General features: G+C 35.6%; 1 protein-coding gene and 1 long non-coding RNA gene across 3 annotated transcripts; both read left to right on the plus strand.

Annotated features, from left to right (window-relative positions):
* The first annotated feature begins 3,383 nt into the window (after nucleotides 1–3,383).
* On the plus strand, nucleotides 3,384–8,186 carry LOC129137368 (uncharacterized). Its single transcript, XR_008539864.2, has 3 exons — nucleotides 3,384–3,518; nucleotides 4,462–4,608; nucleotides 8,134–8,186. It is a non-coding gene; the product is annotated as an uncharacterized LOC129137368 (long non-coding RNA).
* Nucleotides 8,187–8,197: 11 nt separating this feature from the next.
* On the plus strand, nucleotides 8,198–50,273 carry LOC129137369 (MAM and LDL-receptor class A domain-containing protein 1-like). Of its 2 annotated transcripts, XM_054668572.1 has the most exons (8): nucleotides 8,198–8,300; nucleotides 13,785–13,877; nucleotides 16,498–16,705; nucleotides 19,669–19,780; nucleotides 22,623–22,769; nucleotides 31,492–31,589; nucleotides 40,646–40,819; nucleotides 50,031–50,273. In XM_054668572.1, the coding sequence occupies exons 3-8, from the start codon at nucleotides 16,562–16,564 to the stop codon at nucleotides 50,244–50,246; spliced, it is 891 nt and encodes a 296-aa protein (XP_054524547.1). In that variant the 5' UTR covers nucleotides 8,198–8,300; nucleotides 13,785–13,877; nucleotides 16,498–16,561; the 3' UTR covers nucleotides 50,247–50,273. The 2 variants fall into 2 exon arrangements, with proteins under 2 accessions (XP_054524547.1, XP_054524548.1); XM_054668573.2 differs by lacking the exons at nucleotides 8,198–8,300; nucleotides 13,785–13,877 and having other exon boundaries at nucleotides 16,368–16,705.
* Nucleotides 50,274–60,948: the final 10,675 nt, after the last annotated feature.

Consider the following 60,948-nt stretch of genomic DNA (forward strand, 5'->3'; position numbering starts at 1 on the left):
GGGTTTAATAGCATGTTACTAGGTGATATTAACAAGGTTGTGGGTGTGTAGAGAGGAGAAGAGATGGAGGGACTGAGCTTCCAGGCAGTCTCATGTTGAGCAGATGAGGGAAAACCACAAGAGAGACTGAGAAAAAAAATAGGTGGTAACACAATCAGAAAACCAGAAAAGAGTTCTATGCAAAAGCCTGGTGAAGAAAATATTTCAAGAAAAAGGGAGGGATCAGCTCTGTCCAATATTAGTGATAGGTCAAATATGTTGATGAAAAAAATTAAATATGAGATTTAGCAATATAGAGGTCAATCTTGATATATGCAGTTTCAGGGGAGTGGTAAAGGTGATGAAAAAACAAACAAACAAATAAGGAATAAAATACTGATCCATGCTACAACATGGATGAACCTCAAAAACATTTTGCTGAGTGAAAGGAAGCAAGCACAAAGGCTACAGCCTGCATGATTCCATTTATGTGAAATAGCAGTGTCGGCAAATCCATAGAGATAGAAAGCAGATGTAGTGGCTGCCAGGGTAGGGGGGTGAAGAGAGAATGGTGAAGGGACTGATGGGTACAAGTGATGAAAATGTCTTGGAATTAGGTAGTTTGATGATTGCACAACATTTCAAATTTAATAAAAGCCACTGACTTGTACACTTTTTTGTTGTAGTTGTTGAAGCAGAGTTTCGCTCTTGTTGCCCAAGCTGGAGTGCAGTGGCACGATCTCAGTTCACTGCAACCCTGCCTCCCGGGTTCAATTGATTCTCCTGTCTCAGCCTCCTGAGTAGCTGGGACTACAGGCATGCAACACCACACCTGGCTAATTTTTGTATTTTTAGTAGAGACGGAGTTTTGCCATGTTGACCAGGCTGATCTTGAACTCCTGACCTCAGGTGATCCATCTGCCTCAGCCTCCCAAAATGCTGGGATTACAGGCATGAGCCACTGTGCCCGGCCTTTTTTTTTTTTTTTTTTTTTTTGAGTTCGACTCTCACTCTGTTGCCCAGGCTAAAGTGCAGTGGTGCGATCTCGGCTCACTGCAACCTCCGCCTCCTGGGTTCAAGCAATTCTCCTGCCTCAGATTTCCTAGCTGGGATTACACGCGTGTGCCACCATGCCTTGCTAATTTTTGTATTTTTAGTAGAGATGGGGTTTCACCATGATGGCCAGGCTGGTCTCGAACTCCTGAACTCAAGTGATCCACCTGCCTCGGCCTCCCAAGTGCTGGGATTACAGTTGTGAGCCACTGTGCCCAGCCTACTTGTACACTTTAAAATAGATAAAATGGAAATGGTTAATGATATGTTTTGTGAAGTTTATCTCAATTAAAAAAAGTGTTATTGACATAGATTCAAGAGAGAATAGGAGAGGAAAGAACTGGTGTTTGAGTCAGTGTGAGAATAGGCAGAACTTTGAGAAGTTAGTTGGAGAAGGTTGTCGGATCAGGAGAATGTTTTTCTAAGATGGATGAAGTTTTGGCCATTTAGGTCCTGAAGGAAATGATCTTGTAGAGAAAGAGAACACATCGTTGTAAATGAGAGGAGAGGAAATTGGCAGCATGATTCCTTAAATAGCCGAGCAGAGATGAAATTTCTGTCTAAATGGAAGACGTCATCCAGAGAAGGGCATGGAGAGTTGACCCGCTCCTACAGGGGGCAAAGCGTGTGGACAGCTGGCCAGTGAGATTGATGATGCGACTTGTAAAGTTTTATTCTGATTTCTCTCATTTTCCCAATGAAATGTGAAGCAAGGTGGTGAGCTGAGAATGACAATAGGGAAGGAAGAGCTGGAAGTTAAAAGAGGGAATAGAAAGCTTTGAATAGTTGTCTAGGAATGCGGAAAAGGAAAGAATGAGGGTCACCCTGATGCCAATGGAGTGAGTAGTCATGAATACGAAGTCATTTCAGTCTGCATGATTGTGGACAAAGTGAAATCTGCATGATTTCTTCACTCATTCAGCTGCACAGATACAGGCTAGAGTAAGTGAAGGGATTTATTTTCTAGAGTTTTTTCCATGAGAGTATGGAGAAGTATGAGCATGGCCAGGGAGTGATTGCTTGTCTGACATCTCTAATGAAGGAAATGAAGACAAGATAGGTGAGGGAAATAACTGAAAATAATTTAGGATCCTGGGCTTGTAGAAGCTGGCGCAGCTGAAATATTCTTAGAGTAGAGATATGAAAAGAAGTGAGCTGGACAGATAAGGATGATGGTTGGTGAGTGGACCACTTGAAATGAAGACAAGGAAACGTTATCATCATTAGTAATGGTAATACTTCTTTTGAAGAGTGATGGCAAAGTTTGTTTTTCATCAAAGTTCTCCTTCAAAGTCATCAATAAGAAGAGATCAAGAAACTGAGAAGCAAATAAAAGTGAATATTTACATGACAGAGAATGACAGTGAGCTCAGAGCTAGAATCTTCAGGGGTTGAGGGACAGGGCATCCTCAGGGCTCACCTACAGTGTCTGTAGGTGATTGTAACAAGCTGGAACAATGAGGGGTGCCATTTGACATGAGAGTCAAAGCTTGGGTATTTAGGAAGGTCAGAGGGAGAATTGTCTGCAAGTGGTATGGGCAGAAAGGACTCCTAGTCTACCTTCAAGTCTTATATTGGGGGGCTTGGGGAAAAGAAAACAAAAACATAGGCACAATTTTTTTTTTTTTGAGATGGAGTCTCGCTCTGTCACCCAGGGTGGAGTGAAGTGGCGTGACCTTTGCTCACTGCAACCTCCACCTCCTGGGTTCAAGCAATTCTCCTGCCTCAGCCTCCCTAGTAGCTGGGATTATGGATGCATGCCACCATGCCCAGATAATTTTTGTATTTTTAATAGAGACGGGGCTTCACCATGTTGGCCAGGCTCATCTTGGACTCCTGACCTCAGGTGATCCACCCTCCTTGGCCTCCCAAAGGCCAGTCCATGCCTGGGATTACAGGTGTGAACCACCATGGCCGGCCAACAGACACAATTTGGGAAGGCTTCACAGAAAGCAGTTCCAGGGAAGATCCACCTTCCACGTTTAAGGGGCACCATATCTTGTATTGGACACATGTACAACTGTCCTTCAAATAGTAGACTCTGAGTTCCAACATTAGGGCAATTTTTTTACTCCTATGAAGGATTGGCTTTGGGGCTTGCCTGTCATTATGGAGATATGATTAAAATTCTGAAACATTGGCATAGTTGTTTTGTTCTGTTTTTTTCTGTCTCTATTTGAGTGGTGTGTGTGTGTGTGTGTGTGTGTGTGTGTGTGTGTGTGTGAGAGAGAGAGAGAGATAGGGTTACCTAAAGGGTGATGACACCATAAAGAGAAATTGGTTACAGAGTGCTTTGTAGAATGAATATTAACATTAAAGCAAAATACATGAGTCTTTCCAGTTGCACCTGCATTTCACTTCTTGCCAATCTTTAAATTTAACAGATGGAATTTTACTGTGTCAAGAAGCATTGAATGCTGAGCGGGAGCTATGTCATCCAGATACAGATCTCTGCAGATTTGATGCTACAGATGAAGAGTTGAGATGTAAGTGTTAAATTGAGATATTCACTTTTCTGGTATATATGCAATATGTGAGACTCAGAGACCACTCACAGGAAAGTGCACACGCCAACCTTTGTTGCCATTAATGTCCTAGTTTTAGCTGGAGTGTTATTGGGAGGCTGTGGTGGTTTATACTAAATACATCAATTTAAGGCGATGTCATTTTGTGAAACAAACTAAAGCCATTGTGGAATGATATGCAATGTTTCTTCTATAAAATTTCAGTGTGATTATGAATAGTAAATAATTTAAACTAACTAATCTAATCCCATAAAGTAGGTAAGGTAAAATATAAAGCCATTTTAAAAATTGTTGACTGGGTATGGTGGCTCATGCCTGTAATCCCAGCACTTTGGGAGGCCGGGATGAGAGGATTGCTTGAGGCCAAGAGCTCAAAATTAGCCTGGGCAATATAGCAAGATGTCATCTCTACCAAAAAAAAAAAAAAAAAAAATTACCTGAGCATGGTGCCATGCACCTGTGGTCCTAGCTACTTGGGAGGCTGAGGCTGGAAGATTGCTTGAGCCCAGGAGTTTGAGGCTACAGTGGGCTATGATTGCAACACTGCATTTGGCCTGGGTGGCAGAACAAGACCCTGTCTCTTAAAAAAATTAAAACATATTGTGACTGAAGTGGTGACACATACAACAAAAACTAGGAATCCAAAAACTAGGAATCTCCTTTTTTTATGGCAATGGGTCACATTTGAGAGGATATTGTACAGGTGGATCAACTGAGAAATTTTTGCAAAATGGAGTTGCTGGTACACTCTAAGGCTTATTGAATCCCAACTTCCAGATATAAATTAGTGTGTGCTGATGTGTATGTGTGTATATAAGCCTTCTGGTTGATTACAACACATAACTTGGTTAAGCAGCCACTCTAGCAGACTAATAGTCCACCAAGATCTTTTTCTCCCGTTTAGTGTGTCAGGCCTGTGGGTTTGAATTTGACATGTGTGAGTGGACGTCAGAAGCATCTGCTGGCCAAATTTCCTGGATGCGCACAAAAGCGAGAGAGATCCCTGCATTTGAATCCACACCTCAGCAGGATCAAGGAGGTGATGATGAAGGTAGAAAAAAAATAATATCTTTTATGTATTACTTTCAGAATTCTGCTTTATGGTAACTAGTTATAAGACATTACATAGGAGGCCTTGGTGAATATACTGAGTATATTTTATTGAAAATACATTCTGCCATAGGAGCTGAAGGTGAAAATAACAATTATGTTTCCAACAGTGTAAAACAAGAATTATACTAGGTTAACAATATTTTTTAAGTTTTATTATTTCCTTCAGGATTTATTATCGTGTGAACAAAAAGTATTAAAAGGCTTTTTTTTTTTTTTTTTGAGACAGAGTCTCACTCTGTCACCCAGGCTGGAATGCAGTGGTGAGATCTTGGCTCACTGCAACCCCCGCCTCCTGGATTCAAGTGATTCTCCTGTCTCAGCCTCCCAAGTAGCTGGGACTACAGGCACGTGCTACCATGCCTGGTTAATTTTTGAATTCTTAGTAGAGACAGGAATTCACCATGTTGGCCAGACTGGTATCAAACTCCTGACCTCAAGTGATCCACCCACCTTAGCCTCCTGAAGTGCTGAGATTACAGGTGTGAGCCATCATGCCCAGCCAAGTCAGCCAGCTCTTTCTTTCTCTCTTTCTTTCTTTCTCTCTTTCTTTCTTTCTTTCTTTCTCTTTCTTTCTTTCTTTCTTTTTCTTTCTTTCTCTTTCTTTCTTTCTTTTTCTTTCTTTCTTTCTTTCTTTCCTTCCTTCCTTCCTTCCATCCATGCTTCCTTCCTTCCTTCTTTCTTTCTCTCTTTCTTTCAACACTGCTCTGTTGTCAATGAGTTTCTTCCTCTTGCTAACATATTAATTTGTATTTTCTGTTTACTTTTATTCTTTTTGCTTTTTTTTCTTTCTTCCTTTTCTTGGAGGGGTGAGTATTGTTACATTTTTATTTTTATTTTTTTCACTGATCTGGAAGCTTTAATTTATATATCTTATTGTTATGACTGTTCTTAATTTTTAGGGTATATTCTTTATATGAAATTTCTTTAACAAAACCTAAAGTGCTCTAGTACTTCTGCCTTCTTGAACATGAGAAAGACCAAACTATCATTTAATTATTTTTTGGTCCTGAGTTACAATTGAACATTTTAAAGAGTTTTAAAGTCAATATCTTGTTATGATACTTGTAATTATTAAGTTTATATATTTCATTATTTTTCTTACTCACCATTGTTTTTTAGATTTTATGCTTTCCTTCTTGGTTCCCTTATCCCCTTGCAAAGGTTGACTCTTTAATCAATTTTTCTTTTATTTAGAAAAGATCTGTGGTGATGAGCTCCCATAGTACCTGTAAACTTAAAATGTTTTAAAATTGTTCTCACTTCGAAATAATAATTTATCTGGTCATACAATTTTAGAATTTTTTTTTTTAATTTCTAAATACAGGGTGATTTTCCCTCTTTAGCTCCTGATATGTGCTGTAGTGACGGAGAAGTCTGAGTGCATGTAATGGTTTTTAGTTTAATGCAGATTTTAAAAATGTTTCTTTATCTTTGTTATTTGAAAATTTCAGTATGATGAGTGCAGGAATGAGTATATGTTTAATTTTTAATGCTCAGAATGCACATATATCATCACTTGCAGAAATTATGTTATTCTATTCAAGTAATTCTCTCTTACTCCCTCTAATCTTTTCATCTTGAGTTTCTATTAAACCCAACTAATGTTCACACTCCATAACCTGACTCCTCCTTTTTATTTTCTATATAATTTACTCTATTTTGAGTTACATTTCAGGGCTTCTGGTACATGAATTTTCTCTTTGACACTATGGCCAGTCTAGGTTATATTCTGCCTATTGGGCATTTAATTTAAAGTCTTAATTTATTTTTGTTTTAAATGTATACTTGCTAATATTTTCTTATTTATTTCCTAGTGTATCTTAATATGTTTTTAATATAATGTATTAGAATTGCATGAAATTTAATTTCTTTTTTGTACAATTTATAAATGTAATTCGTTTTTGCTGTCTTTAGCATTATATTTATATATTTTACTGTGCAGATTATTATTTTTTATTTTTTTATTTTTTGGGGGTAGCAGTAATATTATTATTATGGTTATTTATTTTATTTAAGTTCCAGGCTACGTGTGCAGGATGTGCAGGTTTGTTACATAAGTAAACATGTGCTGTGGTGGTTGGCTGCACCTGTCAACCCATTACCTAGGTATTAAGACCAGCGTGCATTAGCTATTTATCCCAATGATCTCCCTCCCCTCACCCCTCAACAGGCCCCAGTGTGTGTTGTTCCCCTTCCCTGTGTCTGTGTTCAAGTTGTTCAGCTCCCACATATAAGTGAGAACATGTGGTGCTTGGCTTTCTGTTCCAGCATTAGTTTGCTCAGGATAATGGCTTCCAGCCCCATCCATGCTCCTGCAAAGGACATGATCTCATTTCTTTTTATGGATGCATAGTATTCCATGGTGTATATGTACCACATTTCCTTTATCCAGTCTATCATTGATGGGCATTTGGATTGATTCCATGTCTTTGCTATTGTGAATAGTGTACAGACTATTTTTAAAAAGATTAATAGACTTTACTTTTTAGAATTACTCTTTTCAAACTGCTTTTTGCCTTGCAGGTGCCTTGTAATTTTTTGTTGAAAATCAGACATGATTTACTGTGCAAAAGACATTAATGTAAATAGTGTAAGCTTTTACATTACGTTTATCCAGTTAAGGATCATATTATGCTTAGTATTTGCTGTAGCTGTAAATATGTGAGGCTAAAATTTGGTCTCATGTTCTTGTTTTTGTCTTTCTTGTTGTATTTGGGTTTCCTTAGAGACTTCTTTTTAAATAAATGTCAGAGACGTGCAGCAGTTTCAGTAGCATGAAGAAGCATTTCAGACTTTATTTTTGAAAATGAAGTTGTAAAATTATAGAAATCTCTTTATAAATCTGTGTTGTCATTGTTATTAAGTTCAAGAACAGCTCCAACTGGTTTTAAATATCAGATGGGGAAAAATTTATATACAATATCTTTATGTAAAACAAAATCCATAGGTGACGTTTAAAAGAACTGTAGATATCTCATACCTCTATGTGGCTTGGTAAGAAAGAAGACATTTTAAGTTGTATTTCCTAAAACTATAAAGGATTTTCTACAAAAAGTAAATCAAAAAATCATCCAGAGGGGCAAGAATTCTGGGAAGGATGAAGAGAAATTCTTGATTAAAAAAGGATTGAATTGTGATATTTAAAAGAAAATGACAATAATTTGGTGGTATAGCAATTTGTATATGTAGGTTTCTTTTACAGGAATCTTGAACTTTTACAAAAGAGTGTTATCAAATTTTGATTATAGAAATTAGGAGATTTCTCTACATATTGGAAATGATATATAAAAATGAAAACCTGTTATTTGTAGTTGATGTAATCATTTGAAGACACTCTATCCTTTTAAGTAAAATATTTGTGTTTTAAGTCTGGTTTTGAAAACTTCAGAAATGAGATAGTTTTAGTCAGACAGAAAGAAGCTAATGTTTTCCTAAATTGCTTCTTTTTTCTTTTATCTTTCAGGTTATTATGTATGGGTAGGCGCTAAGCATGCTTTCACTCTTAACCATTTAGACAACAGGGCTTACCTAAATAGCTCTGTGTGTCATTGCCTGGGCAAGAGCTGTCATCTTCAATTCTATTATGCAATGGAAAGCAGTGTCCTGAGAGTAAGACTGTATAATAATAAGGTAAGAAGAAAGTTGCATTTATTTCAAATTCATTGAATCAATGAAGTTTCTAACTCTTGGCAACTTGTGTTTCGATTTCTCAGTTGCGCATAGGCTTTTATTCTTTAACTTGACTTTATTTGGTATACTTTTAAAAAGAATGATTAAGAAACTAGGATAGGGGACACTCTCATGTACAAAAGTTAATGTGATAACTTGCCCAATATTATTTCATAAAGTTTTCAAAATTCATGGAAGTTTATTAAAGAAACTATAGATCTAATAAAAATGGGATAGCTGAGATTCTGTATTGTGAGCTCTGTATTGAAGCTCTGATGTGATCTGTTTTGGACATTACATCTATATATCATTAGAACTATAAATATAATGGTTAAAACTTACTTGTTTGGGTAGCAGTAGACATAATTTTTAAGACTGGTAATTATTGATTAAATATTGAACAATGGCACACTGGGTAGAGTGAGTCCATTCTTCTTCTCTCTCCTTGTCCAATATGCTCAATGAGTTCTAAAGTGTAAAGCTGGGTGAGTACTCCAATTAGTATAACAGATAAAAACAAACTGACAGCTGATTCCATAGTATAGGAAAACACCCTGCTTTTTCTACTCTTACGCACTCAGCACTCCCAATATCTCACTTCTGACACCAGATGCATATTTTTTTTCCAACACAGCAATTCAGTTCTCTAGTGGACACCAACTGAGTGTCGTTTGATTTGCCTCAATTCTGACACTGCTACGTGAAGATAGTACAGATTCCAGTTTGAGGTCTCAGGCCCACAAGACTACCCCTACTTCAGATGTCAATCACAAGCTTCCTATTGTGCCTCTTACCTACCAGCTATAAATTGGAGTTCCCATGACCCCCTTCTTAGGTTTGATAATTTGCTAGGATGGCTCACAGAATTCAGGAAAAGACTTTACTCATGTTACCCATTTATTATTAAAAATGTAGATGAACAACCATATGGAAGAGATGAATAGGGCAAAGTATGTGGGAAGAGGGGTGGTGCTTCTCTTCCATGCATTCCCGGGTGTGCACCCTCTAGGAACCAAAATGCGTTCAGCAATCTAGAAGCTCTCTGAAACCTGTACTTCAGGAATTTGTATAGAGGATTTGTCACATAGGTATGATCATTTATTAGCTCAATCTCCAGCCCCTCTCTTCTTCCCCAAAGAGGTGGGGCTGAAAGTTCCAAGCTTCTAATCATAGCTTGATCTTTCTGGTGATGAGTCCCATAAAATTCTATTAACATCCCTACTGATTAGGAAATTAACAGGTTTTTGGGAACTATCTGCCAGAAACTGGAGATGAATAAATATATTCATAATAAATAATATATAATGTATAATTATATGTAATATAATATATAACAAATAATATATTTATTATTTTATGTATTCAGATTTATATGATTCACATAATTACATCTATATGTATGTGAGATATCTATAGATATATATCTCTACACATCAATATAGATATAAATATATAGATAGATAAATATGGATGTCATATATATATCACATATCTGTAGATATGTGGATGTGATTATATATATATATCTCCCCACACATCCATATACACACATATAGATATATAAAGTAATATACATATGTATATAAATTCTTTTTTAATTGAATGAGATATAATTTTCCTGGCATTCTGGAACTTGTTATGTTTTTGTGTTTTTTGCAATAGTACTTTGTAGTCACTGCCCTGCAATCTATTTAATATATTTCACTCCATTTGGTAAGGTGTGGGGGAAGGAAGAAAAGGGGACAACATCTCCCTATCCTTCCTGCAGCATTACAAACTGTCCATATACGTGGGATCAATTTTACCAAAAAGGAAGAGAGAAAAAATTTAACTGTATCCATGTATGTTCCACCATTCATGCCTCAATATTTCAGTTGCTGTCACCTGTGCTGTTTGAACCAATCCCAGCAAGCCTCCATGCAATCTACAGCATTCTATAATTTCCAACTCCTTCTTCAATAAAGGCATAGTAGAGAAATTCTTGAATAATTTCGATGAGCTTAAATTATAGTTAAAATGGTTAAATTATATATGTGGGCCTATGGTAATGCTTTTCAGATGACAGATAATTAATTATTTCATTAAAATTGAATGAACTTTTAGCCTAAATTTAAGTGGAAATTTGTATTATAATATGGTCTAATCCTGAGGATTATTTTAATCTGCTCTGAAAATGAGTGATGTATTTTAAAAGTTTCAATGCATGTAGAATGGAATTGTGTATTTAATTATGAATGTGAGTATGTACTGTGTATGTAATTATGAATGTGTATATGTATTATGTAATTATGAATGTGTGTATTTAGTATGTATGTAATTATGAATGTATATAGATTGGAATTACTGAAAATGAGCCATGCCATTCTTCTGGTGGCTTTAGAACCATACAAGAAAAGAGTGAAAACAAATTGGCTTCAAGTGTTACATCATATAAAAATGACGTTAGATACCACACATCATTAACTCTATTAATCAGTAATACAGTTATCAAGATTCTGTCTCTCATATTATAAGAAGAGAAGTTAATCATAGGGAAATGATCTAGTGTATTAACCAGAACCAAATGAATGTACATCTTAGAGATTGTTGACTGATGTTTGATTTGTTAGTATCCTGTGAGGTGTCCTGTCTTTTCTGACACTATTTGCTATCCTCTATACATATGTTACTCACTGATGCAAAATCTGCATCAAAGTACATTTAAGTCCCAAGACAATGTTTTATCACACACTTAAAATGACTCCAAACAAACCTATCATTTAAAAAAGTAGCTCTTGATGAAAATGATGATTTATATCTTTCCATGAACAGAATGCTGTTGTATGTTGCGAACATCTATTACTCTATAAATGTGAGGAGGTAAACCAAGAAATATCTAGCAAGAATGCTGAAGGTTGTTTTCTTTATTTCCAGAGGACATTAGAACTTGAGAAGTGAAAAACTCAGGTGAAGGCAAGTTGTTAAATAAAGAGTTCACTCTTTAGAATCAGCTCAAGTGTGTAGCAATTCTAGTTTGTACCATCTAACCATTCTTGGGTTAGATCTGCGTCCATGATCTATAAAATAATACTCATAGCAACAGACCACTTTTGTTCTGTGTAGGGTTTCCATGTAATTATTTACCAAGAAATTTACATGTAATTTTTCTTTACAACCAAATTTACTTGTAATTCTTTACCAAATTACATGGTCTTATTCCTAGATGTGATCAAAAGTAGTGAAACTCAACAACATTGACTTTGGTACCCTTGATTTCTTCACTGGAAGAGAAAAGCATAGACTGGCATCTCTAAGAGATAGAGTGTTAATAAATATGTTAAATATTTTTCTTGAAAGGTAAATCGGCATTATTGATCCTGGACCGGCGGAGCAAAGATATATTTTTAAAAAAAATATTTACTGATTTTAAGATAAAAGTAGAACATCACTTGAAAAGCTTTGCTGAGTTGGAGATTTCTTTTTTACATTAACACCTGTGAAAAGTAACTAGAAAGTGGAAGAGTAAGAACAGAAATAAAATGAAACCTGATTTCACTAAGAATAAATTCTTTTTACAAAACATTGCTAGTGCCATCAGACTGGAAAATGTATAGAAAAATATAGATCTCATTCACTGTGTACTATGAACTTGGCTTATGAAAAACTATTTAAGTTTGGAAAGAACACTGCTCACTTTTCAAAAATGTAAGTGCACCCACCTTCAGGGGGAGCAGAGGGGAATCAATTAGTCACTGTGAAAAAAGAGCACAATAGCTCTAAATTATTTTCATAAAATGAAAACGGGGGAAAGTGGTGAATGCAATTTGCCAAGAGGTGTCACTAAAAGCATCTGTGTAGGGTGTAAGTGTTTTGATGCTAAATAACTGAAGATGTGTAAGAAATAAGCAGAAGAAAAATTAGTTGCTTGTCTCAACTTTTTATAACTCCAGTTCATCCTGATCCGCCATGAAAGCTATCAGCCGAAAATATGTCCACCCCATGTGCTTCATTGTCTTGTGGAAATCTTCACAGTTGATATGAATAAGTAATGAAGCAAATTGTAATGGATTTAGACTATCTTCTGAAATATTTAGGTCTTGGAAATTTGGAGTAGGCATCTGAGGGTGCAGGACTAAGTTGAAAGTAGATTCATTTTTAGAAAATCTTGGGCATGCATAAAATATGTGAGGCTGAGTGAGGACACAAATATTGATATCACTTATCATTTGGATTAAAACAAGATGTTGCCTTTCAGGGCCGTTTTCTATCTCATGCTAGAAAGTGGGACAGAGCCAGGCTCAGAGCTCAACCTGAGACATAATTATGTCAATCTTCACATTTTTACCATATTGTTACCTAAAAATTCATGCATTCTATATGTAAACATTATGAACAATTTGGTCTATTTTTGGGAAGAAATGTGAATTTGAATGTCTAATAAAATGTAAATAAAAATAAGATTTCAGAGCATAAAAGCATCAACATAAATCATAAAAACCAATGCCATACATGCCGTAGACAAAATTTTGAGTACCTTATAGACTTTTTTATTTTATTTAGTTTTTTTGAGATGGATTCATGCTCTGTCGCCCAGGCTGGAATGTAGTGGTGGCATCTTGGCTCACTGCAACCTGCGCCTCCCAGGTTCAAGTTATTCTCCTGCCTCAGCCTCCTGAGTAGCTGGGATTACAGGCACCCACCACCACGCCTGGCTAATTTTTGTATTTTTAGTAGAGATGGAGTTTCACCATAGACTTTTATTGAGCTTCTTACATTCAATATATGTTTTGAATGCAGTAAAGGCTTGTTACTACACTCATAGCATGTAGTAACAATTTTACATAGATTTTGCAATCTGAAAAATGATCATTGTACAGGTACATAACATAGATTTCTCTAAAAGATGTAAATAGGCCTTTGATAGAATGACCAAATTAAGAATATAATTTTCAGAATGTAACTGTATTGTTTGGAACTTGGACCAAATGTTTCCACAGGAAAAAATATTTAGTACAAATTGAAATTGTGCAGAAAATGCATCTGACAACATTTGTAACCTTTATATTGTTTGCCTGTAATCTTTTTCTTTTCTAGTATCATGACAATATTACAAAATGTAATAATGTTATTGAGATCAACATTTAAATTGCTGATCTTATTAACTGTTATTTAGAATTTTATTTTTGAAACACAGTACTGTTTTTTTAAAAGATTTCATCCAAATTTTTGTTCCATCCTAATACTGTTTATCTACAAAAAGCAGCTTTACTACATAAACATGCTTCATTTTCTTATTTTTTAATGATATTCAGCTTTTTCAATTTGACTACCAAGACTTTAGATTTCCTAGTACTTTATATCATACAGGTAAGGTAATACCTACTACAATGTAATTAAAAGAGCATGTATGTAAATGTGAAGATTAGAATATGGGTAATGAGTGATGTCTTTCTCTTCAAATCAAAGGAAGAAGAAATATTTTGGACATACAACATATCAACTCACAGCCAATGGGGGAAAGCAGATGTGTTAATACCAGAAGATCTGAAGACATTTAAGGTATGAAAGAAAAAAAAAGTATTTTTTTATCATGGTTTAAGTTTTAGCTTTGCAGCAATAAATTGATCATGCACTGCTAAAGTTAAATTAGCATTTAAGTTAGGGATGCGTGCTTGTATATTTGGGGAGAGTGATTGCTTACTTTTTAAATTGTACCTTTTCCTTCTGAGACCAAATTTCCCATGGCGGGCGAAATAGAGTGTATCCACTCTTGTTCACAGCTTCCTCATTCTCCACAGCCTTCCTTTCTTGCTCCCCAGCACCATGCTTTGCCCCAGGGAAACAAATTGCATTATGAAGTAGGTAAATAGTAAACTGGTATTGAAACTTAGTAGAGTATAGGCAAATGTTTTGAATGCAATAATTCATATCTTTATAACACATGGAAAGCTCTATGTACACCAAGAAACATAAGAAACATACATAGGCTCAATAGGAATGCTGTCTCTTAAAAAATTAAATTGATATTTTGTGTTGTATTAGGTTGGTGCAAATGTAATTGCAGCTTTTGCCATTGTGGCTTTTGCCATTGCTTTTAATGGCCAAAACCTCAATTATTTTTGCACCAACATGATATATGGAATGCGTAAGTTTATTTATGCTGGAGTGTGAGTATAAAATGATGATACTGATTATATGTGTGGGTTATGAAGCCAATTTCATTTCTTTATAGTGATATTCCATTTATACATCCTATCACAGCCTATTGAGTTAACATTTTGACACTATTTAATTTTCATAGGCTGATATCTGTTTTTATAACTTCTCAGGTACTAAACAAGTTTCTTTTTTTATAAACTGAAGGTTAAATTTTGTTTTAACTCAAAGATAAAACGAAGTAAAATGTAAAGAAAATGAATTTGAGAGTTATTCCAGGTTCTCAAGTGGATATGTAATGTAATTAGCTGTTCAATAATTATAGGCCTTTGAGATCTAAGTTTAAAACCATCAATTTTTGAACCTCAAATTGATATCATTTCTGCATTTCTGATCTCTTGCTGCTATGAAAATATACAGCTATACATTAATAATTTTTACATGTATGATATTCATTATGGGAAAAGTATGTAGCATCATACAAAGTTTTCTTATTGTTGGATATGATTTAAATTTAATATTATTTTCTAAACCAAATTATTAGACATATTTGCAAACTGAAAATCTGACCTTAAGTAATTATTAATGAACAAATATATATCCCTCGTATTTTGTTGTTTGAAATGGAGTCTTGCTCTGTCACCCAGGCTGGAGTGCAGTGATGGGATTTTGTCTCACTGCAGCTTCCACCTCCTGGTCTCAAGCAATTCTCTTGCGTTAGCCTCCCAAGCAGCTGGGACTACAGGCATGTGCCACCATGCCCAGCTAATTTTTTGTATTTTTAGTAGAGATGGGTTTTATCATATTGGCCAGGCTGGTCTCGAATTCCTGACCTCAAGTGATCCACCTCCTTGGCCTCACAAAGTGCTGGGATTACAGGTGTGAGTCACTGCACCTGACCTATCCCTCGTGTTTTGAAAAGAAAATCTATTCAGAAACTTTAAGCTGGATGAAACTGAAGGAAGTCAATTTTAATTCTTAGTATCTGGCTGGAATTTTAACCACATTTAGTGCTGTTTAATAGAACTTTCTGCCTAATGGAAATGCTTTATATCTGATGTCCAGTATGGTAGCCACTCATCACATGAGGCTATTGAACAATTGAAATTTGGCTACCATAACTGAGGGAACTAAATTTTATTTTATTTTCATTAATTTGAATTGAAATAGTCCTCTGTAGCTCATGGCTAATGTTCTGGACAGCAAATAATTAGTTATCTGGGATACAGTCAGCTATTTATACTTCTGCACTTTTGGTGTTAAGTAATAATTGCTCTTGGTAGAAACTCAATGAATGCTAATACTTTGACATTATCTTACACTTGACCAGCAATGTGCGGTTGTTTCATTTGCTAATATTGCTTATCTCCAGAAAAGCTAGCAATTCAATTGGTGACAACAAAATTTATTTACTTTAATTGACACTTCTTTTCTCATTAAAGAAGTTACTCTTTTATGTAAGTTGAATAGAGTTTTATGTTTATTCCCTTACATTTTTTTATTCCTATATTGTGTCTGTTTCCGTTTGCCTGATATTTTTCTTCATGTATTCAAATACTAATTTCACTAGTTAAAAAATAAGTCAGATGCAGTTACAGCTCTTGTTCTATAAGTAATGACAATACTTCTTATTTTCCTTGAAAATGAAAGAAAGAGAGCTGTAAAGATAATGACCAAGTAACAAGTTTGCAGTCAAGGACATTTTTGATAGTTAAGTGGGATGCTTGTGTTTTGCCTGATCCTGGGAGGTTTCTCTGAGCCTTTAGTGGAGCAAATGTTTCCATCAGTTTTTTTTTTTTTTTTAATACTTTAAGTTTTAGGGCACATGTGCACAACGTGCAGGTTTGTTACATCAGTCGTATGAGCATGGGTTGACCTTATCAAACAGGAACTTTGTTATATATTGCCTTGGTTGCTTTAAACACTTTTTCTCAATAACTACTTTGTCTTTATCAACCTTCTTTAGTTTTTTGTCTTATTAAGGAGATTGCAAACTCATAAATTAATCTTTTTCTTCCTAAAGATTATTTTTGAAGGGACTCTTTAGAGCCAGAGAAGTTTTATTGCCCTTGATCACCTCTGGGTCTATGCCTGTGGACAGACCCAATCCAGAAAGCTTTGCTCTGAAGACGAATTCCCTTGCACTAGTGGCCAGTGCATCGCCAAAGAATCTGTCTGTGACTCTCGGCAGGACTGCTCCGATGAGAGTGATGAAGACCCAGCAACTTGCTGTAAGTGAGTGAATGGCTTACTAGTTAACATGCTCTAATTCAAGACTGTTAGTTGGATTTAAAACAGTCTTTGTTTCTATCAAGGCAAAGGTAAGTCATATGTATGAAATGTGATAAATATGCATTATTGCTCTGAAACTATTAGTACTATGCCTTCAGGGATCTCTATTTTAACTTAATGTTTTGGTGCTTGTTGCAAAGTCTGCAACATCTCTCAATTTATTCTACAAATGAATAGTTGTGATTATTGTTGGCTGGGTGTGCGAATGTGTGTGCTTTGATTAAAGAGAAGATGGGTGGTAGAAGGAAACTTTTTGTACCTTTGCCTTGGAGGCATATAGTATGGGTTGCTAACTTTTATTGTGTATGCTTTTTTCCTCTCTAGTCAATCATCTTGGAAGCTGTAGCTGGGAGGGATGAGTAGGAGGAGGGTGGCCCTTCCTCCAGGGCAGCTAACATGATTGTAGAAATCACTTCAGCCATCATGGCTGCCCTGGAGGAAGGGCCGCTCTCCTCTTACTTGCCTAGAAAACACTTCAGCCAACCGGGTGCAATGGCTCACACCTGTAATCACAGCACTCTGGGAGTCCGAGGCAGGCAGATCACGAGGTCAGGAGTTCAAGACCAGCCTGGCCAACATAGTGAAACCCCCGTCTCTACTAAAAATACAAAAAATTAGCCAGGCGTGGTGTTGGGCACCTGTAATCACAGCTACTTGGGAGGCTGAGGTAGGAAAACTGCCTGAACATGGGAGGTGGAGGTTGCCGTGAGCTGAGATCACGCCATTGCACTCCAGCCCAGGCGACAGTGTGAGACTCCGTCTGGAAAAAAAAAAAAAAAAAAAAAAAAAAGAAATCACTTCAGCCATGACTGGCGTTTGGGAGGGCCAAAGTGCCCCAACACCTTTCTTTCAGGCCTTTTCTGAAGAGTCTTTGATAGAAGTGATGACAAGAGATCCCATTGCTATTCAAGCATAGTCATAGTTCAACAAAAATATAATTTAATTTACAATCCACAGGATGATTCTCATATGAGGTAACTTAGCAACTGAGATCCCTGTGTCTCTTTAGAAAACATGAATTCCAAGGATATGAATCCAATTTCTGTATCACAAACAGGTGGTTTTTAAAAGATATTAAAAATTTGACGTTTATTTTACTGCAGTGTCTTATTTTAGTGAGATGTTTTGTTGGGCAGAGGTGAAAATATTGTAATAAGATAAATGCCACCTTTTAAGTGAAAAGCTCTGTATAATTGGTTTCTCTTGGGAAGCTTGGATTTTATTAAGAGCAATGCGGAGGGACACAGGAGAGAGGAGATGAGAAAGTAAGGCTAAAATCCCCTTCTGCCATGTTCATCAACAGCAATCCAGTTAATACTTCAGACTCCTAGCTTTAAACCAAGTAATCGGCTAACCAGTGTGAGCTCAACGGAGCTTTTGGGCTGCTCTCTTCTTTTGTTCAAAACAAGCGATGTAAGAGCAATTTATTTACTCCAATGTATGTGAAGTTTCTTTCTATGTTTTATTTAAATTTTTTACAGACAATTTGCTTCATTTCTGTTGGGGAAATATTTCTTTCTAACAGTTTCTATAATTCTTAATGTCAATAACTGAAGGAAAATATATTTCCTTTCTTTCCACGTATATAATTTTTTTTTTTTTTGAGACAGAGTCTTGCTCTGTCACCCAGGCTGGAGTGCAATGGCATGATCTCGGCTCACTACAACCTCCACTTCCCGGGTTCAAGTGATTCTCCTGTCTCAGCCTCCAGAGTAGCTGGGATTACAAGCATGTGCCACCACACCCACATAATTTTTGTATTTTTAGTAATGACAGGTTTCATCATGTTGGCCAGGCTGGTCTTGAACTCCTGATCTCAGGTGATCCACCGGCCTCAGCCTCCCAAAGTGCTGGGATTACAGGCATGAGGCACTGCACCTGGGCACTTGTATATTTGGAAGCTTAGCTTTTTCCCCTCCATTATTTTCCCCGTAGTAAATCATACTTTATGTTCACCTTTAAAAAATTGTTTAGCATTTGATTTCCAACATATTTTCTCATTTATTGAAGTTTCATTGATTATGTATATGACATTTTTCCAGTTCAGTAGCTCTTGATGCCATATTCTGCTATTTTCTTTGGGTGAATGCAGGAATGAGTAATTGTGTTTCTCAACAAAAACAGTGTTACTTATTAGTCTTTTAAGTTTTTAAATAGTGTAACCTCATTTGTCCAAAGAAAACCTGTCATGTTTGCATGATTGAGATTGACTTGATATAGGGAATATGTCATAAAAATGTAGCCATATTGCATACAGTATATATGTGTATTCATGTATTTTGATACCAAAATGAGTGTTTCATGTAAATATATATACAATTATTTATGCTGTGAAATTATATAGATTTGGATTATTAGAATTGATATAAATTTACACTATTTGCTGCACTAAAGTATTTAATATATTTTTGCATATAGACACGTGCATATGTATATTCTTACAAAATAAAAGAGGCTTTCCTTTGAAATTTAAATCCATATTGAAACATTTTACACATACGAAAACGTTTGTGTTTTACAAATTTGAATTTGTAATATCAAGTTTTTTTCATAAACGATTCTTCCATGTTCATGAAGCACAAGAAAAATATCTTTATATATTTTTTTATTGCACTTTAGAATGAATCTCTAGGAGGGTATAGCTTGTGCAGGCAGTTTGAATAGCACCAGGAATACTTACCAAATTCTGGAGAATGAGTAAATATGAACTCGTGAGGATTGTCAGTTGGTATTCCACAGCCAGTGTGCTTTTCCCCAAAGGCAGACTCACTCAGGTCTTCTCTCATTATCAAGTTGCTCTTACTTTTAGGTATTATTTTAATATATGGCATAACATAGCCTCCAGACCGGTGGCTTTTCAAAATCAGTTAATAAAAATGGCCTGTGTGTTTTGCTGCAACAGCAGACTCCATGGACCAGAGCATCAGCATTACCTGGGAACTTAGTGGAAATGCAGAACCTCAGGCCCTGGCCCAGCCTTACGGAACCAAAAGCTACATGGAACAAGGTCCCAGGTGATTTGTCTGCATATGAAACTTTGAGAACCACTCTACCAAAGAGGCTTCAGGAAGGAAGACAGCTAGGGGAAGAAACAGATGGCATCTAAAAAAATTGATAAAAACTAAAGGCAAACAAGTCGGAGTTCTCTCAGGGTAGAAGCAAAAACCCTCTTTACTTTGCTAGTCCTTAAGAGCATCAATATTAATAAAATATTTATAATGTGTATTTGTAATGTATATTAACACAATATTTATAATATAATCCTGTTAGAATCTAATATATTCTCATTAAATGAAATATTCCCCATTCATTTCCCATACATAGCTTTCTTTCTTATTTCACAGAGAGCTGATTAACTTCTGGAGGATTCATAAAATATTTTACTTTTCATGATCCAGAATTTTTCCCAGCTGCACAATGAAATTCTTTCTTGTCTGCTCATATGCTGTAGTGGTTAAATATGCAAGAGAAAGCTTTGTCATCATCTTAAAATATTACTTTAACTGATGAACTCTGAGTAAAATTTCTCTAAAACCAAACAATAGATTTTTGATGTTTATTAACATAATCCTGTATTAAATGAGGGCAGTTAAGATTAAAATATATCTGCACCCTCATGTTCATTGCAGCATTATTCAAAATATCCAGCCAAAACAACTGAAGTCTCTGAGAATGGATCAAACAAGTGGTGTGTGTGTGTGTGTGTGTGTGTGTATAAAATGTATATGTGTTCACAATGAAATATTATTCAGCAATAATGAAGAAAAAACTTGCTATTTGTTACAATGATGAGCCTGGAGGGGATTATGCAAAATGAAATAACCCAGACAGAGAAAGACAAATACAGCACGATCTCACTTATACATGGAACCTAAAAAAGTTGAATTTGTAGAAACAGAGAGTAGAATGGCAGTTGTCCAGGGCTGAGGCCTGGCCGAAATGGGGAGGTGTTGGTCAAAAGACACAAATTTTCACTTACAAGATAAATAAGTTCTGGGAGTCTAGTGTACAGCCTGGTGACTGTAGTTAATAACACTGTATTGTACACTTGAAATTTGCTGAGAGTAGATCTGAAATGTTCTGATCACACACACAAAAGGTAACTATATGATGAAATGATGCTAATTAGCTTTACTGTGGTAATCTTTTCTCTATGTATATGTATATCAAAACATTACATTGCATACCTTAGTTACAATTTTGTTTGTCACTTATACATCAATAAAGCTTAAAAAATTAATACATATATATGCAATATGTTTTAAAAATCTCTATCAAAATAATTAAAATACAACATGCCAAACATGTCCAAAGATACACATTGGATCCCTGAACAGTTTATACATGAAATAGATCTAATTTTCAGACACATGCTACAACATGGATGAACCTTGAAATAAGCCAGAGACAAAAGGACACGTATTGTTTGGTCTCAGTTATATGAAGTACCTAAAGTAGGCAAACTCATAGAGACAGATAGTAAAATGGTGGTTGCCAGGGTTTGAGGGGAGGGGATATGGAAAGTATTGCTTAATGGGGGTGGAGATTCAGTTTGGGAATGAAAAAGTTCTGGAGATGGATGGTGGTAATGGTTGTACAACAATGGGAATGTACCTAATACCATAGAAGCTTACATTAAAAATTGTTAAAATGTTACATTTATGTCATGTATATTTTACCACAATAAAATACACATTTGTATTTATATATAAAATTTCAATAACTCATATAGGAAAAAAATATATATATATAGAATCTACTTCACTGTGTTCCAAAAAAGTTGGAATGATAGTTATATCTTCAAATCAAAATAGCTCAGGAAATTCCATGAAAAAGGGGTTTTTTAAATTATAGGACTTTAAAAACAATTTTAAATGCTAATATGAATTGTGTACCTTCACAGGGGACGTTGGTATAATAGTCAAATGAAAGAAATTTAAACCAAGGACCTTGTATGATGCATTAATTTTCACTGTGATATTGTCTCCAGATGTCTTTCATGTAAAATAAAATGTTGGGCTGGGTGTGGTGGCTCACGCCTGTAATCCCAGCATTTTGGGAGGCTGAGGCGGGTGGATCACGAGGTCAGGAGATCGAGACCATCCTTGCTAACACAGTGAAACCCCATCTCTACTAAAAATATAAAAAATTAGCCGGGCGTTGTGGTGGGCGCCTGTAGTCCCAGCTACTCGGGAGGCTGAGGCAGGAGAATGGCGTGAACCCGGGAGGTGGAGCTTGCAGTGAGCCAAGATTGCACCACTGCACTCCAGCCTGGGCCTCAGAGCGAGACTCTGCCTTAAAAAAAAAAAAAAAAAAAAAAAAAAAAAAAGACAAAAGATAACACCAGCTCAGTTCCGAATATCTAATTTACCTGCAATTCCAAAATGGCTAGGTATTTTTTTTTTGAGAAAGTGTTAGGATAGAATAATAAAATGCATACTGAGATGCTGACCTCAAGTTATTTGTGTGTCCAGAATTAATTTAAACTTCCCCCTTCCCAGTGGATTTTTTTCATTTAAACTACCATCTCAGCAGGTTTATACTGGGCAAGCAAATTAGTTACTCCCTGAAAAGCTTTGGAGTTCCACCTTGCATCATTAAATAAAATGGAGATGGCCAACCAGAATGACATGTACCAGACTTACAGATGGAAGCATGTGGAAGGGTCATGCCTCACAGAGCACCTGAGATATTGTGTGTGACTAGATAAAGGAAAGCTATTCCGATCATTAGAGAATATTCACTACCAAGCAGAATAATTTTGCAGGCCTCCTAAGATGATTAGCTAGCGTAGAGCAGTGTTTGCCTGCATGCTCTTCATTTCTCCTCACCTGTTTTCTCTTCTACGTGTAACAGCAAAGCATCTCGCCTGTGACTTTGAGTCGGGTTTCTGCGGTTGGGAGCCATTTCTCACAGAAGATTCACACTGGAAGCTGATGAAAGGATTGAATAATGGAGAGCACCACTTTCCTGCAGCTGATCACACAGCAAACATAAATCATGGTAGGACATTTTCCTCTTTAAAAAAAAATAGTTTTCTTTCTTGCATGTTGTGGAATGATGATACTGTGTATTTTCATTTCTATTCTGTAGACTGTATACATGGAACTCTGGTTTGTCTTGCTTTAAAACCTCCTGACCAAGTTAATAATTGGCGGGTAATTGAATTCCCTGAAAGGAGCATTGTTGTAATCACCAACATGTTTGTTGTTGCAATTTTTATAAGTTGGGTTAAAGGCATAAAGAGGTGGAAAAGTTTTCTGATCATTTTCTCAAGTTGCCCAGAATCAAGTACAGTAGGCTTGCCTTCTTTTTAGAGCAATCCAATTTTTTCAAAACAGGAAGAAAAATAGTCTAATCTTGTTTCTGGGAACTGAGAACAGAGATTTAGCACTATCTGTGAAATAAATTTACAAATACTTGAATGCAATTTAATCAGTCTTCGGGCTTCTTTATAATAAACAGTCTTATTCTTCCACATATATATTTTTAACCATCATTCCAGTGTTTACATATCATCTTAAAATAGAGGAACCATAACTACCTGTGGTATTCCAATAAGTGTCTGTGAAACTCCAATAAAACAGAAAGGGTTTGTTCTCTTTTCTCTTTTGTTTTGTTCACATTTATCATCGGATGTCATTCCCCATATACGTTAGCATCGTGTTAACTTTACTTTTTAAATGTATATGTTTTAAGTAAAGAGTGTCTCGCCATGTTGCCCAGGTTGATCTCAAACTCCTGGCCTCAAGCAATCCTCTCACCTCAGCCTCCCAAAAGTGCTGGGATTACAAGAGGGAGCCACCACACCTGGCAAACCTTACAATAGCACAACTGTACTTGTACTATAGATCATCTTTCAACCTCATTGAACATTATCCTATTTGTTTCTTCTTTCAGACTTCCAAAGAATTATACCAAAAATAAGTATTGATCATATTTTTAATTACAGCCATTGGAAATTGGGGTTGGTGGTAGTGGGTGAGGGTGCTAGGGGATGGGGTGGGAAAATTCAACCATCCATCTGTTGGCTACAGCCATAAACCTAGTTAATTGTTTAACAGTGTGGTAAGTTCTTAATTTTTGCTTTTGTGCCATGACTCATTTCTTTAACATTTTGTAGCAGACAAAGTTAAGTTTAAAGTTTAAAATAGAAAGGGGACTATAAATCATTGGAACTATGTATTAACAACACATTTTCTCTAAACTCATATAATATTTTACTTCTTTTTCTCTGTTCAAGCCAATTATTAAATACATAGCATAGATGATACCTGGATGCACAAAGATGGATGCCACGATCCCTGCCTTTGAGGTGGTCTCAGTCTAGTAGCTTAAGTAGATAAGCAAGGAATTGCAATCGGTTATGAAGGATGCTTTAAGAGGGATGGAAGGTGATTCAGATGGATTCGAGATGCCTTGTTGAAGGAGATGACTCCTGAACTGAGCACTGAAGGGAAATGAAAAGTAGTCAGGAAGCCAGAAGTAAGGAATTACTGAGAGAAGACGGAACCAAAGAGAGGTGGGAGGGATCATGTCCTAATTGGAGGGAAGAATCCCCAAAGAGGGCAGAAAGATGGGAGTAGTTAGGGATGAAAGACGTGTGTGATTGGACAGGGAGAAGAGAACTGATGAAACAGGAGAGGAAGGAAGGGGACTCTAGAGAGTGCTGAGGAATTGGAAATGTGTCTGCAGGATGATGGTGACGCAGGTAGTCATGTTAAAGCATGTGACCAATCAAATTTGCTCTAAAGGGCTGTTCTGTCTGAGATGAGGAGAATGGAGAGGGTGAAAGGCTGGAGTCAAAAAAACATGGATGTGCTGAAGAAATATCAGTGAGAGATGATGAAGGCCTAAGCCAAGGCAGTGATTCTCAAAGGGAAGCTGTGCGGGCAGTGTGTCATGGTGGTCTGATGTGAGCATACCATAACCAGTTAGGGAAGAGCACGGGCTGCCCAGGGTTCCGACACGATGTTGACACTGCACCCATGTCTAAATATTAGGGTGCTTCAGTTTTATTAGATAGAAAATAGAGAAAAGAAAAGTAGCTTCCCTGTGGAGTTGTCATGAGGATTAAATGAAATAACACCTGTGAAGGTTTTTCCATGTAGTAAGAGCTCCATAAACATTAATAGATATTTGTTGTCCATTCTAATAAGAAGACTAGGAAAAACACCAGATAAGACAATTAGAAAATATGTTTGTAATTCACCTTTAGTCTTTTGCCATCTTATAATTACTACATAACTATGATTTGCATTAAAAAGATTCTAATAGAGCCCCTGTGTTAGATGTTGAAAGACCCATTCTTTTCCGGTGAGTTGAAGAATAGTGAAAGATAACAATATGACTGATAAAACTAGGGGCAGCTGGTCTCACCCAGAGTGTGAGGGACAAAAACGCAGTCTTTCTCATTTTAGAAAGGGTCAATTAAAAAAAAATATATATATATATATATATCTGGATCACGGAGTCAACATCTCCTTACCCATGATTGCCATGATCAAACCTTAAAGAGAATCAGTAGTGGTTTTAAATTGCAAGTGAGGAGGAGAATTAAAAAAAATGAAAAAGGACCAGGAAGGGAAAGGAAAGTGAAATGGAAATTTCTGGTAGAGTCAGAGGCAGCCTAATAGTTCCGATATCTAAGAAAGTGGAGTTCTAGTTCATTTTGTTCTTACAGCCTTAAACATATAGATTGCAGCTTTTAAATCTGTCTATCTGTCTATCTATCTATCTATCTATCTATCTATCTATCTATCTATCTAACTAGCTCAGACAGAGTCTCACTTAGTTGCTCAGGCTGGAGTGCAGTGGTGTGATCCATGCTCACTGCAAACTCCACCTCCCAGGTTCAAGCAGTTCTCCTGCCTTTTCCTCCCAAGTAGCTGGGACTACAGGTGCACACCACCACGCCCAGCTGGTTTTTTGTTTTTGTATTTTTAGTAGAGCCAGAGGTTTCACCGTGTTGACCAGGCTGGATATGTTGATATTATGTCGTTTTTGTGTGTGTGTGTGTAATTAAGCCTCGAATTTCCTTCCTGCCTTTTTTGCTTCATTTCTACCTTCCTATTCCTACTCTGTTAAATTTCCATCGAAATAGGCAACTCATGTTAATTATGTTCCACTTTTATCTATGTTCATATAGTCACACACAGATATATATATAGTAGATACATACATATTCAAAATTATATGTGTTTCTGTGATTGTTTGTTTTTTAAGAAATATATTATCTTGTAACTATTGTCCCTATCTTCTTACTAAAGATAGCTTATGGCAGTTGCTCCAAGTCATCAAATACTATCTATTTTTTTTCATTTTTTATGATAAAGTATTGGTTAAATGTAAACTTCAACCATTTTAGTGTACAGTTCACTGAGTTCTGACATACATACACAATTGTGTAACCATCACAAAAATGAAGATATAAAACAATTCTATTCCTGCCCAACACATTGTTCTGTGCCATTATGTACTCAATAATTCTCCCACCTCCCACCACTGACACCAATGATCTGATTTCTAGCCCTAGTGTATGCCTGTTCCAGAATGTCTTGAAAATGGAATCATATCATATGTAGCATTTTGATTCTGCCTTCTTTCAATTAGCATAAAGGACTTGAGACTCATCCATGTCGCTGGCTTCAGTCACAATTCCTTCCTTTTTCACTGCTGAATCGTTGGGTCCATTGTGTGGATGAGCCACACTTCATTTATCCACTAACCAACTGAAGGACACTTAGATTGTTTCCAAATATTGTCAAATATGAGTAAAAACACCATTAAATTTGCATACGTGTTTTTGTCTGGACATAAGTGTTTATTTGGTTTGAGTTCTCTATCCAATGCCTATGTCTGTTTTTGTTTTTGTTTTCGTTTTTGTTTTTGCACTGTGGTTGGTGAGAGAACTCTACCATTCCTGACTTTCTGTGACCTTCGGGAAATGTTCCAGCTATTCATTTCAGGTGTTTTTACCCCCAGACTCAGGTAGTTTTCTCCAATCCATGCACACGATCGGTCCTTACATGGCAATTTAGGGGGGACTGTCTGCAGATCTCGGGAGCTTGCTGTCTTTTCAAAGCTCCAGTACCTGAAAGGGGCAGCTGGCACTCTGTCTTATGAATTCTACCCATGTGGGTCTCCCCAAAGCACCGACTCTATCTGTTTCAACTTGAGGAGACTACCACACTCCTGTGTTTCCCCTCTGCACAGGCACCTGGAAACTCTGTCTAGGCAGTAAGCTGTGGGAATTACAGGACTTAACTCATTTGTTTCCCCTCTCTCAGAGATCACTATCCTGTGATCTATCACTATCTTACATTCCCATTGTCCTATATTTGACAGTCCATGCTAAATATGCTTTTTTTTCTAATATTTTTCTTTTGCTCATTTAAGACAGAAGATAAAATCCAGTCTGTGATACTGGATTCATGTTTGTTTATTTGGCTAAATTTATTTGATTTGGATATACCATAATGTATCTAGCTATTCCCCTATCCAGTGACATCAATATCATGACGATGTTTCAAATTTATTCTTGTACACATTTCCTCCTGTAGGATACTTTCGATTTTATGCAATAGATAATAACTAGGAGTGAGACTTCTATATTTTTTAAGCAAGATATGTATTTATATTTTCAATAAACATTTATAGATTCATTTACCCTAAAACTTTAGTACTTCAATTTTTAGTTTCAAAATGGGACTACTTTTTCCTATTTTCCTACCAGCAAGAGGCATTATAATTCTCTATAAAAATTTCCAATTAATGGGTGTAAAACGATTTCTCATATGTAATACTTATTTGCATTTCACTGAAAAATATTTTTTTCAAATGTTTCCAATGTCTCAATTTATTTGGATTATTTAATTTTACTAAGTAATATTTTACAGCTTTCGGGGTAGAGATTATGAAAATCTTTTGCTAGTATTTTCCTAGGTTTTTGTGTTACTTTTAAAGAACTTCTGATTTTGATTATTGCTGACATATAGAAATGCATTTTTATATAAAATATTGACCTTGTATCCAGTGGCCTTGCTAATTTTATTTATCATAGCTAGGAACTTATACATATATATTTTATTTTCTAGGATCACAATTATTTTGTCTGCAAATAATGGCAATTTTATTTCCTTTTTTCTAAATATTAACAGTTCTATCTTCCTTTTGTTGTTTTATGTACTGGACAGAATTTCTAGAATGTGTTGAATAGAACTGGTGGTAGCTGCTAGACTTGTCTTATTTCTCTCTCAGAGGAAAAGTTGTCAATAGTTGAACCTTAAGTGCCATGCTTACTGAAAAATTGTATTCTTTATCAGATAAAAATGTTCCCTTCTATTCAAGAGTGTGCTTTTTAAAAAAATTAAGAAATTGAATGCATGTTGTAAGTTTTCAGAATTTTTCAGCATCTATTATGATATGATTGTCAGATTATCTTTTTTGTCTGTAAGGTAAATTGATTTTTTAAATATTAAACCCCTCTTGCACTCCTGAACCAAACCTAACTGGAGTAATTTTATTTATTATTCATTTCTTTATTCTATATGGTAATGCTTGTTTATAACTTTTGCATTTGTGAAAGTTATAGAGACTGGCCTCTAACGTTCTTAAGACATGTAAGGTGTTACTTCTAGGCCAGTGCATTAACAAGGTACCTGTTTTGCAGAAGGTGAGGTCGAGCCAGATGTGAACACTTTAACCCAGGGAAACTATTCACTCTGTCCTTTAATTTTTATATTGTGCTGGTCACATAGCCACTCTGGGGTATGTGGGTGTGTAAGAGTTTTACAATAAACAATTCTGATTACCAGAAGTAAACTCCTTGCCATGACCAGGAATAAAACTGGTAAATTCCACATTTCTCTAACTTGGCTCATTGTTTAGAGCAGGCTGATAGGAAGATAAATCAAGGGAAGTGTTCCTAGAAGTCCCTGGGCTTGTGGTCAGAGTTTAGACTCTCTATACCCCTTACCTGCACATATTAATTTTAATGCAATATTGTCAACTTTATAAATATTTGGTTAAAATTATCATAGGATAGCATTTAGCTTCCAAATCAATGGTCAGTAACTTCATATTTTAATTCTATTATCTTTCCATCTAGAAACATGTTATCTCTTTTCATCTAACCAGAGAGTTTGCAGTCTTTCACAAAGTTTTGTAATGTTCTTCATATAAATCGTGTCCCTTTTCTGTTAAATTTATTCCTACATTAAAAAAATTAATTTTGCTATCAGGAGTTGGACATTTCTTGCTGTTTATGTATCTGGAAACTTACTGCTAAGATAAGATAAGTAATTGTGTAATATATCTGTTTCCATTTAGCTTACCAAATTTTCTAAATGATACTATAATTATAAAAAATGGAATACTTTGGCTTTCTATTTTTACAATTATATTATTGGTAAAACATGGGAAATTTACTTCTCTTTTTCTATAATGTCTACTAGATATTTTATTTCCTTGACTTCTACACTCACCAGACCTTTAAGATAATATTAGTCTAAGATTATAAATATTGCCTAATATTATCTCTAATTGATAGTTGTGACAGAAATATGTCATTTCCCATTTTAATTAATATTGTTTTATCATTTGCCATTTAGAATGCTATTTATTTTGAGGTTGTTCACTAGTCTTTATTTAATTATTTCCTTTTATTTTATTAAGATTTGTGACTTGAAATTGTTCACTGGTTTTTCATAGTCTTTTCAACATTTAGATAGGATTCTATGACTTGACACTTTCATTTGTTGTTGTAACTGAATATGGAGACTGAGCTCCTAAATTAAACCAAACCTACATTCTTGGAAGGCTCAGATTAATCAAGACACACTATTTTTTGATAACAATTTCAAATTTATTCGACATTATTTTAATTAGAATATTTGTTCCTATGCTCACAAGTGAGATTGCTCTCTAGAGTTTTAAATTTTGTCCTATTTTCATCCATTTTATTAAAAATTAAAGATATTCTGGCAACCTAATATGAATCAGGGAGCTCTCCATATTTTTCTAAGATCTGAGGTTTCTCGAATAATGTTGCAAATATTTGTTTTTTAAAAATTAAATAAGGAGCCAGATGCAGTGGCTCATGCCTGAAATCCCAGCACTTTGAAGGCCCAAGGCAGGAGGATTGCTTGAGGCCAGGAGTTTGAGACTCTGCCCCTACAAAAAATTTAAAATGTATGTGGTAGTGTGCTCCTGTACACCCAGTGGGAGGCTGAAGCTGGAGGATTGTTTGAACCCAGGAGTTCCAGGCAGCAGTGAGCCACAATCATGCTACTGCACTCTAGCCTAGGTGACAGAGCCAGACCCTGTCTCAGGAAAAAAAAAAAAAAAAAGAAAAGAAAATTAAATTTAACTCAGATGTGGGACCATACATTTCTCTCTAGATTTTCTTTTCATTACTTTTTCAGTTACTTTTGTTGTCTAAACGATTTATTCAGGCCTTTTGCTTCATTTAGATTTTGGCGTCTTAATGTGTACATGTTCTCACCTTCTTTAACCAGCTTGTTTGAAATTGTGTATATTCTTTTGAATGACTGGAGGAGTAAGGTCTTTGAATATCGGTTCATTTGTTTTTAGAATTTTGATCATCTTTTAAAAAATATTCATTTGAATTTTACCTAAACCTGAGCATTTTTAGGTGGAAGAATTTTTCAAAATCAACTTTTCCCATTCTTTTCCTTTTTAGGTGAAGCATAGAGAATTTAATGAACTTGCTCGCATGCACTGTTTCCATTACCTGTAATTTGGAATTTGGGGACAGTAAACTTTATCTTTCCAAGTAGGTTTTGAGATTTAAAAACAATATAAACTGGGTTCTATTTTTCCCACTCAAAGATGACACTGCTGACTCACATCCTTGGTTGTTTGGTTAAACATGTGATGGAGTCTATAAAATAATACATTCTAATTCTAAATCCTTTCCTTTGTGTGCAGTCAGCATTGACTTGTATCTAGGAAAATCACTCTCTGAATACGGTATTTTCCAATGAAAATAGTTGGTTTTCCAAATTGCCTATCACTGTGATTATCAAAGGGCAGTATCAGACCTTGACATTGTTGGGTATAGCCTTCTTGTAAGTCTTCAATATTCAATGAAACTACCCCAGACAGCAGCTCTGAACCTATGATCTTTTAAGCTGCTGAGAGATGTTATCCCCTGCATATTTGCCATGAGCACATCCGTCGTAGTTAAAATCTAAAAGTGGTGATTTTGTTAATGTTCAGATTAGATCTTTAATTAAGCTTTGATCCCCTCTAGCACAGACAACAATGTCAAACACGTAAGACCCGGGAGAAACTAAAATTCATTCCATAAGCTCATATCCTTCGGTACTTTGTGAAGAAACTAAAAAATAAAGCTCTTGTGGGTATTTCATAAGGGCGTGTTGAATATCTAATTGTCAGCTTAGAAGCTTCATTTAATTTGATGTCAAACACTATGACATAAAGGAAGCCAACAGAAATGTTTGTTTAGGTGATTTGGATCAAGAGCTTGTTTTAATTGATTAAATGTTATTTTAGGTATTTAATGTTATACCGGTATAAATGCTATTTGTTATCTACAAACCATAATAGTAAATATGTAAAAAATGTACTTTTCTTTATCTAATTGATAGTTTAGCATGTGCAAGGATAAGATTGTGGAGCAAAGAACAGCTAAGTGTGTAAGAGAACTTGCATCCGTCTGACTTTCCCTTTGTTTTTGCAGGATCGTTTATTTATTTGGAGGCACAGCGCCCCCCCGGGGTGGCCAAGCTTGGAAGTCCTGTTCTTACAAAATTGCTCACTCCCACTACCCCATGTCAGGTAATCAACTGTTCTGAATTTCCACTGGCCATTCTGTGGTTGTAAATCGCTGAGCATGGGTTACTTTGCTAGTAAATGCCCGCCATGTTTTACTAGCACTTTAATAATGAATTAAGAGATTTACATGCGCTATTTCAACACAAAATGCTATGTCCTTCTAGAAGACCATTTGTAACACATAACTGGCACCATTCTTTTGAGGGCTATTAAAGCTTTCTGTTATTTTATATTCTTTTCACACAGTCATTTCAATAATCTAAAGCTGTGGATACGTGTTGCCAAAATTTTTGGCCAACAATGTACATTGAGAAAAATAAAGTCAGTTAAATAAGTGTTTGTTGAAAGAAAGACAAATGGAAATGATTATATTTACTGAAATTTGAGTTTTTTAAATGAGTCCTCTGGTGCTAGGCAAACACAAACTAAGGAGTGAAATATCCATTTTATTTCAGCAGCATATTAGAGAGGATGGACTAGTTAGATTTGGTTCAAGTCTCTTTTGCCACTTTCTAACTGTGGCTCAGACAAATTGTATATTCCTTTTGAGACTCAGTGTCTACACCAGAAACATACATGATTGTATGGATTAAATGTCAGCGTTTACATTGGAAGCATACACGATTATATGGAATAATGTCAAGGATTAAAATATGATTAAATAAAGCACCTGGCAAAATATTTGGTACATAGTAGGTAAACAATGTTTGTACCAAACATTGGTATATATGTACCAAATATAATGTTAATTCAGTAAACATAATTCCTTTGCTTTCCATAAAAGTAACACCTAAATCAGAGGTCTGTATTCAGCTTGTCTTATTTTCAGTCCTTTTGAGAGCTCCAACATGCCTCTCGGCCCTTAGGATTTCAGCTAATTTTTTCGTCTTTACTTATCAGAAAATAATGAAGAGATCAATAGTGCCACACAGTAAATTCATTGCCTGTAAGTGTAGTGTTAGAGCAGTTTACTTGGGCATTCCTGGTGATAAATGACATATTATTCCGAGGTATAAACCTAATTATACTTTCAGTTTGGTATAAGTCTAAGTGGGATTGCCCTGAGTTCTTAATAGTGGTGTCCACAGATACTTTCTTTTAAAGTCCTAAAGATACTTTCTTTTCCTTTCTTTTGTTTTTTTTTTTCTTCCCATTTCTTTGTGAGAATAAGAATTAAAGCAAATGCCTGGTCTCCATTTCCATTTTATCCAAATGCCTTTTACCCATCCCCACTTCTTTATTTTAATTAAATCCTATAAGATAGACAGAAAAAGAGAAAGATAGATATAGAGTGTTTTTTTTTTTTTTTTGAGGGGAAACTCCAGAAGCACTTCTTCTTTGAAAGTACAAGCTAACTTAGATTTAATTCAAGGTCATACATTAAAGTGATGAGATCACAAATGTTAGATATATAGAAAAAATTGAATGTAAAGGAATATGATGTGTTAATTCTGCCTGCTTTACAGAAATTTGAAGATATTAAGAGTGTATTAGAAATTCCTATGACTCACCTAGGGTCACTGAGAAATCATATGCATGTATATGATTTTAAAATGTAATCTACCTTTCCCATCATTGTATGCTTCCCGATAGCCATTGATTTGTGGTTACTGGGATTGAGTTTCAGTTTATCATTGTTTCCACTTGAGGACACTTAATTTTTGCTTAAATTGGTAACTTAGTTGGGGTTGGGGTGTTATTTAGGTGGGGTCTCAGTGAAAATGCTGTCATGGACATTTTGGGTGCTTGGTAGTTTATCTCAAAACCAAGGCTTCGATCTCTAAAGGCTATGGATACTGACTTAATGGTTTGCCTTGGTTTTTGAAAAACTGAGACTGTTTCAAGGCGCCACTGCAGACTGCCAGAATAGATATTTGTTTTTCACGCTTTTCTCTATGTGCTTGAATTTTAGGAGTCTTTGAGTTAGCAGGAAGGATATTTGAGTTACTTTGTAATGCTTTCCAGTTTAGGAAGTAGGAGTAGACTGTAGGAGAATGTTATTGATAGTCTGAGATACACATAGCTAAGGTTCTCAGGATTTTTCTAAGACTATAATATGAACTTTTTAAATAAGTTTGTGGCAATATGTGATATTTTCTTTTTCTTTCTTTCTTCTTTTTTTTTTTCCTGAGACAGAGTCTCACTCTGTCGCCCAGGCTGGAGTGCAGTGGCACAATCTGGGCTCACTGCAAGCTCCTGCCACAGCCTCCTGAGTAGCTGGGACTACAGGTGCCCACCACCACTCCTGGCTAATTTTTTGTATTTTTAGTAGAGTCGGGGTTTCACCATGTTAGCCAGGATGGTCTCAATCTCCTGACCTCGTGATTCACCCGCCTTGGCCTCCCAAAGTGCTGGGATTACAGGCGTGAGCCACCGCACCCGGTCGATATTTTCTTACATAAAAGTTACAGAATAAGCAAACAAAACAAATTCTTACCTTCTTGGGTAACTGGAAAATCTAGCCAATCCTCTGCATTGGAACGTATTAATAATAGTGCTTTCATGGAACCAAAGTTCTTCATTATAAGGTAGTAGAGTCAAGCAGTGAGATAACCAGTGTGGGGTACTTTGATATGATTAAAGCCTTCATTTTCTGAAATTATATGGTTTTTTTTTCCTACATAATCCTAGCAGACTAATACAGTTAAGAATTTTTTCTTTTTTTGAAAGGAATTTAAAGCAACTTGAGCTTTCTCGTGAGTTGCCATTTCTAACAGCACGATTTTAGGGCCATTTTGCATGGGTTACCTTGTACTTTATATGTGGCCAACACATGCCATCAGCATGGACAATTGTTCTTGCAGCTAATCATTGTTCAAGATGCGGACTTTAATTTATGCTTCAAAAGTCCTTTCAGCCACTAGTGGAAAATTGGCATTTTTCTTTGAAATACAAGATAGGACAAACAGAACACGAGGGAGCCCAAAGCTATTCTATCTTACTGCTGTTGAAATGCTGTTACTGTTTACAATTAACTAGGAAATGTAAAGTATGAAGGGGATTAATGTGGGTACTAATATTTTCTGAGTTTTCATATTTGAGTTACTGTGTAAGTAACATAATCTCTTACTTTTAGGACTTCACAATTAAATACAGGAAGATGGATAATATGAAGCTTTTGCTTTCAAAGTTAGTTTGTATGTTCATCTATTGATCTTTCTTTTGTTTTTAATTCTCCAACTTGTTTTGCAAGTACATTAATATTCCTTCAGTAAAAGATAATTCATAGATTGTTTTACAAATATGAATGAGAAAGTCAGGACAAAGGTAGTTGAAACCAGAGATAGGTTGGATCCCAAAGTAAAGTTTATGAGGGCCAGCCTACACATTTGAGTCTGCCAATGCAGAGAGGGCCACATGTGGTTCAGATTCAAGGAAGTAAAGAGAAATAAACAAAACTGAAAATAGTTCTTCTGAGACTTCTCCCGAGTGCTTGCTATATTACCAAAGTAAACATTATACCTACGATTCAACACATATATATTGCTTATCTACTGTGTGTTGATCACAGTCCTCGATGCAGGGAATATAATGACAACAACCTAAACACATGCTTGCTCTAACAAAATGTTGTTTAGTGGGGGATACTGACAGCAATTCAGTGTAAAATGCTGCAAACTACAAGAGGGTAAGTCCAGTATAATAATAACACTCTACAAATCTCTCTCAAAGAGTTTTAAAAGGCCATGTCTTACAATGTCCCCAAAGTAGGACAATGAACTGGAGTCAAAGAACAATTTAGAAAAAAAGTAATTTTGGATCATGTCCTGCAATGGTGCAGTTGTGCTCTATTCCCTGGTCATTGTGTTTAATCCAAAGATCAATGTTAGAATAGCTGATGGATTCTAGAGGAAGCAACAGTCTACAGAGGAAAGGGCAAGCAGGTGCTCTCCCCAATCTGTATATCAAAGCACATAAAGATTAATCATTTAAACGGGAAAAACAGATTCTGTTTTATTGAAGATTCTAAACCTCAACATAAGCTTGTTCAGGAAAAGAATGCCCAGGAAAAAGCATAACTGACTAGGAGCAATAAAAATCACTATGGTAATGGTGAGGGATGTGTGTGTGTGTCTGTGTGTTTATGTATGTGATGAATGATCCACTCTTTCAATATATACTTATTCCCAGCTGAATTTTGAGGAGCTATAGATATCTTAGCTTGTTTTTTTTTTCTTTTCTCCCATTTATTTATTTTGCTTTTTTGGCTATTCTTGTCCTTCTGTATCTTCGTATTCTAGATCTTATAAAGGTGCAGCAAGTGTGGCAATAAGCAGACTGAGGAAGGCATAAGGGGTCTGATGTGAAGCAGAGAAGGCAGAGGTGGCTGAGGGTTTGGAGTAAAATCGAGAATGGCCATGAAGATCTGACCAAGGAGCTCTGAGATTGAGAAGGAATTAGAACAAAGTCCATAGGGAAGTTGAGAAAATTGGCAGGAAATTTGAAGAGGAGGGTTTCAACAGGAGATGATCAAAATTAAAAAAAAGAAACAAAGAAAACAGAAAAATAAGGAAGAATTCATTTTGAACCTCTGAATCATGATCTTGGGTGTCCCAGACTGAAGTATCAGAGAGCCCAAGGTCCCAGAGGCACTGTACAGACACGAGAGCCAATGGAACTAAGACTATCACCCCCTCTCCAGCTTAGGTACTCATCCATATGCAGTAACTGGTGTAAATCACCAGATGTTCTTTCCTTTGGTAGTAAAATATATGATTTAATGTATACATATATATTTTTTAAAAATAGAAATAATTTAAAATCATAAGGATACAATTAAAAATGAAATAATTGGAGCTTCCATTTTTATCTTCAATATTCAGAAAGAACTGTTTGTTGGAAACTTTTTTAACCACATGAAATTCTCTTGAATGCAGTGATTCAAAGTCTTGAATAGTCATACTATATATAAAATCTGCCTTAGTGGAGACCCAATAAAAATAAAAGCAAGCCCTTTTTATTAACATTTTACTTAACTTGTTTTGAATGAAGGAGGCATGCATCAAGAAAATTTCCTTTAAAAATGATCAAGTAGTAAATAAAATTTGAATGTTTGGTGTAATTTTCACTTACATGCTTTGCAGACCTGTTTCATGCAACATTCTGGGATGATGGACAATGTTTCCTATGTTAAGTATAGTAGCTACTAGCTACATAGAGCTATTGAGCATTTAAAACAACTGAGAGGCCGGGCGCAGTGGCTCTGGCCTGTAATCCCAGAACATTGGGAGGCTGAGGCAGGAGGATCACAAGGTCAGGAGATCGAGATCATCCTGGCCAACACGGTAAAACCCCATCGCTACTAAAAATACAAAAATTAGCTGGGTGTGGTGGCACGTGCCTGTAGTCCCAGCTACTCTGGAGGCTGAGGCAGGAGAATCACTTGAACCCAGGAAGTGGAGGCTGCAGTGAGCCGTGATCACGCCACTGCACTCCAGCCTGGGCAACAGAGTGAAACTCTGTCTCAAGATCAACAACAACAACAACAAAAACAAAAGCATAACTGAGAAAATGAATTTTTCACTTTGTTTAATTTTAATTAATTTAAATTTAACAGCCACACTATTTTCACAATTTTGTAGTTATGCTCATTATAATTAAATGTTCATTTTCTTTTGCCACTTTTCCTCCAAAAGACTCAAAGGTCCCTAAGGACCTGTAATGCCTTATACATTTTTTTGACATAGAATAGATTATCTTTCTTCCTCTCTTTCCTCTCTCTCTCTCTGTTACTTTCTCTATATATATTTCTGAATGTTTATAAGCATTTACTGACAGTCTTCTCATTTCTTTCTTCTTTTTTTAATGCAATTAACTGAATACTTAGAAAATACAAATTACTATAATAAGTTCTGTGAGGAATTTATGACACGTTTCATGATTTGGAGTTTAAGGTTTAGTGTTCTGCTACTGGCATGTATCAGGTTGAGAGGCACAGAGTTTCCATACTTGAGTACTACTTATGTGAAGTCACAGCTTGTATCAATAACTTAAAATTGATCATTAGAGAAATTCAAATCAAAACCACAATGAGATATCATCTCACACCAGTCAGAATGGCCATTATTAAAATGTCAAAAAATAACATGCCGGCAAGGTTGTGGAGAAAAAAGTATGCTTATACACTGTTGATAGGAGTGTAGATTAGTTCAACCATTGCAGAAAGCAGTATGGCAACTCCGCAAAGAGCTAAAAGCAGAGCTACTATTCCACCCAGCAATCCCATTACTGGGTACATATACCTACAGTACTAGAAATTTTTCTACTGTAGGTCAGGTGCAGTGGCTCATGCCTGTAATCCCAGTACTTTGGGCAGCTGAGGTGGGTGGAGTGCTTGAGTCCAGGAGTTTAAGACCAGTCTGGGTAACATGGTGAAACCCTCATCTCTGCTAAAAATTAAAAAAAAAAAATTAGCTGGGTGTGGTGGTGCAAGCCTGTAGTCCCAATTACTGAGAAGGCTGAGGTGGGAGAATTACCTGAGCTCAGGAGTTTGAGGCTGCAGTGAGCCGTGATCATGCCACTGCACTCCAGCCTGAACAACTGGAGTGAAACCCTGTCTAAAAAAATAAAATAAAAAGAAGACATTATTCTATCATAAAGATACATTCACATGTATGTGAATGGTCATTGCAGCGCTATTTACAATAGCAAGGATATGGAATCAACCTAGATGCCCATCAATGACAGATTGGATAAAGAAAGAGTGGTACATATGTACTGCGGAATATGCAGCCATAAAAAAAGAACAAGATCATGTCTTTTGTGGGAACATGGATGGAGCTGGAGGCCATTATCCTTAGCAAACTAACACAGGAAAAGGAAACCAAATACCGCGTGTTCTCACTTACAAGTTGGGAGCTAAATAATAAAAACAATGAACACAAAGAAGGAAACAACAGACACGGGGGTCTACTTTAGGGGGGAGGGTGGAGGAGGTAGAGGAGCAGAAAAGATAACTATTGGGTACAATGCTTAGTACCTGGGTGATGAAATAATCTGTACAAGTCCCCGTGACACGTGTTTGCCTATGTAACAAATCTTCACATGTACCCCGAACGTAAAATAAAAGTAAAAAGGAAAAACAATGAAATAAAAAAATTTGTGGGCTGTATCAATAACTTTTGTTCAGTGATTTCACCCTCAAAAATTCAAAAGATAATGGAACATTCCTTGGTATTTAATAACTTAAGAATTTAAGTCTGCATAATGCAAATTCTATAAAAAAAAGTAAATTAAATATAAGTTCTGAGCTCTTATCCCATTGACTATGGATCCCTTTGGCATTTATACTTAATACATTATTAAAATAACTTCACACTGGTGATGTACTGAGTGACAGTTTGACAGCTCAAAATTCTGATGGGACATGCATATCTCTTGTACAACTAGGTTTAAAGCTCTGTTTTGCATATTTACAAGCTTGGGACATAGTGAAACTTACAGCAGGGATCTAAAATGTAATCGCAGTTGAGAAACATGAATCCTCTCTTTCCATGGAATTTAATTAAACATTTCCATTATTTTTGTTTCTAACTCACCTGTCAAGGTGTGAATTAAGGTAAGCACAGTAATAAAATCTGAAATGAAATAAACAATCAGAATTTTTAAATCAGGTGATCACAATTAAGTAGACATTGATAAAGATGTGTACCAAATAGATGCTTGGTGTTTTAAAATGAACAATTTTTTTAAAAAAGCATTTAAAACATTTTTTTGGTCAACATTCATCATTGGAATTGGGTCCCAACAGTGAAATACATGGCTTGCCTATATATACACTAGTATCTGTCCATGTATCAGTATAAAAGCACAATGGTGAATGGGAAAACATTTTTAAAAAAGAATTTAAAATATAATGAACCTGAAAAAATGTCACTGAATCTAAAGAGAAGTATTCCACTTTTGTGGGACCTCATCTTTAAATGTTGGGTTTTTCTTTAAAACATACAGCCTTAGGACCTGTTATATGATAATGAGAAGAAGCAAAAAAATTTGACTGCATCATACCTGAACTTGTTTTAATGGAGGTTTTGTGGACATATTTTACAGAATGAATCATCCAGACAACATTGAGGGAATTAATTTTTGCCTCACACAGCTCCAGGTACTTAGAAAGTGGTCAGTAAATATTGGTTGAATCAATAACAGTACGCAATTTCATGTTAGGCCTACTGCTATCAGCACCTGGCATAATCCTCTCTATTCTCTTCACTATGTAGTTAAGCCATCAAACCTTTAGATAGTGTCATTATTGATGGTGAATAGGAAGTGAAATGATTAAGCCTCCCTACCCTCAAAGAATGTTGTCTTACTTGGCTCAATTATTGATGAACAGTATCCTGTGAGCTTCCCCGTTATTTGTTAATGCTACCACAGAGACTAAATTGATATAAAGTATTAATTACAGTTTTTAAAATTAACCTAAGAAAATAATTTTTAAGGAAAGTTTTTCTTGTTTGAAACATCAACTTTGTATAGTAATACTTGATTTTGTAACGTTGAGTCTCAACGTGTACCTCTCATATTTGTAAGAAGCCAGAGAGAAGGATTCTGGAAACTTCCATGGAAACAGTGGTACTGCCCATGACTGGGTTACACATCTGGGGGAAAGGAGAATTGAGAAGATTATATTTAACACAGAAGTTGTTTGGAATATATATATATATATATATATATATATATATATATATATAGTTATTGTTGTTGTTTGTTGTTGTTGTTTTGTTTTGTTTTGTTTTTTGAGATGGAGTCTCGCTCTTGTTGCCCAGGCTGGAGTGCAATGGCGTGATCTCAGCTCACTGCAACCTCCCCGCCTTCTGGGTTCAAGCGATTCTTCTACCTCAGCCTTCCGAATAGCTGGGATTACACGCATGCACTACCACACCCGGCTAATTTTTTTGTATTATTAGTAGAGATGGTGTTTCATGCCTGTAATCCCAGCACTTTGGGAGGCCGAGGCAGGCAGATCACCTGAGGTCAGGAATATTTCAAATTATAGGAAAAACTACCAGACACAGGTCAATGGAATATTTATATCATTGAAAACATGTTTTCAACAGGTGCAGTTTTGGTATCATTTGTCTCAACATTCAAATCTCTCAGTTTTTACAAGAACGTCTCTAGATGGAAACTTGCAAAAGCAAGGCAAAATAATCAGATTCTCCGAATCTCAGTGGGGCCATGCAAAAATTGATCTCATTGCAGAAGCGGGAGAATCTACTCTACCTTTTCAGGTAAGCACATACAAAATTAATACAACTCAACAGAAGACACTTATTAAATGCTAATCCTTTCAGATAACAATATAACACACATAGCTCATACCTTTTCAGGTGAGCACATATGAAATTAATACAATGCAACAGAAGACACTTATTTAATGCTAAACCTTTCAGATAACAAAATAACACACGCAGCTCATGAATTTATTCAACATTAATGAAGCAAACACATTCAGAGATCAAACACGTGATCTGTGATGAGTAGAGAGGTTGTTTTGACTATGCACTTAAGACATGTGTAGAATAGTAGCAAAAATGGAGATAAGAAATGAAGAAGATGGCAGAGAGAAGAGTAACTTAAAATCATTTCTAAGTGAAGACATTGGATTATATGATGTAGTGAAAAAAGTCTGACGTGGGCTGTAATATTTTAATCCTATTGCCTCACTTTCTGCTGCCTGGTAACATTGAGAATGTTATCCACCTTTGGGAACTGGAGGACATTATACAAAGTGAAATAAGCCAGGCACAGAAGGACAAATATGGCAGGTTCTCACTCATGTGTGGGAACTAAAAAGTTGATCTCATGGAGGTAGAGAGGAGAATGGTGGTTACTAGAGTCTGAGAAAGGTGGGGAGGAGGAGGTTAAGAAGGGAGGTTTGTTAATGGTTAAAAAATGTAGTTAGTTAGATAGAAGAAATAAGCTGTAGTGTTTGATAGCACAGTAGGGCAATTATAACAAGTTATTGTGTATTTCAAAATATTTAGGGGATAAGATTTGGAGCGTTCCCAACACAAAGAAATGAGAAGTGTGTGAGGAGATGGTATCCCAATTACCTTTATTTGATAGTGACACATTATATGCATGTATCAAAATATCACATTTACCCCATAAATATGTACAACTACTATGTATTAATAAAATATAATAATAAAAGAAGGCAATTGTATCTTGTCAAATGGGTGTTCTAATTTCTACCTTCCTGTATATAAGTCTTCTGGATGACATTTGAAAAGAGCTATTTTGGAATCTAGATTGGATGGAGTGGAATATGGTGGAAAGCACACTGATTTGGAGTCAGTGGTCTGAGTTTTAGTCTCTGCTCTGCTCATTGGTTGCTAAGTGACTGTGTAAATATTGTCTTTGTGCATCAAATTTCCTAATGTGTGAAAACCAGTGATGATAAAAGCAATACTCCAGGGGAGTCTGAATATTAAAGATAATATAGCTAAAATGGCAGCCATGAACATGGGCTCTGGAAACTTGGGTTCAAGTTAAAGGGTTGGGGGTGGTGGCTCATGCCTGTAATCCCAGCGCTTTGGGAGGCTGAGGCGGGTGGATCACGAGATCAGGAGATCGAGACCATCCTGAGTAACACGGTGAAACCCCACCTCTACAAAAAATACAAAAAATTAGCCGGGCATGGTGGCACGTGCTTGTAGTCCCAGCTACTCTGGAGGCTGAAGCAGGAGAAGCACTTGAACCTGGGAGGTGGAAGTTGCAGTGAGCCGACATGGCGCCACTGCACTGCAGCCTGGGCAACAGAGTGAGACTCCATCTTAAAAAAACAAAAACAAAAAAGTGTATGATTATAGGGAAGTTACCGAAGCCCTCTATGCCTCTTTCATTAGTGGGGTGTGAGGATAATAGTTGGGGATTTAAGGTCATCTCATCCTCATTTCTGAACAAATTGAGATAAATATAGAGGTTAAACAGGTAGAGAATACATATTTTGGAGCAGATGGCTTTAGAATGTAGAGTCACTTATTTAAAATAATGCTTGATCTTAGAATAAATAGAATTACCCAGAGGACAATTGACTGTGCTGGAGAAATATAGAGCTCATACTCTAGGTGAAGTCTCTTACCTTTAGCCAGAGATAATATCAGTGTGCATGCCTCCTGAGGACAGGCTGGCTCCCAATAGTGGGTGTTGAATGGGAGAAGAGGATGAATCGAGCTCCCCCAGGTTACTCTTCTAACTTCACAGTAAGGTAAATCTTCCTCCTCCCACGGAGTGAGGGGTAAGTAACAGCAATGTTACTACAGTGAACCACCTCCCCATGAAAGCAGGAAGACTAGGGCATAAGCATCAACTGTAATCAATTACTGTTCTCTACTTTATACAGTTATTGTGAGGATTATATAGTGTATACTTGTAAAGCACATGGAAGCAAATCTGGCACAAACACAGAATTCAGCTGTTGTTATTGCTGTAGTTATTCCTTGGATATTGTCTGGAAATAGTAGACACTCAATAAATCTTAGTGTTCTCTGTTTTATAAAGGGAATTCCCGCTTGATCAGAACTCTAGGCTTGATCATTAAAGGCTTATTTACTCAGTGAAGGTCCCCAACGTCCCTTCTCAAAGATCAATTTATTCTATTCTCATATTTAATGGACAAAGACATCATGAATACTAGCAGCTCTTAATTGGGAAGCATTTGACACAAAGGCTGGTCATGGAATCATTTTGGTGTCAATCTCCATTGCAAGGAGCAGGGCAATGAAATCAGAACAATTTGATCTTTTGCCTCCTGCATTTATATTCTATAGAAAAATGTTTTCATTCGGTTTGCTTTTAGTTAGAATGAAACTCACCAAGAAGATCGTTCAGAGTTTGTCATTAATTGACATATTGAGAAGAAAATAGAATGTTCTTTCTAGCAGTAAGTAATTTAGAAATATGAGTTGAAACACATGCCATTTCTGTCTACAGCTGGAAGCTCTCATGGACCCATCAGCATTACTGAAGAGTTTCAGTGAATGCAATTTTTGTTTTCTCTTTAATGTTCTCCTTTTTGGATATAGTAATGGTTTTGCTTTGCAGTGCAAATGGAGACTATCCCTTATTATCTGGGGGCATATTAACTAGTTTGTAGATGGGCAGTGGTTTGGTTAGATTCTGTGATTTGGCTGCAATGGATGTGTGAGGGTTTCTAACCCAGCCCTGCTCCTTCCTCTCCCTTCATCTCCCTGCTGGTGGCTCAGCACCTTGTGCTGCTTTTTCTCTCCAATCAACCTCAATGCTGAGTTCTTTCGAGGCCTCGGTCACATTGAATTCACCCCAGAGAAGCTAAGACTTTTCCTCTGTGCCTCCCCACTTAATCTGCCTATGAGTTGGCTACAGCACACATTTATTTTGGAAACTACAGATGAGTAAAAGAAAAATAAGAAAAAAAATCCCCTCACATTTCACTCTCAAGAAGCCCATGACAGCCCTATAATATCCAATCAGCAATTTAGAAAATTAAGTTTGGAAAGCAATAAGCATTTTAAAAATGAGTTTAGAGGCAAAACCCAAGCTGCCCTGAACCACTGTGAGGCCTTTAGGCAGCTGATTTCATGATAGGTTTGATTAAACAGTGCTGCCCCCAATCTCCCAGAGGGTGTCATGTAATAAACACTCTCGGTGTTATGTTACCATTCTCAGCTCTGAGCTATTCACATTTCAAAACTCATCTGGCCCCAAAGACTTTAGATAAGGAACTGTGGACTTGCATTGATGTTCTGCTGTGAATCAATCTGGATTTTATACATACACAATATATAAAAATAGATAAACTTGCACAGATACATACATGATAATATTTAATCCATGAGTATTGCATATATTTACTATTAAATATTTCTAACTAGTAGTTAAAACAGAGAGAAACAAATACCTAAATACAGCTCAGGATTAACTAATGTTAACATTTTGTTTGCTTATAATGTTAAAGTTTGTTTGCTTATGAAGATGCAACTTTTGTCTTCCTTGTATCTCTCTCCATCCCATTTCTTATCCTCTGCAGAAAAAAAAAGATGCTAATATTATGCTGGCTTTAACCTGATTTCTCTGAGTGTATTTTTAAAGATATGAAAATATACATGAGGATTCTAGCTAGGTACAGTTCTACTTTGTTCTTTTATCGACAACAAATGAAAAAGATATTCTACCTACAAATAGTTAATCTAGCTTTTTAAATATTCAAATATTTAAAGTTTGTCTTCTTGGATATAGGCTAGGATTTAAGATTAGTAGCATGAATCATTTAAGGGTGACCTTAGTCATTGTCTAGCTTTCAGTTCCACGTGACTAAGCTCTGAACATATTTATACAGTACAGTGTAATCCAGTCCAAATATTGGAAAGAAGAAAGACATCAAATCATGTGACCTCTGTGTTCCCTTTTAGCCATGAAATTCTGATTCAGTGTGGTTCTTTTGATGTCAATTGTAGACAGTATAACAGAATACAGATTGCTTTGGGTTTCATAGCAAATAAGCACCCCTAGTTAGGTAGGGCATTTGCTCTTCCTGCTGGCAAAGAATTAGGTTTACTGTTTTCTCTGTAAGAACAGCAAATTAATGACATTTCAATATTCCCTCTATTTCTTGTGAGAGTTTATTGGAAAAATTTAGGTCAAAGAGTTAATAGTATTTTTCAAATCTGTTTTAACTTGGCCTGCTCACTTGCTATGTTCAGCTTTTCACACAAATAGATTCTTTTAATATTTCTTTTCCCCCTAACTGTTGTGCTGTTTTAGTATCTCAAGGTGGCACTTTTTCTGAGTAGTCCATTGATTTCAAGTTGCTCTACTTTCTTCGAGCTTCCCATTAAAATGTAATTGTATCATATTTTAGATTTCATTTTGAAATGAACCTTTTGTGAAATTTCACACAATGATGGATACCATGTTCTCTCTTTATCGGAGTCAATGATATAAATCAATAACAATTTCCTGACATTATTTGTCGATTCAGTGAAGGGTAAGATTCATAACACAAAAGTAAAAGGTGATCGAGTCTCCGTAAAGTTGCTGTGTCCTTGGCCTGCTTAATCTAGAGCTGCATGAAATCTTGTTTCTCCAGACAGCCCTATTCTGCAGCATCCACTAAAGCCCAGTTATCTCTTTATTTCATTAGAGAGATGCAGGATAGTATAATCATTAATGGCTCAGCTTACATATTTTTCTTACTTGATATGTGACATTCAACCAATTACTTCTATTCTCTAATCTTCTGTTTCTTTCACCTTAAAATAAGACGAAAATATCATCATCTTCACAGGATTAAAACAAGTGAATGTGACTGGCATATAGTAAGTGCTAAATAAAATGTGGCTGCTGCTCTTATTATTGATACCATCATCATTCTTCAAAAATTAATATATTCCTACTACTCTCTACTCCTTCTTACTATATCTCTATTTTCTCTTGGATTCATATTCATTTTTTGCTCCTGTTATTTTTTTTGAAAACAAGATTTCTATGTTAATTGCGTATTTGTCTGGAAAAGCACCTGAGTTTTGCACTTGTAAAAAGTAATCACTTGATTATGAACATTTATGAATTTTTGTGGTTCCTAAAAGCAAGAAATTATTTTGTTCATAGAAGGAATAATATAATTGAATAAAACAAAAATCAACAAGATCCCAAAAAATAGTTTTAGAAGAGTGAGTCATCTAATTCAATTTAAAATGTAAATTATTCAATTACCTTGAGAATCTTATCAAATGAGGTTTTCACTCTTTCTCCATCTGTGGTTGAAACAGCTCTTCTGAGTGACCTCTTTCTCACTTACTGATTACCAATTGATGCTGACTGTAGTTCCGAAAGGGAATTGGTCACAACATTTTATATATATATATATACATACATATATATATATATATGTATATATATACACACACAAACACACACATATATACACACACACATATATATGTGGCTATGTGTGTATATAAATACACACACATATATGTGTGTATATATATACACACATATATATGTGTGTATATATACATATGTATGTGTGTATATATATACACACATATATATGTGTGTATATATACATATATACACGTATATACATATATATACGTGTATATACGTATATATATCATATAATATATGATATATATACACATATATGTGATATATATATCATATATTCATATATGCATATGTATATATCAGTTTGGTTATATATATACATATATACACATATATACATATATACACGTATATACGTATATATATGATATATATCATAATATATGATATATACATATATGTGATATATATATCATATAATATATGTATATTTACACATATATGTGATATATATATCATATATACATATATGTGTGTATATATCAGTTTGGTTATGTATATACATATATACACATACATATATATACATATATACACATATATACATATATATACATATATATATGTATATGTATATATCAGTTTTGTTAAAACCAGCAATAAAAAATAGGAACAGCCAAGGTGATTTTGAAACCATGAGATGGTCCTTATTTACAGGTGTAACAGACATTTTTTGAAGGAAGTAATTGCTTGTATTTTAAAATTCGTATGATTTTAATTAATGGTAGAATTACAATTTCTAATTGTATAATTATGAATTTAACTATGTAGAAGTAAGCAAGCAAAATATAGATGACCTAATATTATTTTTATTTGGCTTTTGAAGTTGGATTTATCCTTCCATTTTAATATGAATATCTAAAGGAACCTGGTGGGTCCCTTCAGGTAAAATAATGTAACCACATTTTAAAGACTACCTCAGGATTTTACTTCACCTCATCCCAGGGCCCACCCATTCCATTCAAATAATGTGAGCGTGTACCTCTTTAGGAGCATAGAGAAGTGCCTCAAACTGTCGTTTTTTTTTTTTTTTCTCCAGTTTTCTCTGAGTAGCACAGACCTTCAAATATGATGGTCAACAAATGCTTGTCTAATGAGTCTGAAGAATTAAACATCTATTTTAATTGACATCAATGCAAGATGTATTATAATAATGAATATAGAAAAACTCTTTCAAAAATTAAGCTGTCCAAAAAAATCACAGTCACTTAATGGTATTAAACACAATATATTTCTAAAGTACAATACTTGTGTATATTTTACCAAGATCCTTCTTCAAAACCTATGTTATTTTCTGCCTCTGGAATGAAGGTTAAATTTCTTAGTTTAACATTCTACAGAAATCATCCCTAATCAGAATCTTAAAAAAATATTATGTACATCACATTAAATATCAAAAATTGCAAATAAAGCAACAGTCCCTGCTGACCACCCTCATCACCCACCATAGATTTTATCTTGAGTGTCTTTAGATACCAGTTTATTTTTACTTCCAGTCCATTTTCTATTTACTTAATATGTATAAATATACCACATATACTTGGAAATCTAAACCATTGTATGTTTTCAGCCTAAGTAATATTATACTATAATATTTTTCTGTAACTTAATTTTTTTACTCCAAAACACATGTTGAATTTCTTTCCATAATGACACATGGCGATAGATATTATTTTTAACTGGTATAGTATTTCTCACTATTGATTGATTCATTCACATGTAAGTTCTTTCCTGTCATTTGTCATCAAAACCAGCACTGAAATAAACATTCCTGCACAAGCCTTCATGTGTATACCTTTGAGTGTCTCACTAGGATAAATGCCAAGAAATTAACTCAATTTTTATAGTCTATGCAATTTTTCTTTTTAACAAATGCTATCTAGTTTCTCTCCAATTGAGCTGTACCAACTCATGGAATTTTCCTCTCCATCTATTATCTGATTAATTTGTTGTTCTCTTAAAATCTTATACTCCGTTAACACCCATCAACATTTTCTAAACACACCATACACTTTCTCATGTCTGTGTTTTTGCTGCGATTGCTGCCTCAGTTTCTCGAGGTAAAATGTTTTGCCCAACAAAATTTGGTATCATGGAGGCTTACTATTACTTCTTCTCCACCAAATCTTTTCCCAAACTCTCATTATTGGCAGAAATAATGAAGTGTCTTCTTTGAGCCTCCTAGGATCTTATACTTATTTCTTATACAGCATTTATGATGTAGGGTAGTGAATGTATCATACGAAGTGTAGGAGAAGAAAAGTAATACCATTTCCTCACTCATCACAAGGGACATGGCTGGAACCCCTATAACAAAAGAGAGGTTAAAAAGAAATAAATAAAAAATTTATTAACATTTTATGTGACATAGGGGCCTTCAAAAACAAAGGCCTGAAGACCAGGGAAAACTCTCTATGTTTATGCTTAAGTTCAACAATGAATGGACAATCATGAAGAAATACAAATGGACAGAAAGAATATGATCTTATTGTAAAAACTTGGAGATAACTCAGCAAAGATCTTTATGGGCCTCTCTGTGTAGTGTTTCTTTCATCCAGGTATAGATAGGGTAGGACACCAGTTAAATGAGGTTCTTATGACCTATTTTGAGGAGAAGTAAGCCAGATAATTCCTTTATGGCTGGCTCTCACAAAGGAAAGAGAGGGGAAGGCAGAGAGGGATTCCAAGGTGCTATATTTTGGGAGAGCATGTTCTGACTCCAAGGTGTTGTATTTTGAGATAGCATGTTCTGAGCCCTGGCACAAGTAAATTTAATGATCCTTGAGATTGGAGACCCTCCTTGATAGGATAGAAATGTACCTTCTGTCTGTGTCCTGGACTGGTGGTCCGCTATGCAGGTTCATAAGATTCCTGGCATAAATTACTTCTTCCTTTCCCTCCTTTCTCTCTCTCTCTCTCTCTTTTTTTCTTCTTGGAATAACAACAAAATATGAGTAATTAACAAGAAAGAAAACAAATTATATCAGTCATTATTCAGCGTTAGAATAAACTAAAATTAAATAGATGTCTCTGAGTGCTTCAGCATATGAATATTATCAACCACTGTATGTGGTTATTGATGTGTGCTTTACTACAGTGAGTATGTTTCTGTGTATGTATATAATATATATTATGTTTGTATGAATGTATATAATATTTAAATATTTTAATATGGAAATAAATCATTGCCTTCAGCACACTGATTACAAATCAATTCATATCTCAATTAAATTGAATTGTAAGTCACACAGTTGATTACCCCAAAGAGCTAATTATAAATGCATATGACTCTTAATGGCTCCAATGAGAAGAGAGCCCTTCACTCGTGATGAATGTTACCACTTTAATTGAAACAAGGTTACCTTTGGCATTAAGGTACATAAGACGCTGTCAAAGCAGTTATGGTTTTATAAATTTAAATTAGGATGTTCTGGTCAGAACAGTTTTCTAAAATTAGATTGGAGAATGGGACAGATGTAAATAGGGTTCCTCTACACAAAGAAATATGATTGTAAGACATTACTTTTGTGATGTGTTTTTAACAGTTTTATCTTTCTGTAATTATAGTTAATTTTGGAAGCTACTGTTTTGTCATCAAATGCTACCGTTGCTCTAGATGACATCAGTGTGTCCCAGGAATGTGAAATTTCCTATAAATCACTACCAAGGACCAGTACACAAAGCAAGTGTAAGTTTTCCCTTGTCGTTGTTGCTGTTTTAAACATTGAATTAAGCTCTTCTCAGTATCAAAATATAAAATGTATTAGAGTCACGAATACCTAATACAGGGTGTGGATTATATCACCTGTTCTTGAAATCTAAAATATATATATATATATATATATATATATATATATATATATATATATATATATTTTAAAAGGTAAACAACTGGTCTAGTCCTTAGGCCTCTCTTGCAGTAATATGGAAAATATTCTATGCTTGCAGCTGAAATTATTGCATCCAAATATTTTAATTATAAATATTATGAAAAAATTATAATTATTTTGCATATTTTAAATACACTTCTATAAATATTCACTTCTCCATTAATTTTATTCAGAACTTCAAATGAGCATGTAATAATATTCATATTTCAGGATCACCCAGGAGTTCAAAAAAAGCAAAAAGGTTGTGTTTGGGAAAATGATGTAAGGCCAACCAAAATTTAAAACTGTACCTTAAAATTCTGTGTTTCTATTCAAAATTTAATATTTTCAAATCACAGATGGAGTTTGTCTAATTCTTTGACTAAATTTTTTGGAGAGAATATCAATTACAGGCCAGAAATGTTGCCATAAAAATGGATCTCATATAGTCAACTATGTATTTTAAAACCTAATCATTATTTAGATTCTGGGATCATGTACACATAGAAAGAATTTACACTATACCTTCAGTTACTTTGTCTTTCTAGTACTAATTGATGTTTCTCTCTGACCACTCCTACACTCAGATCTCAATGAATCTGACAATATTAAAAATGTTTTCTGAAAAGTGTCACACTTTATTTTTCTTAATCTGTATCTATGGAAAAGATTTGCATATGAAAATCAGACATACTGTATATTCCTAAGTTATATTTACTTAAACAACATATTTAGTGAGTGCAACAGTTGTATTCTTACAGGAGCTGAATGGACTAATCAAGAAAAATTTGGGTCACATGATTCTGGATTGAGACGATTAAAGAACTTTTAATTAAAGGTCCTTTATTAAGGATATTTTTCATTCGAGAGAGTGTATATTTCTGGGTGCTAACTTATATTGGGTTAACGTGTATTTACTTTGTTCAGAATGTGTATCCTGCATGCATAATAGACAATTCTAAGCTCTGCGCATGTGTTCATGCAAGTGTGTGTGTCTGTGCATGTGTGCGCGTGTCTGCCTGTGTGTCTGCATATGTGTGTGTGCATGCCTGTGTGTCCGTGTGTGTGCGTGCATGTGTGTGTGTGTGTGCATGTGTGTGTGCATGCTTGTCTGTGCACATGTGTGTATGATTCTGATAGACACCGAGGAGTGCAGAGCAGCAGATTTAATGATTCTTTTAAAGATTCATGAGTTTGGCCAGGCGCGGTGGCTCACACCTGCAATCCTAGCACTTTGGGAGGCTCAGCCGGGCGGCTCACTTGAGGTCAGGAGTTGAAGACCTGCCTGGCCAACATGGTGAAACCCTGTCTCTACTAAAAATACAAAAAAATCTCCGCCAGGGCATGGTGGCGGGCCCCTGTAGTCCCAGCTACTCAGGAGGCTGAGGCAGGAGAATGGCGTGAACCCAGGAGGCGGAGCTTGCAGTGAGCCGAGATCGCGCCACTGCACTCAAGCCTGGGTGACAGAGCAAGATTCCTCTCAAAAAAAAAAAAATAAAAGATTCACGAGTTTTTAAGGGTTAAACAGGATTACCTTATTTTTGTTGTTTAATTAAAGATTTTCTTTCTCCTAATTAAATACCACATCACCAGAATCATAATAGCTGAAAAGCATTAAAGTTGACATTGAAGAGCATTCTCTTGTAATGTAGTATTTGGAGGTATAGGGGCAGAAAGGTGTGACAAAAACCTTTCCTCACCCATCATAAGGGTCACAGCTGACACTCCGAGAATGAAAGACAGTTTAATGAGAGAAAAGCATAACAAATTTGTTTATCAAAGTTTTACTTGACACAGGAGCCTTCAGAAATGAAGATGCAAAGACCCAGAGAAAAGCATGTGCTTTATTTTATTTTTTCGTTTTTATTTGTTTTTCAGCCCCTTTTCCTATTTAGAAAACTGTGTATTTTTCTGCTTAGTTTTGGTGAAGAACAAACAGCCATTTTGAAATGTGATCGGACAAAAGGGTATGATCCAATGGTAACAGACTGAGCAGGGAAACTTAGCAAAGCCTCTGTGTTCAGAGTCTCCTTGACTCCTTTGTGTAGAATTTCTTCACCCCTGGGAACAGGAAAGGACCCCTCTAGAATGAGGATCTTGTGACCTAATTTCAGGCAAGATAAGCCAGATAATTTCTTTATGACCAGCGCTCACAAAGAAAGGTCAGGGAAGATCAGAGTGACCTTGCTCCAGGGGTACCTCCCAATCTCCTTCAGTTCAAAGTACTTTGGGGCAGCCTTTCCTGAGCTCTTACCGAGGCAAAAGTGTGGTTAAAGGTTTTAAATCATTACTAAAGTTAACCTTAGCAAAAGTTTTTGAGACACTTGATCTTGCTTACGGAGAATTCTTTTCTTAAATTCACTCAGGATTCATGGATATGTGCATCCATCTGAACACCAGATCAGTTGGATAGATAATATATCTAATTAGGACAAATTACATGAATGATTCCTGAAAGATTAATGGATGTACACAAAGGAAAAAAAGGCGTTTCTTATTGTTTTTGCAAATATGTCCGGTAGACAATTATAGGATCTCATTTGTGGAGTTCAGTATTAGTAATGGGCAGAAGTTTATGGAGAGAAACTGAAAGGAATATTTAAAAATGTGCCATGCTCCATTGACAGTAAATTGTTATATGTATGGAGCAGAATGGCCAAAGGTTTACCCAGACTACCCAGACCCTGTACAGGACTTGAAGTTTTGAAATCTTTAATAGGCATACAAATGGCTGCACCACTTCAAAGCAATCTTAGAGCTGTAGTTTTCTGCTCACAGTCCGCGTGATGAAAATCGCAAGTGCTACTTTGATTTGGCCTTTAATCAAGCTTCTTCTCCTTCAGAATATTTAAAAGCTACTGTTGATGAAATAATTTTACATTCTGTTTATTTGTTAAAGGGAGAGAGCCTGTTTTACGCTCTTAATCTCAATTTTGAAGCCAGATTTGTGCCTGGTGAGGATGCAGGTTGTATTTCATCCAGGAAGATACGCGATTTTCCAACTGAGTGCCCAAAGGGAGCACATGAAACTAATTGCTGTGAGTGCATTACTGACTCCTTCAGCAGATATTTATATGTACATATTTACTCTCTGAACGTAAAGTGCACACTACTCAAGTGAGCATTGTATGATGAAGACAGTCAGAACAGAGACCTCTGCATGATGGAAATGACTTGCCGGTGAGAACAAACCAGATTCTCTTTAAACTAGTGGCGATGAATGAAAACGCCCTGCTAACTTTCAGTTTTGCCCTGTTGGAGAATAACGTTTGAAATATATGCAGGATAGCGCTCAAAACACAAGAGCAAGGATGTATCTAGCCAGTCGTAGAAAAATAAGTAACACATGACACCACTTATATGAGGTATCCATGTAGTCATATTTGTAGAATCAGAGTAAAATTGTGGTAACCAGGTTCTGGGAGGAGAGGAAGTGGAAAATTACTAATCAACAGGCATACATTTTCAGTCAAACAAGATGAATAAGCTCTAGACATCTGCTGTATAACATGGTATCTAAAGTCAATGACAATGTATTGTACACTTAAAAATGTGTTGTGGGGGTAGATCTGGCTGGATGCAGTGGCTCAAGCCTGTAATCCCAGCACTTTGGGAGGCTGAGGCAGGTGGATCACTTGAGGCCAGGAGTTCAAGACCAGCCTGGCCAACATCACAAAACCCCATCTCTACTAAAAATATAAAAATTATCAGGGCATGGTGGCACACACCTGTAATCCCAGCTACTCAGGAGGTGCAGGTTGCAGTGAGCTGAGATCACACCACTGCATTACAGCCTGGGTGACAGAGAGAGACCCTGTCTGCCACCCCCCCATAAAAAGAGGGTAGATCTTATATTTTCTTATCACAATATATGTATTATAAACATTTATTTATTAAATCATTTTTAACATCATAGTATTCTTATTATCGTAAGCAGTTGCTATTTCAGTACAACTAGCAGTAGAAGACTTTATACTGCTTACAAATGTTATTTCAAATGATAGTGTATCAATAAATAGTTCTATGGTCATAAAACTATAGATCCTGCCTAGTTCTATATATTTTTCCACCTTTAAGAGTCTCCTTTCAGTTTGTCCTTTTCCAGGGCAATGCCTCCATTCTTTCTGCATTCTACTTAAATGATTCTAAAACTATCCTAGCATCCCTGAAAAAGTAATACAGAAGAAGAAAAAAAAAGAAAGTTGTCTGTTGGTGGATAAGCTTTTCCAAAAGTATTTTAATAACTGTGCTATTGAACACAATAAAAAAAGGCAAGAGGAAAGGCAAGAGAAGCATCCCATTTTATTGATTACCCATACCCGAGGTGAAAACCAAGGTGGTTTTGAGTCAAGACAGTGGAGGAACACAGACATTTTCCAGAAGTGTGGTGGCGCAAAGAGTTGGAGAGACTCTTTCCTCTGCATTCAAAACATACATGAGAATGACGAGAAAAATCAGGGCCATTGCTGATTGCTAATACATTGGCAAGCAGCCATGCTGCGACCCACAAAAAACCTTATGAGCATCTTTTCTATACCAAGAGATTTGGTAAGAAGAAATTGTGATCATTTCCCTCGAGAAACATAATCTATTACAGAGAGCTCAGAAATAAATCTAAACATAAAAGACCAAATACGTTTTGAGAAAGGCACCAAGAGGACACAGTAGGGAAAAAATAGTCTCGTCAATAAATGGTGCCAGAAAATCTGGTCGTTCTCATGCGAAAGAATGAAATTGGACCTTTGTCTTACACCGTACACTTAAATAAATTCACAATGTAAGAAAGTCCTAAATTTAAGACCTGAAATCATTAAACTCCTAGAAGAGAACTTAGGGGAAAAACTCCTTGACATTAGAGTTGGCAATGGTTTTTTAATATCACACCAAATGCTCTGGCTACAAAAGCAGAAATAAATAATGGGATTACCTCAAACTAAAAAGCTTCTGCACAGTAAAGGAAACACTCAGCAAAATAAAATAGCAACCTGCATATCGGGAAAAATATTTGCAAACCATATGTCTGATAAAGGGGTTAATATTCAAAATTTATGAAGATTTTATACAACTCAGAAATAGATAAATAGATAAAAAATGGGCAAAGGCCCTGAATAGACATTTCTCCACAGAAGACATAAAAATAATCAACTGGTATATGAACAGATATTCCACATTTCATTGGCATTAATCATCAGGGAAATACAAATCCAAAACTCTTTTAGATACCTCCTCATATCAATTAGGATAGCTATAATTAAAAAAAGCGTAACACATTTTAGTAAGAGCGTGGAGAAAAGAGTACTCATACTGTTGGTGCAAATGTGAATTGTGCAGCCATTATGGAATATGGTATGGAGGTTTCTAAAAAAATTAGCAATAAAAGTACCCTATGATTTAGTAATCTCTCTTTTGGGTATATACCCAGAAAAAATGAAATTACCACTTCATAAAGCTGTCTGCACTCCCATGTTCGCTGCAGGATTATTCTTGATAGCCAAGATATGAAAACAACCTAAGTGTCTGTTGATGTACAGATAGATAAACTGTGGTATCTAAAAAACAGTGGAATATTATTCAGCCTTAAAAAAAGAGATTCTGCCATTTTTCACATCCTAGGTGAATCTGGAGGAAATTATGCTATGTGAAATAAGCCAAACACAAGAAGGAAAATATTGCATGATCTCAATTATTTGTGGCATCTAAAAATTATATACAGATATAGAGAATGAAACAGTGGTTACCAGAGGCAGGGGCCAAGGGAAGGAAATGGAGATATGTAGCTCGGAGGATATGATGTAACAGATATGGAGGAGAAATGTGTCTAGAGATGTAATGTACAACGTGAGGACTACAGTTAATAACACTTGAGGACTACAGTTAATAACAGTTTTGAGATTTGAGATTTGATAAATGAGTAAGTTTTAGCTACTCCTGCCACAAAAAAAGAAAAAAAATGGCAATTATGTGAGATAATGGATAATTTGCCTCACTGTAATAACCATTTTACTATCTGTATGTATCACATAACCTTATGTTGTATATCTTTAATATACATAATAAAATTTGTTTTAAAAATTAAGAAAAGAAGCTTAGTCTATTAGGTAAGAAATGTATCGATTTAATAGTGTTGTAATGATAACTGGAATAGAGATGTAAACAAGTAGCTATTTTAACTCTAGGAAGTTGGAGAATATATTCAATAGAAAGTAGGTAAGTTCTCAGCAGCAATTTTATTTTATTTTATTTTATTATACTTTAGGAATTTCTTAAGATGTTTTCTAGTTTTCTTGCTGTGTAAGAAGAGTGTCTATTGCAAGTTCTGCCAGGGATTAACAGTTCTAGGTCTGTCTCTGATATACATTAAGACTGTTACCAAATGTACATGGTTTAAGAACCTTACCTATATAGTCTTTTAATCAGCAAAATAAATATAAGAGGTACTATTTTCCTCATTTTACGAACTTTCTTGTCATTTATTTTCTTATCAGTTAGAATTCCATTTTAAACACAGTCTGCCTCCAAAACCTACATTTTTTTTTTTTTTGAGACGGAATCTGTTGCCCAGGCTGGAGTGCAGTGGTGCGATCTGGGCTCACTGCCAGCTCTGCCTCCCGGGTTCACGCCATTCTCCTGCCTCAGCCTCCCAAGTAGCTGGGACAGCAGGCGCCCGCCATCACGCCTGGCTAATTTTTTTTTTGTATTTTTTTAGTAGAGACGGGGTTTCACCGTGTTAGCCAGGATGGTCTCTATCTCCTGACCTCGTAATCCGTCCACCTCAGCCTCCCAAAGTGCTGGGATTACAGGTGTGAGCCACCGAACCTGGCCCAAAACCTGCGTTCTTAACTACAAATCGTATAGCTTTTCTATCCTTTTAAGGTCATCATTACATTGAGAATGATGTTTTTAGAAAATGTGAAAAGTTCCCTACATGAGCAGTTTAAGCAATGGGAAGTTTGAAGCCAATGATCAAAACTTCACTTTTGGAGGAGAAACGATGCCCTTAGTCTCTAATATGTCAAATGGTCACTTAGTAAATGCTGTCGAGAAGTTTAAGGAATGAATGTCTTTAAAAAATAATACTTAATACTTTCTCCTTAGTAATTATTTCTTTAATCACAGTACCTTTTATAATCTGAAATGTATTAAATTGCTTTTAATTCTTATAGTGCTTTTCGGGGACCTAAAAGATAATTTTTTAGACATAAAAGGAAAATAAAAGATCACTATTTGGATAAGGGACCCACCTTCATAGGGAATTGAATTAGAAAATTAGCAAACGACCTCCAGTTCTCTAAAGTCTTATTTTGAGGGTTTTTTTTTTGCCTGCTTTTTTGAAAAAACTAATTTTTATACTGTGAATCTATTTATTCATAGAAGTGCTAATTCTTCATCCCATTTTTGTGAATCCTTTCATTAAAGATTCTGGCAATGAGTGGAGGTGAGGTAAAGACACAGTGAAGAATACAGAGAAGTAGGAGTCTTTTTTTTTTCTTGTCTTCTTTGCAGCAAAAAGGTTTGAAGGAAGCATGCAAAATTTAGGCTGCGATTCTAATGTTGAACAAATGAGCATATCACTTCTCTTACAGAGACCTTAACTGCTTGAAAAAACAGGGGTTTCTTATAAGGAGGAAAAGGCAATGCCACCCTCAGGATTTCTATTTATGAACTTAAATCCTCCTAAAAAGGACCATTGCTATTCTTGAATTTCAAACATTTAATATTTTAATGCTATTTATTTTAATTTTTCTCACTTTCACAACCATCTTTAACACAATTTACTTTCTTTTTTACATGAGACTGATTATGACCTACTTCAAACGGGTTATTAAGTTTGCTAAAAATTTAGGTCTTCAGTGCCTTGAAATATTTTCAGATTTTGTAGAAAAAAATAGCAAACATAAATTGCAACCAATTTTGGTAAATGAGAGAACAAGTTATTGGATTTGTTCAAGAACTGTTTGGGATACATAGAGGTTAGGAAGTTTTGCAGAATTTTGATAGCCTTGGATAATTTAATCGAATGTTTCCATACTTATTTATATTATGATATAAAAGTGCAGTTACTTAAAATGTAACCCAGGTGTACAGGTTTTCAAGGAGTCTCTCTCTCTCTGCCAGTTAAAACACCACACACTGACTATGATGTTAAATTATCTCTGATTTTCATTTATGATAACTGAAGGGCTGAAAAACCTACATAGCATGACAAATACAACATATCTCAACAAAACTTCTCTGGACCTTCAGAAACTCTAAGGGACAGGCTGCAGGGTGAATCACTGTTGGATGTAATTTTTGCCTGGACGTAGCGAAATTACAGTGTATCAGAAAAGTTCAATGCCAGAGTGGATTTTAGACCTGGGATCATGTTGCCATTTATGAGGAACTAGACAAATACTCTGTATGTTTTCATTTAAGGGAATGTTTAACATGATCTGCACATCTTAGCTCTCAAGTCAAACTTGGCATCAGGACAAACCCTAAAAGAAGGCAGATGAGGAGTGAGCTCCAGAGAGCAGAGCCAGTACCTAGGTGTCTTCCCATAGTTCCAGTGTTCTGAAAAGTCCATTTCTCCTGGACGGGTTGTTTGATGTTGTGGCCAATCAAAATGCTACCTCATCATTTTTGAAAGCTTATCTTTATTTTCTTTTAGATCAAAATTGTTACTCTGAATTGTTTCTTTAGGATAGATCATAAAAAGGGAAATTTGGGGTTTGAGTTTTTTGTAGCTGTTGTTTTGTTTTGTTTTTGAAACAGGGTCTTGCTCTGTTGCCCAGGCTGGGGTGCAGTGGTGCGATCTTGGCTCACTGCAACCTCTGCTTCCCGGATTCAAGTGATTCTCCTGCCTCAGCCTCCCTAGTGGCTAGACTACAGGTGAGCACCACCGTGCCCAGCTAATTTTTGTATTTTTAGTGGAGATGGGGTTTTGCCATGTTGGCCAGGCTGGTCTCGAACTCCTGACCTCAGGTGATCCACTCGCCTTGGCCTCCCGAAGTGCTGAGATTACAGGCATGAGCTGCCATGCCTGGCCTAAATTGTCATTTAATGACATTCAACACATTTTGCCAAATGTTTCCCCAAAACATTATGCTAATAAACAATCATATCAACAAAGTAAAACTGTGGCAGTGTCCCTGTGTTTGAAGTCCATTTTGAAATTTACTTTCACTTTTCATGATTATGCAAATACTATTTATAAGTTCCTATTTTTGTGAACAAATACTTTGTTTCATCAAGACTAAAATAAATAATGCTACTTTATGTAGTGCTTTCTTTCGTTCCAAGAGATAATGTGTATACTGGAAAATGAAGATATTATGTGTCAAATAGTATGAATGGTACATTTTCTCACACCTACATTGTATTAACAGGACATATATAAACTATTTTGTTCTGGCTGTGCTATGTAATGCAGGCAAGAAAGCCAAAATTTACTTAAGCAGCTCTGTAAGTTGTAAAGACATTTTAATATTTCCAAACAACATTTAGTGAGCACTATAATTTATTTCTGTCTAAAACCTATTTAGTCCAAAGTGCATGTACTAATTTTATGAAAAAATTCTAAACAATTTCCTATATTCTACTTTTCTGTCTACTCATGAGAAAAAAAAAAACATGTAAGTCTCTACTGAGTAGTTGAATTCAATGACACCTTAGCCAAGGCTGAATAGTACAAGGAAAAGGAGTGATTTATTATTTATTTATTTATTCAATCTTAGATGCTGATTATATATTTTCCTCAAACTAGTATATCTGCTAAATACAGAAATATGTGCATTAGACACTGGCATTTCCACAGCAGAGATGCATAATAGAGACAAAGTCCTTTTATGTGTGTTGATACTTTGCAAGCCATGTGTCTTATGTACTCAGTATTGACCAAGAATAATTGCATTACTCTGCACTGAGACTTATGTTTTCTTTTATTACATAAATGCATTAAGAGAAGGCTTGAATTTCCTATAGCAACTCTCTGCTCTATATGTTTTGAGATGTGTGTGTGTGTGTGTGCGCGCGTGTCAGTCTTTGAATTAGGACTACTTTTTTCAGTGTATTTTCTGAAAAATGTTTCTGAGTAGGCCTTTTTGGCTAGATTGGAGATACTTCATCTTAATTATAATATTAAAGGATTTCTATGATGTGTCTCTCTGTATAATTACAAATTACTTTTAATTTTGTAAGGTCTAGAAAAATGAGCTGCTGTTTTCTATGTTCTATCTTATATTCTTTTTCCATAGCCCTGAATACAAGGAAAAAAAGTCTGAAAATATACCTACACTTGCTAATTATTGAGTATCTTCCCCTTTTATTAGATGCATATTGGCAAATAAGTCTCTGTAGGGAAAAAGGCTAGCTAGTTATTTTTCCTTAGTAAACTGGATTTCCATTCTCTTCTCATTGTCCTCAAGTTTAAAATCTAGACAACTATTTTCTATTCAGACAAACCCCTCTAGACAGATGTCATTGTGAAAGACCCTAATGGGAGGTTGTTTCTGGTGAAGGCTCATCATTTCTGTGGCATGAAATCAAGAAGTGGAGAAAACGTCCATTCACCCTCATTTATGGAAGTCACTGATCTCCGATAAAGAAAAGTGAAAACTATTTCTATAGTCAGGTAA

The sequence above is a fragment of the Pan troglodytes genome, chromosome 18 (assembly GCF_028858775.2).
Source record: "Pan troglodytes isolate AG18354 chromosome 18, NHGRI_mPanTro3-v2.0_pri, whole genome shotgun sequence".
Lineage (NCBI taxonomy): Eukaryota > Metazoa > Chordata > Mammalia > Primates > Hominidae > Pan > Pan troglodytes.

What these genes read in the sequence shown, in the direction of transcription:
- LOC129137369 (XM_054668572.1), top strand. Translation starts at nt 16,562, where the DNA reads ATGCCTGTGGACAGACCCAATCCAGAAAGCTTTGCTCTGAAGACGAAT. An exon ending in TGAAGACCCAGCAACTTGCT is followed by an intron (nt 16,706 to 19,668) that starts GTAAGTGAGTGA and finishes TTGCTGCAACAG; the next exon opens with CAGACTCCATGGACCAGAGC. An exon ending in AATCTACTCTACCTTTTCAG is followed by an intron (nt 40,820 to 50,030) that starts GTAAGCACATAC and finishes CTGTAATTATAG; the next exon opens with TTAATTTTGGAAGCTACTGT.